At 35.5% G+C, this 60,948-nt stretch overlaps 2 protein-coding genes across 3 annotated transcripts; one reads left to right on the top strand and one right to left on the bottom strand.

Annotated features, from left to right (window-relative positions):
• Positions 1 to 10,834: 10,834 nt before the first annotated feature.
• Positions 10,835 to 13,302, top strand: LOC141386997 (uncharacterized). Its single transcript, XM_073955990.1, has 5 exons — positions 10,835 to 11,126; positions 11,206 to 11,386; positions 11,442 to 11,602; positions 12,311 to 12,494; positions 12,576 to 13,302. Coding segments are annotated over exons 1-5 (1,161 nt in total). The 5' UTR covers positions 10,835 to 11,124; the 3' UTR covers positions 13,209 to 13,302.
• Positions 13,303 to 14,197: 895 nt separating this feature from the next.
• Positions 14,198 to 17,782, bottom strand: LOC141386996 (putative ATPase N2B). 2 transcript variants are annotated; one of them, XR_012408456.1, is made up of 6 exons: positions 16,957 to 17,716; positions 16,452 to 16,885; positions 15,024 to 15,195; positions 14,812 to 14,952; positions 14,689 to 14,758; positions 14,198 to 14,619 (listed from the first exon to the last, which is right to left on the bottom strand). XR_012408456.1 is itself a non-coding variant. In XM_073955989.1 (5 exons), the coding sequence occupies exons 1-5, from the start codon at positions 17,359 to 17,361 to the stop codon at positions 14,497 to 14,499; spliced, it is 1,398 nt and encodes a 465-aa protein (XP_073812090.1). In that variant the 5' UTR covers positions 17,362 to 17,782; the 3' UTR covers positions 14,198 to 14,496. The 2 variants fall into 2 exon arrangements, 1 of the variants encoding a protein (XP_073812090.1); XM_073955989.1 differs by having other exon boundaries at positions 14,689 to 14,952; positions 16,957 to 17,782.
• Between the last annotated feature and the right edge of the window lie 43,166 nt (positions 17,783 to 60,948).

The following is a 60,948-nucleotide window of genomic DNA, read 5'->3' as shown; positions in this document are numbered from 1 at the left end:
TACGGCATCACCAACTAAGGCCAAGGGTAGGTGTCACAATTGCGGCAAAATGGGTCATTTTGCGCGTGAATGCAGAGCGAAGCGCAAGCGATCGAGGTCATCGTCACCATCCCCGTCAAAAGAAAGTAAAAGAGTGGCTCAACGTTCTGCAAATGAGTCACCGTTAAACTAAATCGAGCCAGTCCAGCGGGGCGTGAACTGGCTCCCATCGACGACGGCCCCACAATCTCCATAGCGATTGTACAGCAGAAAAACCACAACCTTACAACAACTGGTTACATCAATGGCGACAAGCGAATTCTGACCTTGGATACAGGCGCATCAAAGTCAATCATCAGATCAGATCTGGCAAAAGGAGAGATAACGCCACTAAATGGTGTCAGACTGCGCACAGCAACGGGGGAGCCTGCGGCAGTACATGGAAAGATAACCGTGAGACTTGCTATTGCCAATAAATCGGTCGATTATGAGTTTATAGTGGCTGATATCGTAGACGAAGTTATCATAGGCGCAGATTTTATGATTGCCTTTGGTCTTAATCTGGATATGAAAGAACGTGTGATGACATGGTCCAATGTGGAAATTCCATTAAATATGGGCTACGATGAAAACACACCTATTAGACGTCTGACTACGGAACATCCAGAGATTATACCGCCTTGTGCCGAAACATTGATATGGGTACCAATGGATGGAGATTGTGGAGTCGGGAAATTGTGGGTGGTGGAACCAGCAGAGAACAAAAATAGTAACATCTTAATAGCGAATGCCCTGGTGAAAAGCAACGACGATGGATTGATTCCAGTTAGAGTTTTGAACCTGTCAGATAAGCAAGAACAAATTTGCCAATTTTCCGACGTTGGACAATGTACACCAGCCGAAGCTGTAATCAATTTGGAAAATAACACCGGAAAATCAGCAGCCACGGAAAAGAAGCACCTCGATGGTTACATCAAAGAGTGGACACAGAACTTATTACCTTCCGAGAAGAACAAGGCCAAGCAGTTATTATGGAAACATGCCTCTACCTTTGCGTCTACAAAAGGGCATCAAGGAAGAACATCGGTGGTGAAACATGAAATAAACACAGCAGACGCAAGACCAATAAAACAGGCCCCAAGAAGCGTTCCACTGGCAAAAAGGGACGAAGTCCAGAAGTTGATAAGCGAAATGGAGGAGAGTGGTGTGATCGAATCGTCGTCGAGTCCCTGGTGTTCCCCAGTAGTTCTGGTCAAGAAGAAAGATGGAAGCACCAGATTTTGTGTGGATTACAGAAAACTAAATGATGTCACCAAGAAAGATAGCTACCCGCTCCCAAGAATCGATGACACACTAGACACCTTAGCCGGGACGTCATGGTTCTCTACCCTCGATCTGCAGAGTGGTTACTGGCAGGTAGAGATTGCCGAAAAAGATAAGGAAAAGACAGCGTTTGGCGTTAACGGCGGTCTCTGGCAATTTAATGTCATGCCATTCGGGCTCTGCAACGCCCCGGCCACCTTTGAAAGGCTGATATAGCGGGTGCTGAAAGGATTGCAGTGGAAGTCGTGCCTTATATACTTGGATGACATCATAGTCATGGGACAGACCTTCGACGAACACCTCACGAATTTAAGGAATGTACTCCAGCAGCTATCGTCTTCGGGTCTAAAACTTAACCCGAAGAAGTGTAACCTCTTCCAGCGAGAGGTGAAGTTCCTGGGGCACCATGTGACGACGGAGGGCGTATCGACGGATAGCGAGAAGATTAAAGCCGTCAGAGACTGGCCGCAGCCTCGAAACCTCCATGAGCTGCGAAGTTTTCTGGGTCTCTGCACCTATTACCGTCGGTTTGTCCCCAATTTTGCCAGCATTGCCGCAAGCTTACACCGATTGACTCAAAAAGGGCAGAAATTTCTGTGGAGCAACGAACAGGAAGAGGCATTCCAAAAACTCAAGGACATGCTCTGCACAGCCCCTCTTTTGGCGTACCCTGTACCCGGCGGTAAGTTTGTGTTGGACACTGACGCCAGTGCATACGGGATCGGTGGTGTCCTTTCCCAGGAAATAGACGGCCAAGAAAAAGTCATCGGGTACTACAGCCGAACATTGTCAAAGCCTGAGAGGAATTACTGTGTGACGAGGAGAGAGCTGCTGGCAGTTGTGGAGAGTATCAAACACTATCACAAATACCTGTATGGACAGCCCTTCCTGCTAAGAACCGATCATTCCGCCCTGCGATGGCTGCTCCAGTTTAAGAACCCGGAAGGTCAATTGGCCCGCTGGATCGAGAGGCTTCAGAGTTATGACCTAAGTATCGAGCACAGAAAAGGTGGAAAACACGGTAATGCTGATGCCCTGTCTCGTCGGCCATGCAAAATTGAATGTAGACATTGCTTGAAGGCTGAAGCCAAAGCAAGCATCGTCGATGTCCGGCTACTGCAGGTTGAGTCCGGCGAGGATTGGTCGGCGGAACAAAGAAAAGATCACACCCTAGGCAAAATAATTTCTGCTATGGAAACGGGCGAGCGCCCTAGTCGCAAAGAAATAGCGCCCGAAAGCCCACTTTTGAAATCTTATTGGGCCCAGTGGAACAGTCTACTTCTAATAGATGGGTGCCTACATCGTAAGTGGGAGAGCGACGATGGAAAAACTCACCGCAACTTGATTGTCGTACCAGACTCCAAAATAAAAGATGTCTTGTCAGAGTTTCACGATGGGCCAAGTGGAGGACACCTTGGTGTGACAAAGACTGCCGAAAAGGTAAAGCAGAGGTTCTACTGGGTCGGCTGTCAGAAATCCATCGCAGACTGGATTGCCAACTGTGAGAGGTGTATAAGAGCTAAAGGTCCAACCCGGAAGAGTCGAGGCCACATGCAACAGTATAATTCAGGAGCTCCATTTGAAAGAATCGCAATGGATGTGGCTGGACCGTTTCCAATAAGCGACTCTGCAAACAGGTATGTCTTAGTGGTCATGGATTACTTCAGCAAATGGCCAGAGGTTTATGCCATTCCCAACCAGGAAGCCAAGACAATAGTGGATGTGTTTAGCAAGAATTGGATTTGTCGCTATGGTGTCCCATCCGAGGTTCATTCCGATCAAGGAAGAAATTTTGAGTCAGCGATCTTCAAAGAAATGTGTGACACCTACGGAATCAAGAAAACGAGGACAACGCCCCTGCATCCACAATCAGATGGCATGGTGGAAAGATTTAATCGCACCCTGGAAGAGCATCTACGAAAGGTGGTAGATAGCGGCCAAAGAGACTGGGATGAGCATATTCCAAAATTCCTACTAGCCTATAGGTCGGCCATTCATGACTCCACATCTCGAACCCCAGCCAAAATTTTGTTCGGGAATGAATTGAAGCTGCCTGGTGACCTGATCTTCGGTGCCACACCAAACCCCGAAATTGATAATGATGAAAACAGTCAAAACTCTTTCAGTGAAGTCCACGATGCAGTACGCCATCGGATAAAAATGGTCAGCAATCGCATGAAGGCGAGGTACGATCGAGCGGTAAATACTGATGGGTTCCAAGAAGGGCAACTGGTACTATTGTTCAACCCACAACGAAAAAAAGGACTATGCCCCAAATTACAAACGCACTGGGAAGGCCCCTACAAGGTAGTCACAAAAATAAATGACGTCGTGTATCGCATACAGAAGAGCGACAGCCCTAGATCAAAGATGAAGGTGGTACATCTAGAACGGTTGGCCCGCTATGGAACGAGAACTGTGCCAGGTCATGAGGAACAGGCTTAAGCGGGAGGCAGTGTGTTACCAATGCCCATACCACAGAGAGGGAACTGTGCCTATTCGGGACGAACAGGCTTAAGCGGGAGGCAATGTTACGAATGTAACTGATAGGTTTAAGTTAGTTTAGTTTAATTTCCGTTAATTTAAAAATTTGAATTGTAACGTAAAGTTTTATTACGCAGTTACTTTATGTGTGTCTGGTTACTTGCAAGTTCTTGCTAGAAGAAATTTCTCCAGCAAAAACTTGCAAGTTCTCAATGAATAACAGAGAGTTAACAGAGACAATGTGAGTTAACAGACAACTTTCAGTAACAATTGGTACAAATTGTTGCAAACTTTTGAGTAACCAGACAGACTTTTTATTTAAGCAACAACAACTACCATGTAGAACTCTCTTCATTATTCTGGATGTTACCTTTTATTAATGTGCGTTTGTTTTGTTTTGCAACAATCATGTAATTATTGTTAGTTTGTTACTTCCTTATTTCTTAAATTTGTTGTTGTAATTACGTCACTCGTATTTCACCCATGTATGTATGTGAATGTGGCTGTTCGCTTATTGCGAATGTGCGTCTGTGTGTTCGTTGCACAGATTCGAGATGTTGCCAGATTTCTAGATAATTCTAGACCAAGGAGATTTTGGGTATAAATATGAGATTCCGGCCAAACAGTGAGCAGTTGTGAATTTTATACCAAAGTGTAAACATCGACTAGTAAAGAAGTAAAGTAAAGCTGTGTACTTAGCTATAACAGTCAGTTCCGAATAAGTGTAATAAAGTAAATAAAGCATTGTAGAAACGTAATCTAAAACGAACCCTGTTTTATTTGGTACAAATCGTATCGGGGAATAAAACAACGTCTACACGGAGATTAGTTAAATCTAATTCCGTAACAATATAATGAGTACCTTAACAAGATTAAAGAAAATTTTAAGTCCAATCCTAAAGGCCTGCGTACATAAGCTACCTTGCCTGCTTACCTTGCTTACTTCTGATAAAAGAATAAAAAAGAAAAGGGCAACCCTGTTCGAAATTTCCTCGGCCTTCTTTATTCTTTTATTTTTATTATGTCAAAAATGAAGCAGGAAAGCAAGGCAATTAGGCAGAGCAGCTTATGTACGCAGGCCTTAAGTCCTTCTATGACTTTGTTAATTTAAAAAGAAAAACACCTTCTAAGCCCTCTTTATTGAAATTCAATAATCAAGAATTTACTAAAAACACAGATATTGCTGAATGTTTTGCAGAATTTTTTGCTACAACTTATTCAAGTGCATCTTGCCAAATTAGAGATACATATCCTTATAAATTATCTCAGATTGATGAAATTTACATGCCTTTCTTACAATACCAAGACGTTTCCAAAAGTCTGCGATGTTTAAAACCCATTAAAAGTCCAGGTCCCGATGGAATACCTAGTTTAATTCTGAAGCATTGTTCAGTTGCATTGTCAACCCCTTTAACTCTATTGTTTAACTATTCCCTTAAATTCGGTCATTTCCCCGCAATATGGAAAAAGTCTTATATTGTACCTTTACATAAGTCAGGCAGTCTGACTAATGTATCCAATTATAGAGGAATTGCAAAATTAAGTGCAATTCCTAAATTGTTCGAAAAATTAATTACTTCTGTAATTTCCCATAAAATTCAACCCATGCTAAGTCCATATCAGCATGGTTTTCGTAGTGGTCTTTCGACCATAACAAACCTTATAGAATTCACATCGAATGTAATAAAAGGATTTGTTCGGCATAATCAAACTGACACAATATATACAGATTTCAGCAAAGCATTTGATAGGGTTAACCATAGGCTTTTGTTGTATAAATTAGATTATATGGGCTTTAATACTAATTTAGTAAGATGGATATCTTCTTATTTACAAAATAGATCACAAACAGTTTTGTTTGATGGATGTGTCTCAAAATCGATTGACGTGCCATCGGGTGTTCCGCAAGGAAGTCACCTCGGACCGGTTCTCTTTCTTTTATTTATATTTATAAATGACTTGCCAAACTCAATAATGCATTCTAGATTGCTAATGTATGCTGATGATGTCAAGCTATTCATTACTCATAAATCGGAAAAGCAAGCTGATCTTCTCCAGAGTGATTTAAATAGCCTTTTTCAATGGTGTAAAATCAACTGTATGGACTTAAACTTAAAAAATGTAAACATATGTGTTTTTCCAGATCTTCTTCTTTAATAAGGCAATACAATATTAACGGTTCTCAATTATTAACTGTAGCATCATTTGTTGATCTTGGCCTTTTGATGGATCGAAAATTAAAATTTAATAATCATGTAATTTCTATTGTTAATAAAGCGCATGGAGATTTAGGATTTATAAAAAGATGGACCAAAGAATTTTCAGATCCCTATATAACAAAACAACTATTTACGTCACTTGTAAGACCTATATTAGAATATGGTTCTGTTGTATGGGACACTCAACGCAATGTATTCTGATAAAATTGAATCAGTGCAGAAACAATTTTAGCTTTTTGCACTGAGAGGTTTACATTGGAATAGCGATTTTGTCTTGCCTTCATATACAAGCAGGTTAAAATTAATTCGATTACCTACATTAAAAAGTAGACGCACAATGTTAAACACTATGATGGTGCATAAAATTTTAATGGGTAATATTCCCTCGGATTTCTTAATATCATCTATTAGAATAAATGTTCCTTGTAGAACAATTAGAAACTATCAACCCTTATTTAGAGATTTCCACCGCACGAATTACTCTATGGGAGATCCTATTAACAAAATGTGTGTAGATTTTAATTCCATGTATTGTAATGTAGACTTTGGCATGAGCCTTGACCTTATAAAATCTAACATAATTTTATTTTTAAATGAATAGTATATAAAAATGTATTAGTAAGTAACTAACTAGCTGATGAAGTAAATTCTGTAGCTGGTTTTCAATTTCCCTCTCATACCCCATCATGATGCGGATCATGGTGTGTACGCGATCCCTACGTAAAAGGGAGGTCGCCCCCTCGGTCGGCAGGGGTGGGAAAGTGAGGCGTGGGAACGTTCGAAAAGAAAAAATGTCATTGTAGTAAAAAATAGTAGCTTCTTTCAGGTGCTGTAGTGGTAATTCTGACATAATACAAAATAAAAGAATAAAGAAGAAAAGGGTATTGCGAAATAAGAAGGTGTTACATCGATATGTAACAATAATCGGACCATTTGCCAAACCAAACATCACAAATGAAACCTAGCTTGGAATTGACTTGGCCTTCTTTATTCTTCCATTGTCATTATGTGGAAATGAAGCAGGCGAGGCTTCTTATGTACCGAGATAAATGGATTTTTCTTGCTTGTGTCGCCTGATTTCTGGTAAAAGAAAAAAGAATGGTCGGGACAAATTAGAACTAGGTTGTAATTTTTAATTTACAGCCTATTTCACTATGTCGAACGAAAATGAAAACGAAAAAAAAAAATAAACTCGTGTTTATTTTTTAAATTTTGTAGTTGTTTTACAGCAAGCACAAAGACAATATTGCCATGAAAACCAAAGTTTAGATGTTTTTCGTTCGCAAACATTTTCTTTCGACATACTCGTACTGAAAAAGGCCCTTATATGCTGTTTATATTATAGCTTTTTGGAGGGTAACCTTCTTTATGAGGATTTGTTTGACGTGTACGTAGTGGAATTGACATTTTAAACCCAGTGGGTTTTTTTTTTAAATCCGGTTATATTTAATCGTACTATTATTCTTTTACTAGAACAAAGCCATAGTAGAACAATAAAAGTTAAAAACAATATCCAGCTGAGTGAACTGGGCTGTAACGTTAGTGTCAAATTCCGTACGACATTTTATATATTTATTTCTATGTTCGATGTATATTAGGGAAATATATTTTGAAGAAGAAATATATTCATCGGAAAAAACTATTTTCCATAAAGCCTTCTTCATATCAATGACATGTAACCTCCTCCAAATCTCTGCTTATAGAGGCGGTACAACATTTGTTAATATGTGTGGTATTTTGCTAAGTTTGAAAAAATAAAGCCCTGATAAGCATGTGCTTTTTTGATTTCAAACACAAAATATTGAAACAGTCCTCCTTTTTTAATGAATTTTCAGCGACCTCAAGCATATTTGCAAGAATTCTACTTTCTGCGAGGAATTATGCATTTAGTGGAATTATGGAAATATTCAAATTTAATATGTAACAGGTTTTCATTTATGTTTTCCAAAATATTCAATCAAATGTAAAAAATTTTTATTTTGTTTACATATACCGGTGACACTAACATTACAAATAAAACAAATTTCTATGTGGTTATTGTTGAGTTGTATTTGTTATAGTATTTACTTTACCTTATTTGTTCTACCATGGAGCAAACGAAACATAACAAGCGATGAGTTGATTGAGTTTGAGTCTTTAAAGAAAACGGTTGCTCTGTTCCTTTACGTGCCTGAGGTTACCATTTCTTACCATTTTTAACCTGTAAAGTGTTCCCTTACTTTTAATAGCATACAATTTATATGATAGCAGTTTACCACTTTTACCATTTTCTGCCACTGTTACCATTTTTAAAAGTAAAGGAACAGACCAGGTGTTTTATTACAACTTTGTTCCTTTGCATTTTTCATGGTAGAAGTGACAAAAGTGGGAACTGTCAAATTTGCTATCTCATTAGAGTTGTGCAAATTGAACTATATTGAACTACCTAGTTCACAATCTAGTTCAATGGACACCGGTCGTTTCTTTGAACAAAATGCGTATACTTATTATTTCACGTTAGTTTGTATGATGTTACTCATACGTTTTTGAACTAGAACAGTGAACTAGGTCGTTCAATTGCCCAACTCATAAGCGCTCGACACATACAACATTGAGCGTCGCGGTACAACAACCACATGAAAAACGTGTAAGTGATGTCAAGTTTTTTGAAAAACAGCCACATTGAAGCCGCATTAAAGTTAAACATAATTTAACTGTTTTGGGACAACGCGTGTCCCAACGTGTCACCGAACGGACCGTATGTGCCGAGGGCTTAATCTCATAACAAATTTTACAGAAAACTAAAGGAACGAAAAATCTGGCAACAATGTCAAGAAGAAACATACTTATTCAATTATCTTCTTTGAGTTTGTCTTCGGACGGCTCAAAGCACAGACATAAATTTCGGGCTTTAAAAAATTGACAAAATGGCGGTGTTAAGTTTTCGCTTGGCACCCCACGTGTTTTAATTATCAAGGATTCATTCCTAAATATACGATTTCGTAGTTCCCAAGTGCTATAAAGCCGACGTTTTAAATAAAGTTTTTCTTAATTTACTAAACGCAGTAACCGCGAAACTTCTGAAATATCGTTTTTTGGAAAACAAATGTAGACTAAGTCTACGTAATTGGTGGTGGCTCTAAACTTCTATCAACACCAAAGGAAGTGGGCCAAGGAGAAGTTCTCTTAACTTAACTGAGGAAAAAAAAAATTATCTTCTTTTTTCGGGCAATAGGCGGTAGTGCTAGGTTTACATTTACGAAATCCACTCGGTTTCACTATCAATTCCTTTGCGTATACGTCAAATAAAAACTCATCCGAAATCCATTAGATTTTATTTGACGTTTAAGCAATGGAATTGACAGTTGAAATCGAGTGGATTTCGTAAATGTAAACCAACAAAGTCCAATTTACATATGCACATTAAATGATTTCGTTTTACGAAATCCTAGAATCAAATGACGTGTATTTACATCTGTTTTTTTGCGTCATTTGCTTACGCACACACACACTTATACAATAACACAAACACACGCACACAATATATTTATTCAGAGAAATAGGAATTTCACAACACAAATGTGTATCAGATAACTTAAATTAATTCTAAAAACAAAAAAAAATAAATTTTGCAAGTTTTTTAAACATTTATTTTCACTTTTGTCATCGTTTGAGTATTTTTGTTTTTCTACAACACACACAAACAAACAAAGACATCATAAAACAGTTGCTTTTTTTGGTAGTTTATGACAAAAAAAAAACAGGGCTGATTATAATAGTATGGTGTTTACGGGCGTTGTTAAGAATAAATGACGCAGCTATCGTCATTTATTTTTGTATGGTAAATGACGCAAAATGTTGCCTGTTTTAGCAAATAAATGACGAAACAGCTCCAAATACTTTTCTACTTGACAAGTTTGGCTAATCTGACATCGTGATTGCTGGTATCCGATTTGCAGATAAATGTCAGCAGAATTTTTACAAAAATTGTAATTTTTACATTACCATACTTTTGGAACAAATTTAAATTAATATCAATATTTGATAAATTGTTCATTCGTATGTTTTGCTAAAAAAATCAACAAATTTATTTTGCCACGCGAATATATATTTTTTGTCCTTGTTTCCAATTTTAAGATATAGTGTTACAGCAGAAGTTTTTTGTTGGAACAATTCAGCGATACATCTACCTTTATGATTGCATAATGTCAAAAACAATACAAAATGTCAAACCTGCTTTTGACAGATTAGGCCATAAAAAGAAAAAAATTGTAATCAGCTGTTAGCTGTGGCCTACCTTTACTTTATTCTACCATGGTAACAACTAAACAACTATTTTTTGTAACTAATTTTTGTTCGTTCGTCTATATTCGTAATAATTTAGGCATCTATAGCTCAGCCCACAGAAGACATACATACCTAATTTTCCGTATACCCGTTCCATATATCGTTAAGGATTCCACATTTAAAACTCATCGCTCTACATTTACGCTAAAGCGGGTAAATCAATCTACAAATTTTAACAATTCGTGTGAAAATAATAAATACTTTTACAAAAACGGGGGGTAAAAAATAGTTCTTTCAGGTTCTGGAACAGAGCAAAAATGTTTAAAAGTGGTACACATTTGGTACATTCCTTTAGTTTTGAAAATGTTAAAACCGGCAAAAGTAGTAAAAGTCGTAAACTGCTCCCATATGAGTAAAAAGTGGTAAAACTTGAAGATTCTTGCACGTAAAGGAATAGAGCTATTGTAAAATCTTTTTAGTTCTGGAATACAACTATTAATAGATAAATATCAGTTCCCCATGAATTTTGTTCACACTCATTATTAGAGATGTTAAAATCTAGTTCGTTTGAACGACCTAGTTCACTATGCAGTTCAGTGGACACCGGTCGTTCGTATGAAGGAACTTCGTATGAGTAATATTATCCCTTTGTTTTTGTGAAATAACTCGTACGCAAATGAACTATGTTACTGAACTAGTTCACTAGATTTAACAACTCTACTCATTATTATAAACACCATTTCGCAGTGAGTGCTCTCACGTTCTCCCTCTTAAAAACAGCAAAAGGGACGCGTGAGAAAAAAGTAGCTATTGTGAGAAATCTCGCTAAAGAAGTCAAAGTGAGTTGAACAAAATGTAAGTATGGAAATTAAAAAAAAAACGACAAAAACGAATATTTTTCATTTGTAATGATATTTATGTATTTGTGTTTTAGGACGAAAGTAACAAATAGAAAACAATTAGATATTCTTTTGTCATCAATGCAAGCTCGGCCGGACATTGCAACTCGAATGAATGAAGTTAACAAAGAAGAACTCAAAGTATTTTGGTGTAATTTGGAGAAGGAGCTGAACTCAGCAGGCCCACCATCGAAATCTATAGCTGAGTGGAAGAAGGTAAAACAATTTTTTTGTAACAAAATAAATACTGATTTTGGCTAACATTTTTCAGGTGTGGACCGATCAAAGAAGGTACATACGACAGAAAGTTGCTCAGAAGAGACCACTTACAGCGACTGAGGAGAAAATTCACGCTCTAAGTTATATGAAGGAACCGGTAGAAAGTGTGACCAACAAAAATGATTTGGGAAACTCTTCGACTACGAGCATATCGTAAGTGCCTTCCAATTTTTCTTTGTTCGCTTATGTTTCTTTGGTATCTCTCAGCGTTAGCAGTTTCAGATCCAATATGCAATACTTACCCTTTTTGGTCATTTAACGATCTTTCTAAACGATACTTGGTCAATTTCAAATTACACAAACTATTCTTTGTAAATATATACATAAAGGGGGTTATCATGAATGAAATTTCCCAGTCAGTTTCTTAAGGGAGAAAGTGAAAAAATTCACGGGGAATTTCCGTTCATGATAACCCCCCTTATGTGAGCAGTTTACAACTTTTACTACTTTGCCGGTTCTTCCATTTTCAAAATTAAACGAACTTTTGTTATTATTGTAAAGTTGTTAAATGGAGTAATTCACATGCCTTCTATGAATATACCCATGGAACAATTACCCAGGTAGTGGTATCGCACCAGCTGATCGAATATCAAAAGTCAAATCCCTTTATAACAAATTATTTTTGATGTAATTTCCCCAACAACAAAAAGAAAGTTTTGACTAACATATTCAACATTTTACGATGCCACTACCTGGGTAATTGTGTCATGGTTTTGACATAACATATTCAAAATTTTACGATTCCACTACCTGGGTAATTGTTCTATGAATATACCTTAGTCAAAATATTTATGGAAATATGTGCGATGTTGCTTTTGTGTGCAATTTTGGGAATTTATCTGTACTTTATTTTTTAAACAGTGGCAGAAATCACAAAAATCCAATTCAAGATGATATTATGGCTAAACACATGAAGGAACATCCCGAAATGACTTTTGGATTTTTAAAAGGAAGAAAGCAAGAATATGAAGATTTTTGGATCAGACTTACGAAGGAACTGAACGCAAATGGTCCGCCCGTACGAGACATTCCTGATTGGAAAAAGGTGAATTTAGTGTAGAAAAAAAAAACACTCAGGAACATATTAACATACAGATTAAAACATTCGCTTATTTTTTATTCGCAGTCTTGGGCGGATTGGAGAAAAAATATACGTAAAAAGCTATCCTCCAAAGACTCTCCAGTCGTACGACTGACAGATGCGGAATTAGAAATTGTAAATATTTTAAATTCAACAAAAACACAATACTCTGCGCACCAGAAAGCTACATTGACTGGTGATACATCTTCATGTGACACAATTCTCAGTGATGATGACGAAGATACCAAGTGTTCATGGAATATAAGTCCATCGCCGAAGCGCCAACGAATAGAAACACCTTCACAGAACAACCAAGATGATAATGTAATGAGCGATACATCAATACAAGAAGACCTTAAAGGATTTCCATTATTGCCCGAAGCAAGTACTTCTAGAGAAGCATCACAAAATCAACAAAACATTTCGTCTGAGATTCGTCGTTCTTCCACTTTTATGCTGGACAATAACCAAGTGGTGGCGGATTGTTTCCAACGTATTTGCCATAAGCTAAATGAAATCTATAAAATACAAAAAGAAACAAATAAAGAAAACGAACGGCACCATCGAGTAATGGAGGAGTTGTTGCGTGAGAAAAATATGATAAAAATGAGATCTCTGGAATTACAAGAATTAAAGTATAAATTTGAATTGGAGAAACAACAAAAAAACAATGAATAATTAAAAAATTATGTAATATATTTAATGTCTAAGTGAATTAAGAATTATAAGTTAAGATCATAAAACATTTTTATGAATGAAGTCCTGAAAAATATATAGTAGTATTTTCTTTTTACAATCGTTGAAGTTGATGGTAATTACACATGAGTCGGGGTGTAATATCGATGGTGAAGAAATTACTAACTCCGAAAATTAATATTTGGGGTTATTCTGAACGAAAATTCCCCGTGAATTTTTTCACTTTCTCCCTTAAGTTGAAACGGCGGAAAGGCGAAAACTCACAGGGAATATACGTTCAAAATTACCCCCACTAAAAAAATTATTTTAATTTCTGACTTTGTAACAATAACAGGCATATATCTGCTCCAGAACCTGCAAGAATCTTTTGCTTTTTTACCCATACATAATTCAACAATTCTTTTAAAAGAAGAATATTTATTTGCCCGAAGATTACACAAGCAAACATGCAAGTAACTTGCAGACAGTCGTGTATACATATTATATTCGAAACTTAGGGGTCGATTATGGAAAGCAATCCATCTCCAGTTGCGTTGGCGACAACAAATTTAATAAGAGAAATTTCCATTTCCGCATTGAAACTCATACTTTTTTACAATTAAATTAATAGCTGAAGGTTCAAAACCCCTATATTGAATGAATTTGAAAAAAAAAATACATATGTATGTCGTCTCACTTATTTCAATTGTAGGATTTTCTCTTCTGGCAACGCAACTACAGTTGATCCCTTAAATTGTTTCGAACTGACACTTGCATGTGTTAACGGGGGGGACAGTTTGGCTGACTTCCGCATTGTCAGTTGCTTTGTATTCGTGCATGAAACTAGGGGTTTTCCAATCGAGTTCCATACTAGAGTAATTTTATGAAATTGCAGTAGTGGGGAAATCGATTTAAGAGCCCTTAGTTTCATGCACGAATACAAAGCAACTGACAATACTGAAAGTCGGCCTTTGTTAAATATTTAAATTTAATTTTTTTTATTTGCTAGCATCTTTATTGTTCAAACATCTTTCTAATTTGAAAATTGTTTGCTAAAGTCGTCAAAATAAAATTAACATGTATACAATGGAACATCAACAGTTTGCTGACTTAGCTAGTGTACCAATATAATGATAAACAAAAAAAAAAAAAAAAAAAAAAAATGGACAAACATTAAAAAAGTCTCATAGGAAAACAATTTCGAACTATAATAAGTACTAAACGATTTTGTGACCTTGTATCAATACAGATTTCGAAATTTTAGAGGAAAAAGAGAAGATGTATAATTGTTTTATCGATGCTTTGCCCATTGTTCCCAATATTCTTTCTGTTGCATTTCATATAAACGTGATAGAGTACGATCAAAGGCAAACATTTCTTCCTCGCCCGTAAATACACTTGCTGATGTATCACTCTATAAGATAAAGACAAAACGATATTACTATTATATTTTTATGTCATACTACCAATACAGATTACTTACTGCCGTCAGTTTAAGATCATCCATAAGCATACGGTGTTCATCCACTAAGGGTTTGCCATCCGGTTTATCACTAAAATTAAATAATTGATCTAGAGGAACTTTTGCAGAAATCACCACACGTACACGATTATCATATAGCGTATCAATCAATGTTATGAATCGACGCATTTGTGATTTTATTTGCAGCGTCATTTGAGGAACATTGTGTATTAGCACGGTGTGAAAGAATTGTCCAATTTGTATATAATCACTTCCACCCAGGGGCTGGAATATAACAGAGCATATATTTTGGCAATCTGCACTTTAATTTATTAGCCACAAAAAATTCAACTTACCCGATCGCAAAGCTCTTCAAATGTGCTATCTAATACTTGCCCACAGGTACGTTGAAATGTTAAATCACGTCCGAAATGCGTAATGGTACGTGGTCGAATGATATCGTTTTCTTGCGAACATAAAATCTTAAACATGCGTTCCATTTGTGCTTTGGCATCTGTCTTCGATATACTAAAAGGAAAGGGATTGCAGAAAGATTAAGCTGGGAATAAACATAACATATTTTAAATGCTGCCTTCTCCTAAATAATATTAGAAAGGTAGTCGCCCTAGCGTTTAAGCCAGGCGAGAATGCCAGCAAATGCGACCCTTTCCGTTTCAAGCTGCACAGCTACGATATAGCATAGAGAGAAATAATATTTAATAGAGATGGACATGTACCTCCTATAGAGGCTCCTTCAAACTCAAATGCAATAAATCTTTACGACAGAGGAGTTATATATACGAGTATTCGTAAAAAAGGAAATAGGACAATGCGAGTGATTTTTTAAGTCACAATATAATCTTCGTAAAAAAGGAAATGGGACAATGCGAGTGATTTTTTAATAGTGTGCCCGAATTGAAGTCTTCTTCACGATGCTCTTCATCGTTCTTTAATACTCAACTAACCCCATCTAATTGTCTTACCATTCTGTAGAATTTGGTAGGTAACTGAAATTATGTTCACATCACCATATATATTTGAATTGTTACAACAACAATTTTATTTCTGCTCGCATTAGAACATCTTTCCGATGTGGATACTACCCCTTATCACTCGCTGCATCTTTTCAAATGCTTGACTATGGCCTTTCAACTATCACCGACTTCATTATCAAACAGAAAAGCAATAAATGCCGTGTCTTTCTTGAATTTTTATACAGAATCGAAGATAGATTTAAAGAAATTAAAAAGAAATAACTCGAGCTGCGGTTACGAAATACTAGCACCACCGCAAACAGAAACCGAAGGTGAAGGGATACTCTATTATGCATATAATTCCTCCTGTAATCCTCTGATTACAGTCGAACATCTCTTCAACTTCTCTTTTCTAAATTATGGCAATTCGTTTGTGTTTTCATTTGCCCCAAACACATTATATAATTGTTCTACAAACATCCCAGATGGGACAAGGGAGAATTCTCACATATCAATGAGTGCACCTCGATTCACATTAGCTCAATGATATGGGACCCACTGTTTATTGCCGAGTCCGAACGGCGTGTCCTAAGACACCACTTGTAGAGAAGTTTTACATGGCTGAAATACTCAGAAAATGTCGCCAACATACTGAGGGGTAATTTCCCACCATTGAAAATTTGATGTTGCCTGGCCTGGGAATCGAATCCACGATCTTTAGCGTGTAAGTCGGGTTTGACGATTGCACCACGATGACACCCACCCACATTAGAGATAGAAAACATAATAGTATTCCAACAAAATACTTACACAAAATAATTTTTATCTCCAGATTGTGCTATACGCCGATAGTCCACACCACTATCCAGGGCCGAAACATTACAACGATTTAGCAATATACCAATGAAGGGTATAAAATTACTACGTTGCAGGCCATTTTTATACAAATCATTTGGATGACGATTACTGGTAGCCACACAAACGATACCCTCATTGAATAGATGCGTGAATAGACTTTTCAAAATCATAGCATCAGCAATATCGGTGACTTGAAATTCATCGAAACATATTAACCATGATTCGGCTGCAATCATTTCAGCCACCGGTAAAGTGGGATCAAAAGGTAATGGCTTTTCAGAATTAAACGCACGATCTTGAGGACCACGTTCCTGTTTCACCTGATGGATGCGTGAATGTACATTCGACATGAACGAATTGAAATGTACACGTTGCTTTTTTGGAATCTGTAATGGGGTAAAAAGAAATCTTTGTCAACATCAACATTCAAAAACCGGTTTATTCCATGTTCACCTACGTCGACACAGCAATCATAGAACATATCCATCAATGTTGTTTTACCACCGCCAACACTGCCGTAAATGTAGAGGCCCTTGGGAGCAGTTTCATTCAACAATTCAAATTTTGGTGGACCTTGTTCTTTTTTCATAAATCTTCCAAAGAAACCACCCCCACTTGATGTTTGAGCCTTTACTGGAGTGGGCGTGTAATTCTTTATGGCATGATACAAATTCTCCAGGTCTTGGGTAGTGGCCTTCTGCACTTTGTCAGGTAACAATTTCTTGGATTCTATACGCTTTTCATATGCCGACATTGGTGTGAGGAAACGCTTTGTTATCTTTTGACTGGGTACTGAAAACAACAGTACTTGGTGAGGTGCTTCCACCACCATACGAAAAGCAGCTATCTTGGACGACAACATTTTGGCCGTTGTCACCCTTTCGTCATAAACACGTAACACTAGCTCTTATATAATAAGTTTGTCGTAAAACTCCGGGAATTTTGTTCTTATGTTTAGTTCCAACAATTTGGTATTTCGTCAACTATTTTCCACTAACATATTACATAAATACACGGGATGGTCTTCTGTTGCAAATCGTTTTTTCCTTAGTTGCTGTTGTGCTTTGTTTTTCAAGAGCGAGGTAAAACTTTCGTCTTCACCATGAATTTTGTGAATTTTGTTGGCACACACACTCGTTTCCTGGTTTACATTTAGTTCAGTGGCGCTCACACTTCTGATGTACCTGGTTTCCGAGAGCCATTGTGTCGCTATGTATGAAATGGCTGATTGAAAAGAAAGAAAAATAATATAAAGTTGATACGAAAATAGACTTGGTGAACATAGCAGGTTTAGTACTGTCAGCTGGTTTTTGTTTATAAACAAGTTGCAGCTGTTTTAGTTTAGTACTAAAAAACACATGGTATAGTTCGAGCAAAGATGGGAGTATCAATCTATATGTAGGTCTGTTCGATAACTCAAAAGATTGTACAATTTTGAACAAACTTTTACAAAATGCTGTTCGATAACAAACTTGTTCAGTAAAAGAGAAATGAGAAGTACTTGCAAATACTTTTTATGCCTTGTTCATACTAATGCTAAGTTTACATTTACGAAATCCACTCGATTTCATCTGTCAATTCCATAGCTCAAACGTCAAATGAAATCTCATCAGAAATCCATTGGATTTCATTTGACGTTTAACCTATGGATATGACAGATGAAATCGAGTGGATTTCGTAAATGTAAACATAGCATAAGGGTAATTCACTCTCTATTCGTTGTTCGAACCAAATTTACGATATATGTAATTATTTCATTTCCCATACAAAATTTTGAGAACGAACAACGATTTTTGAACATTGTTCAATTTAAATTACTCCAGAACGACGATAAAATATGTCCCATCTCTAACAAATGAGAGAATTTATCGAAATCAATTAACTGTGACAACAAAAATACAAAATTTGAAAACTTATTAAAAACCCAAATATTTGTAGAAAAACTGCAAAACATGAATGAAAAGTAAATGGTTTAACGACTAGTATACGTTCAAAACATAGCAAATTGTGTCTTCTCTTTCATTGCAGTTGCATTTCTTGTCCATCAAAATGCCTGCCAGAAAGTCTGTATACCAAATATTTATTGTGGCAGGTCTCTCTCGTTAATTTTGAAAATAGAAAAATTAACAACTTTACAGAAAACACCAAAATTGTGAGAAAAAAATAGAAAACACGAACGAAAATAATATAATTAAGTATTAAATAGATATCTGAAAGAAGGCAAATATTTTTTCAGTTCATATCAATTAATTTTCCTCGTGTTTTGGCTGAGACTTTCTTTAAAATCAGTATGAAAATATGAATCATGTTGCTAAGAATTGTGTAAAATTTCGTATGAACGGGTTAATTCGTGTACGTAATTTGTGACTAAAATGCTGGTATGAACATGGCATTACGTGTGAAGTTATCGAACAGACATTATATCTTATGCTTGGTTTACATTTACGAAATCCACTCGATTTCAACTGTCAAATCCATAGGTTAAACGTCAAATGAAATCCAGATGAGATTTCATTTGACGTTTGAGCTATGGAATTGACAGTTGAAATCGAGTGGATGTCGTAAATGTAAACTTAGCATTATACTGTAGTTGTGTTCCAGAAACTATGTGTGTTCGTTTACTCAAAATTTGTACAAGTTGTTACTGGATGTTGTTCGTTTACTCTACAGTACAATGCAAAAGACCTTAGCCGATTACAAGAAGTTACTGAACTTTTACAAATTTGTACGAATTGTTGAGTAAACGAACACATCTACTGTTTATTATACCCTCCACCATAACCTGTTCTAGAACCTGCAAGAAGGTACTATTTTTTACTACGATAGCATTTTTTCCTTTATGTTATCGAAAAAATAGTACAAATTAGTAAATTCTTGGAGTTCTGGAACAGACCATAAATTTGTCATTCCGTTTGTAACACATCGAAATATTCATCAGAGACCCTATAAAGTATATACATACATATATTCTTGATCAGGGTAAAATTCTAAGTCGATATAACCATGTCCGTCCGTCCGTCTGTTGAAATCAAGATACAGCTCGCAATTTTTTAGATAGAGCTTTGTAAGTTGGTATAGAAGTTTCTATTACTCCTAGGATGTTTGGTAGTGCAATTGGGCTATATCGGTCCACTTTTGATAGCCCTGATAGAACGCTACCACCCGATTTTCGGTATTTTTAAGTTTTTAGTCTCATTATCACTCCGAAATGGTAGATATAGGTCCACGCCTTCACATAGCCTCCATAGAACGGTGCCTCCGGATTTTCGGTATTTTAAAGGTTGTGGCCACAATAACCCACCGAAATGGCTGAAATTTGGTATTTAGTCTTCGTTGGGGGTATAAAACTTTCCTCCAGAAATTTTTCGGTACAGGTCCATGCCTTAATATAGCCCCCATGGAACGGTACCTCCCGATTTTCGGTATTTTGAAGATTTTAGCATCATGATCACACCGAAATGGCTAACATTTGGTATTTTGTCTTCTTTGGGGGTATAGAACTTTCCATATGAAATTTGTCGGTATAGGTCCATGCCTTCATATAGCCCCATAGAAAGTTGCCTCCCGATTTTCGGTATTTTGTAGGTTGTGGTAACAATAATACATCGAAATGGCTGAAAATTGGGGGTACAAAACTTTCCATATGAAATTTGTCGGTATATTTCCACGCCTTAATATAGCCCCCATAGACCGAAATAGCTGAAATTTTGTACTTAGTCTTCGTTGGTGATATAAAACTTTTCCCCATAAATTTGTCGGTGGAGTGTATAACAAGTTCGACCCGTCCGAACCTAACGCCGTTTTTACTTGTTTTTGTTTTTTCGTTTTTATTTTTCAAAATATACTGCCTTCGGTCGATATATAATGCTATATTTACATTTACGAAATCCACTCGATTTCATCTGTCAATTCTTTGTGTATACGTCAAATGAAAACTCATCTGAAATCGATTGGATTTCATTTGACGTTTGAGCAATGGAATTGACAGTTGAAATCAAGTGGATTTCGTAAATGTAACCATAGTATAAGACCATTTCGTATGGGCCGTTGCAATTGTTCTTAATTAGCCGGTCTTTGGCCGGGATTTAAGGCCATGTTTATATTATAGCCTTTTGCAGGGTTAACCTTCTTTATAAGGATTTGTTTGACGTATATGTAATGGAATTGACATTTAAAACCCAGTGGGTTTGTTAAATCTTGTTATATATAAACGTACTATAAGATTGCTAATCTTTGCAAGTTTTTATTCTAAAGTGTTTCCATTAAATATAATAATTCCATTTCTTTTCAATAGACTATTCAGAGATGTTTCATGGTTAGCCAGTTTCTGTCAGTTTATTTTTTATACCCTCCACCATAGTATGGAGGGTATATTAAGTTTGTTTTTCCGTTTGTAACGCATTGAAATACTCATTTGCGACCCTATAAAGTATATATATTCTTGATCAGGGTAAAATTCTAAGTCGATCTGAGCACGTCCGTCCGTCCGTCCGTCCGTCCGTCTGTGGTAATCACTCTAGCATCCACAAAAATGGAGATAGGACGCTGAAATTTTGGGAAAATGCGTCTTTTGTTTGCAGGCAGGTCAAGTTCGATGATGGGCTATATCGGTCCACGTTTTGGTATAGCCCCCATATAACGGTACCCCCCGATTTACGGTATTTTGACGTTTTTAGCTACATTTTCAGACCGATTTGGCTATAATTTGACATTTAGCGTTCTTAAGTGTCAATAAACATATATAACAAAACTTGTGGACATAGGTCCACGTTTAGGTATAGCCCCCATATAACGGTACCCCCCGATTTGCGGTATTTTGACGGTTTTGGCTACATTTTTAGACCGATTTAGCTATAATTTGACATTTAGGGTTCTAAAGTGTTAATAAACTTATATATTAGAAGTTGTGGACATAGGTCCACGTTTTGGTATAGCCCCCATATAACGGTACCCCCCGATTTGCGGTATTTTGACGTTTTTAGCTACATTTTCAGACCGATGTAGCTATAATTTGACATTTACGGTTCTTAAATGTCAATAAACTTATATAACAAAAGTTGTGGACCTAGGTCCACGTTTTGGTATAGCCCCCATATAACGGTACCCCCCGATATACGGTATTTTGACGTTTTTAGTTACATTATCAGACCGATGTAGCTATAACTTGACATTTAGGGTTCTTAAGTGTTAATAAACTTATACATTAGAAGTTGTGGACATAGGTCCACGTTTTGGTATAGCCCCCATATAACGGTACCCCCGATTTACGGTATTTTGACGTTTTTAGCTACATTTTCAGACCGATTTGGCTATAATTTGACATTTACGGTTCTTAAATGTCAATAAACTTATATAACAAAAGTTGTGGACCTAGGTCCACGTGTTGGTATAGCCCCCATATAACGGTACCCCCGATATACGGTATTTTGACGTTTTTAGCTACATTATCAGACCGATGTGGCTATAATTTGACATTTAGGGTTCTTAAGTGTCAATAAACTTATATAACAAAACTTGTGGACATAGGTCCACGTTTTGGTTTAGCCCCCATATAACGGTAGCCCCCGATTTACGGTATTTTGACGTTTTTAGCTACATTTTCAGACCGATGTAGCTATAATTTGACATTTAGGGTTCCTAAATGTCAATAAACTTATATAACAAAAGTTGTGGACATAAGTCCACATTTTGGTATAGCCCCCATATAACGGTACCCCCCGATTTACCGTATTTTGACGGGTTTTGCTACATTTTTAGACCGATTTAGCTATAATTTGACATTTAGGGTTCTTAAGTATCAATAAACTTATATAACAGAAGTTGTGGACATAGGTCCACGTTTTGGTATAGCCCCCATATAACGGTACCCCCGATTTACGGCATTTTGACGTTTTTAGCTACATTTTCAGACCGATGAAGCTATAATTTGACATTTAAAGTTCTTAAATGTCAATAAATTTATGTGACAAAACTTGTGGACATAGGTCCACGTTTTGGTATAGCCCCCATATAACGGAACCCCCCGATTTACGGTATTTTGACGTTTTTAGCTACATTTTCAGACCGATATAGCTTTAATTTGACATTTAGGTTTCTTAAGTGTAACTAAACTTATATAACAAAAGTTGTGGACCTAGGTCCACGTTTTGGTATAGCCCCAATATAACGGTACCCCCGATTTACGGCATTTTGACGTTTTTATCTACATTTTCAGACCGATTTAGCTATCAATTGACATTTAGGGTTCTTAAATGTCAATGAACTTATATAACTAGTGGACATATTTTGGAATAGCCCCCATATAACGTTACCGCCCGATTTCAGGTATTTTGAGAATTTTACCAACAAGTTTTAACCGAATTATCTGTAATTTGAACATTTGACATTTGAAATTCTTAGTGGTCACCACACCTCTCCACCAAAAATTGTCAGTAATTTGATGATTTTAGCTACAATATTAAACCGAACTAGCAGTAATTTGACATTTGAAGTTCTTAGTGGTCACAACACCTCTCCATCAAAAATTGTCAACATAGGTCCATGTTCGGATATAGCTCCCATGTAACGGTACCTCCCAAATTTCAGTAATTTGGCAATTTTAGCTACAATTTTTAAAAGAACTAACTGTAATTTGACATTTGAAGGTTGTAGTGGTCACCACACATCTGCATCAACAATTTTCAACATAGCCCCAATATAACGATACTTCCCGATTTTCGGTACTTTGAGGATTGTACTTAAAATGTTTAACCGAACGTAAGTCCATGTTTTTGTATAGCCCCAAAACAAACCTCCCGATTTTCCGTACTTTAGCTTTATTTTTTGGACGAACTTTCTGTAATTTTAAATTTAAAAGTCAACAAAAATTCTGCAACAAAAATTGTTCATTTAAGTTCATATTTACGTATAGCCCAGATTCCTTCGAACTAGCTGTTAATGACATTTGAAGTTCCCACGTTATGATTCTAGCTAAATTTTTTAACCGAATTAGGAGTTATTTGACATTAAAGGCTCCCATCAAAAACTGTCAACATAGGCCCATGTTTTATAATAACCCCTATATAACAATACCTCCCAATTTCTAGCCCACCAAAAATTGTCAACAGTTAGATATAGGCACCATAAAAAAGGGCCTCCCGAATGAAACATTATCTGACATTTTAACGTACTGACTTAATGTTGGGGACAGAAAAGAATATTTTATGGTGGAGGGTATGAAAAGTTCGGCCCGGCCGAACTTAATGCTTTTTTACTTGTTTTCTTTAGAGTGTTCCTAAAACTTCAAAACAAGAGTACCAAGAGTAACCAGTACTACAAGAATCTACTATTTTTTACTATTTTTCGATATCATATGGTCTGTTCCAGTACTGCAAGAATCTACCAATTTTTACTATTTTCTTCGATAAACATAAAGGAAAAAATGTTATCGTAGTAAAAAGTAGTAGCTTCTTGCAGGTTCTGGAACAGAGCAATAAATAGTAAATAGTAAAAATAGAAGCTCCTTGCAGGTTCTGGAACAGAGCAAATTTTAAAAACAATCGAAATCAATGATTTTTAAATTTGTTTTTAAAACATTTGTATGGAAGAAATGTTTCAAATTTGCAACTAAACAAACATTAATGCTCTGTTCCAGGAACTGCAAGAATCTACTAACTTTTACTACGATAACAATTTTCCCTTTATGCTATCGAAGAAAATAGTAAAAATCAGTAGATTCTTGCAGTCCTGGAACAGACCATAAATCATATCCACAACTCGAGTACGTGTAGAAACCTTGACACTTCATTAATTTATCGCGTTTTTCATAAAATGCTCAAAAAACATTTTAGTAATTTTTAGGGCCATCTTCCATAGAATCCATTTAAAACTGATGGTCGCGATTAGTAAGTAAACACTTATAGTAAGTTTACATTTACGAAATCCACTCGATTTCAACTGTCAATTCCATTGCTTAAATGTCAAATGAAATCCAATAGATTTTTGTATTAGTAATACTTGCGAAAGAACGATTCGGCAAATATTGATTTTAATTGAAAATTGTTCCAAAAGTACGGGAATGTACAAATTACAATTTTTGTAAAAGTTCTAGCTGAAATGTATCTGCATATCGGATGCCAGTAATCACGATGTTAGATCAGCCAAACTTGTCAAGTAGAAAATAATGCTAAGTTTACATTTACGAAATCCACTCGATTTCAACTGTCAATTTCATAGCTCAAACGTCAAATGATTGGATTTGACAGTTGAAATCGTGTGGATTTCGTAAATGTAAACCAAGCATAAGGTTTGTGTACAAAATTTGGCAAAATGTGCCGCATCGAAATAATGGTTTAATGCTTGGTTTACATTAACGAAATCCACTCGATTTCAACTGTCAATTTTATGTATGGTTTATACAAGCAACGAACTCTTATATATACATTTAAAGCCGTTAATAGCTCGAATAGAATGCTGTTTGAAACTAGCTATTCTCATAGTGGAATTCCAACAAGACTTTCAAATAACCTCAGGATTGCATGGTGTCGTCTTGAAGTTACAAAGCAACGCATTGGTTATGCTGGGCCTAAACTGTTTAATGAACTTCCAGAGTATTTAAAGGATATATCGGTTTTGTCCACATTTAAATTGCATTTAAAAAAATATTTAATGCTAAATGTTGAAGCACTTCTAAATTAATGTTATTTCGATTATGGGTTTTGATATATTACTGTAACAAATATATTGTTAACTAGTTGCCATTTTTTGCCTCTTTAATGCCTTTTTAAGGCGCAGGGAAACTTGGATAAGCATTTATGAATCGAAATAAATAAAAAAAAAAAAAATCCATTGATTAAACGTCAAACGAAATCCAATGGATTTCAGATGAGTTTTCATTTGACGTATACGCAAAGGAATTGACAGTTGAAATCGAGTGGATTTCGTAATGTAAACCAAGCATTAGACCCCAAGTATGTTTGGACGAAATGTTTGGAAATGAAATTTCTACTAGACTTAGATAAGGTTCCGATATGGACTTAGTCGGTCCACTCCATCGGGTACCTCCCACACAAAATTTCGCAGAAGTTCCGTTAGGACCTGGGCCCTATTCCACGAAACAACTTATTAACTTTTCATTTCGCACTTATCAATATTTTTGACAATTCTCAAAGTTAAGTGTTCCACAGAACCATTATTTTTGATAAGTGATAAGTTGCTAATTATAAAGTGAGTTTGCTTACTTTTCAAAAAAAAGTAGCTCTTTTTTTGATTTCTGTTCCACAAACGTTATTTCTGCTAAGTGAAAAGGCGGCAAGCGCATTTTGCTAACATTTTGCAAAAAAATTTGCTCTTTCGTTCCACAGAAAACTCTGCATTTTGATTTTGCAGATCAAATTTTGATAAGTTTGCCTTAAATTTGCGAGGTAAACATTCTCTTTTGTAACTCATCGAAATAATCATTTGCGACCCTACAAGGTATATACATATATTTTTGATTAGCGTAAAATTCTAAGTTGATTTAACCACATCCGTCCGTCAGTCTGTTGTAATCACGCTATCTTCCGAACGAGTTGAGATGGGGGGATGAAATGCTGTGTTATAATACGCTTCCAAAACTTACCGACATAGGCCCATCTTTTATTATAGCCCCCATATACCGCCCAATTTCAGCTACTTTGGGGTTATTAGCTACATTTCCAGGCCGAATGAGGTATAATTCAGTCAATCACCAAGAAACGTCTCCACAAAAAATTATGGATATATGTCTACGTTTTTTATAGCCCCCATATAGCAGTACCGTCCGATTTCAGCTATTTTAAAGTTTTTAAATACATTTCTAGACCGAATTAGTTATAATTTGGCAAATAACTTCTCCACTTTGTGGAGAAAGAAAACTAATTACTCTAGGCCGAACATAACGCTTTTTACTTGTTTTATTTCGCTTAATTTTATTGTATTTTATTTTATTTGTATTTCCCTTCATTTTATTTTAGCGTATTTTATTTCACTTAATTTTATTTTGTTTTATTTTACTTTATTTTATTTATTTTTTAACTTTATTTTATTTCAATTTACTTTACTTTATTTCACTTAATTTTATTTTATTTCACTTCATTTTATATTGGTTATTTTTATTATACCCTCCACCATAGGATGGGGGTATATTAAGTTTGTCACTACGTTTGTAACTACTCGAAATAATCATTGTAGACCCCACAAAGTATATATATTCTTGATCAGCGTGCAATTCTACATCGATATAGCCATGTCCGTCCGTCTGTCCGTCTGTGGAAATCACTCTAGCGTCCGAACGGATTGACGTAGGTTGATGAAATTTTGGGAAAATATGTTATATTTACGTAGGACTTTTGGTATTGAAAGCGGGCTATGTAGGTCCACGCTTTCGTATAGCCCCCATACAAAATGACGCGTGACGCGTCGTCGTTTTAAGGAATTTTTAAGATATTTGGCCCATTTTACCACCGAATTGGTTGTAATTTGGTACTTTGTGTCTCCAGAGGCCAAAAAATATTCCTACCAAAGTTGGGTTATATAGGTCCACGTTTTGGTATAGCCCCCATATAAGGCCCCATATAAAGTACGCGTCATTTTAATATATTTTGAATGTATTAGACTCATTTGACAACAGAATTGGTTGTAATTTGGTATTTTGTGTCTCAAGAGGCCAGAAAACATTCCTACCAAAGTTGAGTTATATAGGTCCACGTTTTGTTATAGCCCCCATATAAGACCCCTTATAAAGTACGCGTCATTTTAATAGATTTTGAATGTATTAGACCCATTTGACCAAAGAATCGGTTGTAACTTTGTATTTTGTGTTTCCAGAGGCTAAGAAACATTTCTACCATAAAATGTTTATATAGGTCCACGTGTTGATATAGCCCCCATAATACAATATCTCCCGATTTTCGATATTTTGAACGTTTTAGCCTCATTATCACACCGCGATGGCTGAAATTTGGTATTTAGTCTTCTTTAGGCGTATAAAACTTTCCCCCAGAAATTTGTAGGTATAGGTCCACGCCATCATATAGCCCCCATAGAACGGTACCTTCCGAATTTCGGTATTTTGAAGGTTGTGGCCACATTAATCCACCGAAATGGCTGAAATTTGTGGTGGAGGGTATAAAAAGTTCGGACCGACCGAACTTAACGCTTTTCTTACTTGTTATTTATTATACCCTCCACCATAGTATGGAGGGTATATTAAGTTTGTTTTTCCGTTTGTAACGCATTGAAATACTCATTTGCGACCCTATAAAGTATATATATTCTTGATCAGGGTAAAATTCTAAGTCGATCTGAGCACGTCCGTCCGTCCGTCCGTCCGTCCGTCCGTCTGTGGTAATCACTCTAGCATCCACAAAAATGGAGATAGGACGCTGAAATTTTGGGAAAATGCGTCTTTTGTTTGCAGGCAGGTCAAGTTCGATGATGGGCTATATCGGTCCACGTTTTGGTATAGCCCCCATATAACGGTACCCCCCGATTTACGGTATTTTGACGTTTTTAGCTACATTTTCAGACCGATTTGGCTATAATTTGACATTTAGCGTTCTTAAGTGTCAATAAACATATATAACAAAACTTGTGGACATAGGTCCACGTTTAGGTATAGCCCCCATATAACGGTACCCCCCGATTTGCGGTATTTTGACGGTTTTGGCTACATTTTTAGACCGATTTAGCTATAATTTGACATTTAGGGTTCTAAAGTGTTAATAAACTTATATAACTAGTGGACATATTTTGGAATAGCCCCCATATAACGTTACCGCCCGATTTCAGGTATTTTGAGAATTTTACCAACAAGTTTTAACCGAATTATCTGTAATTTGAACATTTGACATTTGAAATTCTTAGTGGTCACCACACCTCTCCACCAAAAATTGTCAGTAATTTGATGATTTTAGCTACAATATTAAACCGAACTAGCAGTAATTTGACATTTGAAGTTCTTAGTGGTCACAACACCTCTCCATCAAAAATTGTCAACATAGGTCCATGTTCGGATATAGCTCCCATGTAACGGTACCTCCCAAATTTCAGTAATTTGGCAATTTTAGCTACAATTTTTAAAAGAACTAACTGTAATTTGACATTTGAAGGTTGTAGTGGTCACCACACATCTGCATCAACAATTTTCAACATAGCCCCAATATAACGATACTTCCCGATTTTCGGTACTTTGAGGATTGTACTTAAAATGTTTAACCGAACGTAAGTCCATGTTTTTGTATAGCCCCAAAACAAACCTCCCGATTTTCCGTACTTTAGCTTTATTTTTTGGACGAACTTTCTGTAATTTTAAATTTAAAAGTCAACAAAAATTCTGCAACAAAAATTGTTCATTTAAGTTCATATTTACGTATAGCCCAGATTCCTTCGAACTAGCTGTTAATGACATTTGAAGTTCCCACGTTATGATTCTAGCTAAATTTTTTAACCGAATTAGGAGTTATTTGACATTAAAGGCTCCCATCAAAAACTGTCAACATAGGCCCATGTTTTATAATAACCCCTATATAACAATACCTCCCAATTTCTAGCCCACCAAAAATTGTCAACAGTTAGATATAGGCACCATAAAAAAGGGCCTCCCGAATGAAACATTATCTGACATTTTAACGTACTGACTTAATGTTGGGGACAGAAAAGAATATTTTATGGTGGAGGGTATGAAAAGTTCGGCCCGGCCGAACTTAATGCTTTTTTACTTGTTTATTTTATTTTTTTATTTTTCTTCATTTGATTTATTTTGATCTTATTTTAATTTATTTCATTTAATTATTATTTAATCTTTATTAAAATTATTTTATTTTATTTTTATTTCATATTAATTTATTTTGTTTTATTTTATTTCATTTTATTTTATTTCATTTTATTTCAGTTTAATTTAATTTATTTTATTTACTTTTAATAATATCAGTTTCTTTTTTTAGTTTTTTCGCTCGTCTCAATTTTACATGTCTTATTTGTTATTGCCAAGTAAAAAATAATGCAAAGATGATAAAACGTTCTGTGGAACAAATATCATTCACACTTTGCAAGAGAACTGAGCGACTTACCAATATGGCGGAAAAATTGAGCAAGAGAGCACAACAACTGTGCTAAAAGAACAGTGATAGACAAATTTGCTAAGTGCAAGGGAAATTGAAAAGTAATTTTGTGGAACAAAAAAAGGTTATCACTTTTCAAAATAACTACTTTTTGATAAGTGCAAAATGAAAAGCGATAAGCTGTTTCGAGGAATAGGACCCTGCTCTCGAATCACTTTGATTTTTGTAACAACTTGTATTTACTGTCCCCTATACGAAGGTACAAATTTTATAAGGGGCAAGCCCATACTTCCTGAAAGCTGCAAAAAAACCCTATGACACCGTGTGTAGTGGTTGGAGCGCAATACAATTTTCGAACGGATCTGGCGATTCGGTCCAAAATTTGGCCTTCGTAATATTTTGCCCAAACTTAGTTTAAGTTCGAAGTTATCCATATCGGTCCACTCTTCAGGTACCTCCCCCACAAAAGTTCAAAAATGTTCGGAAAAATTTTGCGCACAATAACTCTTGAAGGGAGTGACCGACATCCTACCATATCTACCAGACATAGATCAGGTTTGAATAGGGACTATATTTGCCCACTCCTTCGGGTACCTCCCACACAAAATTTCGGATAAGTTCACTTAAAGGCCTGGGCCCTAATTCTCGCATCCGATATCGACCAAGTTATTGTTCGAAGAAAAATTACGAACGTTCAAAATTTTTGGATTACCTTATACGATCGAAATTTGGTCTGTTCCAGTACTGCAAGAATCTACTAATTTTTACTACGATAACAATTTTCCTTTATGTTATCGAAGAAAATAGTAGAAATTAGTAGATTCTTGCAGTTCTGGAACAGACCAATGGTAAACACAAAAAATTATAAACAAACAAGTTTTTGTTCGGCAAGCTTCTCGTAAAATGAAATGAAAGCATGAAAATTGTATAAAATAAGAGAAAATTGTTAAAAATTAAAAGTAATAGGGACCAGCAATGAATTCCACTATGTAAAAATATAAAAATCGCATTCTGGTATTGGAAAACATATTTTTAATTTTTAAGAAACATCCCCTTTCTGTCCTTTTTACAGTGTTTTATTTAACTTGCTTTGGTGTGTTTAGTTCAAATCTGGTAACTCATGTTTAACACGGTTGCAGTTGACCAATCGAACTAAAACTTTGCACACTTTTCAGATTTGGATGACAATACACGAATATGAAATCAAAACCAATATTGGTCCATTTTTACACTGTTTTACAGTGTTTTATCTAATTTGCTTTTCAAATCTGGTAACTAATTTTTCACACAGTTGCAGTTGACCAATCGAACTTTGTACACTTTTCAGATTTGGATGACAATACATGAATATGAAACTAAAACCAATATTGGTCATTTTTTCCTGTAGCTCAATCCCAAGTATATACAAACTAGCAAATGCCCGCTACTTCGTATGCGGAAAGGAAAAAATATATATAAACAATATTTAATACGGGAATGGTGAATACTGGAGATTCTGTTGTACTATGTAAGACCTATTTTATTACCAATATTTTTTCGATTGTAGTCAGAATTTACACAAAAAAAAAAAAAAAAAAAAAATTGCCGTATCGCATCCCTACACAACTACCATATTTTTTATATCAAATTTCCAAAACTACGTATCATATTGCAAATTTTAGATTTGACTCCTGGTTTTAACCCTTCACTAACACAGCATTCCCTTCCAGTACGAATTTCCAAACACTAAACTTTATTTCACCCCTTCACAACAACAATCCCGCACATTTACAATGCAAGGTTCTAGCTTTAGCGGTTTCGCCCAGAACCCGAATAGGTCCGTTAAACTTTCGGCATTCAAAATGGTCATGAATATCCACGTTTTCGTATATCCCCATATAACGGTACCTCTCGAAAGAAGAACAAATCTATATTGTCCAATTATCTTTAAATTTGGACCTTGAATACTCAGAGAATATAGAAGTTTAATTTAAAAAATCTCCAATTCAATCCACGTTTATTAGAAGAGATATTTTGAAGATTTTGAGTATTCGATTGTTTGAGTGGAGTATTCCCCCATTGGCTCAACTTCATTTATTACCCTCTATTACAGAGAGTAATGTTTTTCAAAACGAACTGACAGTGTTGCAAAATTTTACTGATCGCTACCAATATCATGATTTCATCCCGGCGAAGGGAATTATCAATTGGCTTCTCAGTTTTTGAAATGATGTCTTTTTAGCGAAAAACCGAACTCTTTAAGTGTCTAGTATTCTCATATGAATGAGAATCACACTCACTTTTCGGCTTTTCCAAAGAAAAACCAAAATCAAAATATTTTGCAACATGTCAGCACGTATCAACTGAGAATTCTTCGAATTCTGTGAGTTGAAAAGAACACCAACACAGTTGCCTGTGAGGTTGTTTATTGGAATTTTGTTTTTTTGTTTTTAACAAAGCTCCAATCCGCCCGTGCCTCGGCTGTTTTTTGTTTGTTTTGTTTATTGTTGAAGTTCAATCTCATTTTCGATTGTTTGAGTGGAGTATTCCCCCATTGGCTCAACTTCATTTATTACCCTCTATTACAGAGAGTAATGAGTATTTTGAAGATCTTCGGCACATTTTCCAACTGAAATTCGGAATTTGTGGCATGAAAGGTTAGAAAAACTTTTTTACAAAAAATTTTACTTAATGTGCACGGGTATGTCCACCGTATATAACGGAAAATTTTTTGGAGGCATTTCAATTTAGGTTTTTTTATTATCAGGGGGTAAATAACTTCTAGTTAACAAAATTGTCGCAATGGATCACGTTTTGAAGTTAACATACCAAAGCGGTCAGAACAAAAACATTTTTGAAAAGATACTTCACGTTTGACTACTTAATTTCAGTACACTATTTAGAAACGCCTTGGCGTTAACATCAAATCAATGGAACAATATTCAGTACAATTTTTCAAACTCAGAACTTTGTCTCTAATTTTAGAGTGATCTTCATAACAAATATTTTTCCATTTCGTATTTTTTGTACAAATAGCATATTTCCAAATTATATAATCCCAGCTTTGTTCCTACACCCAACACCAAATTTATTACCTTAACTGTTTACACAATGCCAAAATGGTTTTGGTACCAACATGTTACCCAACTTTTCGTACACATAGGTAAACGTTTCAAAAATTACTTCCTTATATTCAACTTATATCCTAACCCCAATTCACTTTTCCAGCTTTATCCGTTCCTCTGAAACCCATTATAGTACTATTTAGTACTTTTTGTATAAATAAGTACGAATTTTCAAAACCTCCTCCCTACCTCCACTCTAAACACCAATTGCTAATCTAATACCGAATTTCAAAATTCCAGTTCTACCCTTTACAAAATCACAAATTGTGCAAAATTCTATACCATATAGCAAATACCAAAAGGTACCAAATTTTGTACCATTTAGTACTTTTCGTACACGAATTTCAAAAATGTACTTTCATATCTCAGCTCTATCCGTTCACCTAAACCCAATTTATAGCCAATGTAGTTCCATTTAGCACTTTTCTATAAGTACGAATTTCCAAAACTACCTCAATCCTGCACTCCAACAGTAATCTGTTTACGCAAATACAAATTGTGCTTCGTGCACATTAGTACGATTTTCTAAAGCTACCTCCATATCTCAATTCTATATTCCAACATGTAGCATACAACGAGTAAAAATGTGGCAGGTGTTGATGGGATACTCATTGATAGGAATGCACGCTTGGAACCAGCCTTATAGCTCGTCGGAGGGGGGTCCGAATGCCTTCAATGATCCCTACGCCACTGAGCATACATTTGAATATAAAAGATACGTGCATTTTTGCTTGAGTGTATAAAAGGAGATACAACAGAAAAGGAAACGGAAACAGCTGAATGAAACAAGGGTCATGTTAAAAGATTAACAGAACGGAAAAGGAAAGTATACAGAGATTGAAAATTAGACAGTGGAGAAAGAATGTAGAAATATTGAGAGGGAGAAACGAAAGAGATCAAATGATGTGGACAACGAGATGTTTGTTGTCGTAGAAACCCACCCAACCATGGCTGCAACATGCTGCGTCCAAGCTAAGAGTAGTTAGTTGTTGCAGCCCCATATATGTATGTTCATAACAAACCTTTACCTACATTACAGAGAACTCAAACAGATTATTTTTAATTTACTCGAAATTCATTTTTTCTCTTTATTAAATAATTCAGATACCAACATTTGACTATCTTAGAAGTAATTTAATGAAATTATAATATTCTGTAATCTCATCTATCATTATTTATGATTCCAAATGAAAAGTAAGGGCATATATATTAATGAAAGATGGACAAAATAATTTCATTAGATTCGCTCTACTAATTCAATTTATGATTTAAATGTTGTTTATATACTATGAAATTTAAAGGCTTTTAATCAAACAATGACAAAAGGTCGTAATGATGGAAACAGAAATTTAGAGAAAAATACTAGTTTGAAATATAGAAGAGAAATAATGAAATTATTTTCCCGCGTACATAAGTAATCTAATCGATGTGTAATTTATATCTTAATTATAAGAGAACGGGATGTTATTATTACTAAATAAAAATTAGAAAATTATAAAAAAAATAAAAAAAATTAAATAAATTATATATATATATATCCATGAAAAAATTAACACTATATAGTGGAATAATAATGAGACAAATTAAATCAAAAATAATATCTATCGGTTGTTGGAAAATCTATAAGTCGAGTGTTATTTGGAGGGAAAACAACAACAAAAGATCTTGAAAAGTGTATATTGAGTTTCTTTTGCTTTCAGTTTTTGTTTAGAAAGATTTATCTCGAATTTTGCTTAAAGTTGCATGTAGAGTGTAATTTTATTTTTCTTGTTACAAGAAAAAAAAACACTGTTCTAGTTATTTGGGCATGTTGGGTATCAAAACCATATTCATATTCCAAAATGCAACCAAAGGATAGAGAAAGGGTGACCATATAGTTCAGTAATAATTTCTAATAATTGTCAACATGTTATTTAAGGGAAAAGTATTACATTATTTTAACCAGTTTTAGCATTTAAAACGTAATTAGTTTTAGTATAGTATATTTAGTATATTTTAATAATAATGTTTGGCTAAAATCAACGAAAGATTACATGTTGAATATCATTGGAAACTATATGTTTGCATGGTCACTCTTTCCCTTTCTCTCTTCATCATTATCATATGCAAATTTAAATAAAAGAGGTTCAATGACTTACTTTGATTCTCTGTTGTGGTTTCTCCTTCGTTGAAAGCGCTTTCGACGTCGGCAGAGTGGTACCAATGGGGACCACGATAGTACAAAGAGACTGCAGGTAAAGGTGTTCTCTGTTGGTTGCGTTCTCAGAGAGTGTTATTCAATAATGAGAGAGTGTAGAGTTTTTGTGATGGTTGCTTAAAAATGTTAAGTTAACAGTAAGAAATGTTAAACAGCAGAGTTACAACATTCATACACACTTGTAATTATCATTGACCATTGGTTAACAGTTGTAAAGGAACATCACTTAACATTGCACTGGCAGTAAATCTCAAATAGGTTGACACTGATTTTTTAATGATCATTAATGGTCATAAATTCCAAAAATTTATATGCACAAGCTTGTGTATATTAGGTGATATTTCTTTTTTCTTACAAACAAACCAACGGTATCAAAAATTTGTACACTTCACTTTCTGCTGAAATATTCTGTACAATTTTTATTTAAGATTTTTTTCTTATGCAAATGCGATTGTGGTTTTCTTTCTTCTTTTTGTTATATTTTTTTTCTTAACATTCATGTAGAGACTTTTGTTGTATGTTTTCTTTCCATTTTTTCGCACTCTATGACTTTTTTATTTTCAAACAATTTTCTTTTTTTTTCTTGAGAGCAAAAATTTACACCAATTAACCAATGCTTATAACACTCGAAATCAATGTTTTGAAGAAGTTTAGGCAAATATATATAAAACACTATGTCGTGACTGAATTAAAGCAAAATTTCTCTGATTCTTGATTAGGTATAGGTAATTTAATGATATTTAGCAGCACTTATATGGACAATTAGAATGACGGATTTTCGCAAATTCGTATTTCTTTTACATTAGTCGAATTTTCCGGCGGCACTTCTTTTCATGGAGGAAAAAGGCTGATTCGATAAATATTACACTAGGTTAAAATTGGTGTTGGGGGATTTCTCGCACTTTTCACAAAATGGAAACTTGGTTTGAGCTTGATTGGTACCGAACCGGCTATTTTAGCAGCGATTTTAATGGATATTTGGGGTTTTCTTTCACTTCACTCGTTTGGACAATCAATGGGGCGGTAGAACACAGAACATTCGATTCGTTTACGTTGCGTTTGTTGAGATGACCAGTGAGAACTAAATCTGCATATGGGATCTCCACAAATTGAGCAAATTTTTGTGTGCCAGCAGCAGAATAGCTTGCAAAAATTTCAATCTCACCTAACCTTAGGCAGGTTAGCCTGTTGCAGTATTAAGCAATTCAGCCTATAGGAATGAAGAAATATCAAATGAGAAAAATAAAACCAAAACCTGTGCGCAAAAGAAAAAAATAATTACCAGTTGAGGTATTTTAAAGCGTATGTTGTGAGAGAAATCAATCCAAATACATAACCATGTATTTATTTGAAAGGAAAAATCTCCTGACATAACCTCGTCATGGAATCCTATGCGAAAATGCTAATAAAATGAAAAAAAAAAAAAAATTCCTCTTAGTTTTTTTTTCTTACCAAAAAAAATTAACGAGAAAGAAAAACGAAAGGCGTACTTACTAGGCAAAATAGAGTAAACTCAAGAACAAAAATTAGAATTCTTATAAATGAAAACAATTTCCACTTAAGCACAACTTTAATGTAGGTTAAGAAAGAAACTTTGTATTAACTTTTTTGTAGTTGACGGTATGAGCTTCACTAAACCAAATGAACGAGAAAATCTAAAAAATTCTAGATGAAACCTTGGTAATGATTTCAACTAACGTTTCTATTCCAAAAATGTTGGTAAAAGCATAAAAATAAATAAGGGTAGAACGTCAATTGGCTGATAGATAATTCGCATACGTTCACGCATATTGTTCACAGAGGTCGCCGTACTTAGCCGTTAAAATTTAAATGCAAAAAAAATTAATAAAAAAATCTATTGCAAAAAAAATCCATAGTCAATGCAAGCGCCATTACAATTTCCCCCAGCCAAAATCAGCATTGGGGTAAAATTTTTTACATCCAAAGCTGATACCGCTTGCATTCACAACATCTACTGTCGTATGTCTTTTGCGTGGTATATGCCCACCAGGTTTCCCTGTAAATCCTCAAGCTCATAGTTGGAATTGCCGAGCTTTCGACGAATTCGAGACTTAAGAAAAGTTGGTGCCAGTTTCGCGTTGTAACCTTGAGAAAAGTTACTCTGTTTGAAATTTCGCCGATAGACCTCCTGCCCTACATCATAGGACACCTCTTTGCTTCGAAGATTATAAGTCCTCTGATTCCTTTCAAATTGTTTTTGCATTAAGTCCCTAGCTTTGTTGCCTACTATAGCAAGAGAATCATCTTTGCTAAAATTCACTGTTCTGTCTTCAAGCATATTTAATTGACGTAGAAGGGGATAAGTGGAACCATTTGTCACCATATGTTGACCGAAAACAAGATAATATGGTGCTGTCCCGATAGCAGAATGGAATGAGGATCTAAGTGCACAACAAATCTTACCAAGCATTTGATCCCAATCCTTCTGGTTCGGCGAAATATATGATTTGACTGCTGCGAGAACTGATCGATTTACTCGTTCAGAGGCGTTCGCTTGAGGAGCATGAACGGCAGTAAACATGTGGTGAACTTTATAACGCTGAAGAAACTTGCTGAATAGGTTGGATCTAAACTGAGACCCGTTGTCTGACACTATAGTTTCAGGGACGCCATATGTATAAAATAATTCGTTTTCCAGATAATCAATAATTATGTCAGAGGAAAACTTTTTCACTGCCTTTAGGAATGGAAATTTCGTCATATGATCCACGACCACAAATATACCTATGTTTCCAACTTTAGATCTCGGGTAGGGTCCCAAAAAATCTATAAATATCTTCTGAAAGAACCTGTGTGTTTCTGCGGTTTTACCCATTGGTGGTCGTAGGGGCTGGTTAGGATGCTTTGTGGACTTACAAATTTCGCATCTGTTTACATAATTTTTCACATCCACTACCATGTTTGGCCAAAAGAAAAATTTCCTCAGAACATACAGAGTTTTATTTATACCACCATGAGCGGACAGAGGGTCATCATGGGCCCTCTTTAACACCTCGGGAATCATTTCCTGTGGGATCCATAATTTCCACGCAAGATCATCTTGGACTTGTTCCCCTGTTGCGTGTTCCATTCGTCGATAAAGATACCCGTCAACTATGCGTAAGTCCGGCATCTTATCTATAGCCTTCTCTACTTTACCTAAAAGCTGCTTATAGCTGTCGGATTTAAAAATGGGAGAACTCAAGTCAACAAACATACCACTATAATCCTGAGATTCGCTTTTATCAGACACTTCAAAAACGGAGAAACTACTCATCTCAAGAGCGGACAAGTCATCTGAGTTGGTTCGGGAAAGTGCATCAGGCACTACGTTCTGACTACCACGCCTATGTTGTATTGAGAATTTGTAGCCTTGAAGCTTCAAAGCCCATCGAGCAAGCCGCGTGCTGAGGTCTGTTTGGGACATGAGCCACTTCAATGACGCGTGGTCAGTGATCACAGTAAACTCATGTCCTTCCACATACGCTCGAAATTTTTTAATGCTAAGCATTGCTGCCAAGCATTCTTGTTCGGTCACCGAATAGTTACGTTGGGCTTGGTTGAGTTTCTTTGACATAAAGGCAATAGGAAACTCTTCGCCCTCCGCATCCTTCTGGACCAATACACCTCCTATACCAGTTCTACTAGCATCACAGTGTATGTAAAACGGCTGTGAGAAATCTGGGCTATGTAGAACTGGGGCGGTGCTCAGATGGGTCTTTAAAGTCTCAAACGCTTTTTGAGCTTCATCATTCCAAATAAACTTGCGTTTTGTCTTAGTGAGATCTGTCAGAGGCGTGGCAATAGAAGCGTAGTCCCTGATGAATTTCCTATACCACCCCGTCATCCCTAGGAATCTTCTAATTTGTTTAACAGAGTTCGGCACAGGAAAGTCAGTGATAGCTGACACCTTTTCTGGGTCAGTTTTTATGACACCACCTCCAACTAAATGGCCAAGATATTTCACCTCTGCCACGCAGAAGTTACTTTTCTCCACATTGATGGTTAGCCCTGATTCGCGTATCTTACCAGCCACTAGCCTTAGAACTTCCAGATGTCTTTCGAAAGATTCCGAAACAATCAGCAAGTCATCAAGATAAACAAACACTTCCGTCCTGAGAGCCGGTGGAATGACCTTATCCATGAGACGCGACATGGTCTGAGGCGCATTACACAAGCCGAATGGCATGACCGTGTAATGGTACAACGGTCTCCCAGGAACGGTGAATGCTGTTTTCTCTTTTGACTGCCGATCCAACGGAATCTGCCAAAAGGCATCCTTCAGATCTAAGGCAGTTATATACTCGGCTTTTGGCAGACGACTTAAAATACCATCAATGTGGGGTAACGGATAAGCGTCGCCTACAGTAACTGAATTTAACTTTCGACTGTCCAAACACAATCTATTTTTCCCCGGTTTCCTGTGAAGGACAACAGGAGACGACCATGGACTGTTTGATTCTTCGATTACCCCAAGTTCAAGCATTCTATCTAGTTCATCGTATATCAATTTTTCAATGGCCGGTGAGACCGGAAAATGTCGTTGCTTAATTGGCTTGGCAGAACCAGTGTCTATAACATGTTTAAGGACACGAGTTCTCCCTAATCCTTCCTTAGCAAACGACGGAAAAAGAGCAACAATTTTATTTAGTTTTTGCCTTTGTAACTCAGAAAGCTGAACTTGTGGGGTAACCTCGGATATCATAGACATCGAATCAGACATGTAATCCTTACACAACAAACCTGACGGAAGCAAATCAAATAGGTTCCAAAAGTCCACCCCTAAGAACAGATCCCTATCTAAACTAGGTATAATAAAGATTGTAATATCCTTCTCCAATCCTTTGAACGTTATCTTTGTGTCTACGAAGCCTACAATATCCTGGGTCTTGCCATCTGCTGTTTTCACAAAAGATTTCAACTTTTTATAAAATTTTCCTGACTCCAAGTACTTCCTAGCAGCTCCTGCACCTACACAACTCAGAGAGGCTCCTGTATCCATCAACCCCAACATCTTCTCCCCAAAGAGGATGACCTCAGCATATGGTCGAATATCGGAAGGTTTATCTAAAACTGAGCACACAAATTTCTTATTGAAACTTTTCACCTTCTTCCAGAAGTCTCGAATCCGCCTAGCCGACCTAGATGTTTTTGGAATTTCGTTGAAGATCCTGTCTCGTGCTTCATAATACTCCTTTACACGTACATGTAAAGGCTTGAATGTATGTGTAGCGGGAAAAGACTTATCCGAACCAAGTTTATTTAAGTTTTTGTTACTAATTCCGTCATTGTCACATTTGGGTATGGTATCATTTGTAGGTATTTTTGGTCTTTGGAGTATCGTTACTCCAAATCCGGTTTCTTTCTCGGTGCACTCGTTTGTGCACCCGAACGACAGTTTTTTGGGTTACATCTTTTGCATTGCGGTTTATAAGAGTCGGGAGCACCGCAACCATAACAAAAGATTGTCCTTTCGGACAGACAGTCCTGGTAGCGATGTCCTTCCTGATGACAATTCCAGCAATTTAAGCTCAAAGCAGAAATTTGGTCGTTTTCGGCAGGTGGTAACTCTACATCGTCGTCTACCAACACTTCATCTATACCATAGACCTTTTTCCCTATCATAGCTGGTTTAGAAAACCCACTTCCATGCTTGCGTCGAATGTCCTGAAGGAAAAATTCCCTCCTCCTGCATACATCCCTGAGCTCTTGAATCGAGGTGATTTTTAAATTCAAAATCTCGTGTTGAATTTCGGGTAATAAATTTCTTCTTAAAACCTCCACTAACATCCCACTCGATAAAGGCTCCTTCAATCTATCTGTTAATTCGACCACCGAATCATAGAAATTATCAAAGCTTTCGCCCTGTTTTTGTTTTCGGTCCCTAATGAGTTCCCTAATGTCAACATCAGATCGTGAATCACCATATTGTTGTCGCAAGGCCCTGCACAAGTCACTCCAGGATACATGGGATACTGACCGATGGTAACGCCAAAACCAATCGGCGGCCTTTCCTTCGAAAAGTGAACTTGCGTTTCGACAAAGCAAATCGAAATCTCCATGCAGCGTTTGTACAGTAAGCGATTCGATCCTGTATATAAAGTTCTCTACACTAATGCCGGCCGTATTACCCGTGAATTTTATCCTCCAGTTGGCAATGATGTGAAGGACCTTGTCTGGTCTTGATGACAAATCTGAAGATGATGACTGTTGAGAGCCAGGAGGTACAGAATTACTTGTATTCAAGCGACCATTGTTCTGAGAATTATTTAGAGGATTTCCGAACATTTCATGGAATGTGCGTTCAATCTCTTCTGCAGTCCGCATTCGGTTTGGAGGTGTTGGCTGGTTAGCGCCAGGCACAGCAGAAGCTGAGGTGCTTTGCCCGTTTAGGTTTAGTCTAGAAAAATGTGACTCAACATTGCTCTGAACTAAACGAGAGATTCGGCTGTCAAGGCTAGCAAGGAGTTGAGCCTGTTGTTCGGAAACAATCGAACTGATCATCTGGTGAAGATCACCAGAACGAATATTAAGAGTGTTATCTACAACAGTGGTATTCGTTGGCACCACTGAAGCAGAGCTAGACTGGTCTTCATTTGGTAAACTGCCTGCTGGTTGAGCAGAGGCTGCCTTGGTTTGGGACCTAGTACAAGCACCGGATGAACTGGGGGTTGAAGGCTCGCTATACAGCCTTAAATTGCAGACAGGACAGTAGGGTCTTAATTTCTCGCATTTTGCCAGACAGGATTTATGGAATGTATGTCCACAATTGGTCTTGACAAATGTGGTTTTGTTCCTAATCAATGTCGCGCATCCTCCGCATACAGGAGTTTCCTCTGAAGGGTCGTTAATCGCCTCTTCATTACCTTGCACAAACGCCATATTGAAATAATATTATGAAATTAGGTAAGAACGAATGATCTATCAGGGAACGAAAATCCCCCTACTATTAACCGCTAATTAAACGAATAGGAAATAGGAACTTTAAAGCAATGGAATCAATCCAAAACTGAGAAAATTCCAGGTCCTTAAAAGAATATATTCAGGAAAACCGACTTACTCTCTACCACTGATCGTAAAAATTGGGAAAACTATAAAAATGATGCCGGAGCTCAAGCTAAATATTAATCCGAAGCTTTACAAATCGAGTAACTCTTGAGCAATAAATTTCCAAAATACTCATATAAAGTTAATCACAAAATAAACAAATAAAGTGATTTATTGTCCTTTGTCCAATACGATATATTTTGAAAACCACTTCAGGAAAAATATCACCAATCTAATTCAAAATTATATTTCTAAATAGTATTTTGAAAATAGTTCGGTATTTCCTTTCCTGTTAATGACCTGTAATCAAGTCCAACGTTGAATAAAAAAAAAACAAACAAAAATCTTGGTATAACCAAATGTATCTAAAATCGAAGTCGATTGGGAAAAATCAATGAAAATCGCTACAGGAAAAAAAATATATTAGGAAAAAAAAATCCTATCTCGATTGAACCTTGAGTATGCTTCGCGAAAATACAGCAAGCAAACTATTACTATATACTTCGGTTCATTTGGGAAACAATTTGAAAAGAAAATACCTAAAACTGACGTTTAAAATCAATCAAAGTGTTCGCTTTTTGGAATGGCCTTCAAGATCAAACGAATTCTCAATATTTCCGTTACTCTTTAGATTTCTAATGAAATGGGCTCAATATTGAAGAATGAAAACTGAAAAAAAAAATTATTTTTAATATAAATGTTTAAATTCGTAGTGAATTGAAAAACACCAGTGCAAACGACTCGGGATATAAAGCCATAAACAATATTTAGTTATGCGATCCTTGAGTATATTTTCCCTAAATTTATAAGACAGCCGATAACTATATTCAACCGTAACTAAATTCGATAACCATTCAACGGGAAAACCAGAACTGGGTTATCAAATTACTTCCAAAATTTGACGCAAGGATAATTCCCAGAATTACAAGAAATTCTAAAAAATCCCGAAAATGTATTGAACAACAATCACGTGATCAATATCTCAACAACGCAACAATAACTAATGTTTGTAGTATTAATCAATGAATAGCATTCAAAATATCGTCATATAAACGTTGAGTTCAGAACTCCACTTGTATGTGAAGGTAAACGAATAATTTCCTATAAAATGGATATGCTGGCTGCTACTGCTAAAGTACCGATTAATTTTTCCCTCGGTGTAAGTACAGAAATACTGGCATGTACTATAGACAGAATTAATAAGGGATCAGAAAAAAATTATACAAAAAGCTTTAAAACTTTGAGTGGTAGTTAAAACAAAAATGTATAAACACTTGTAGAAGGTTAAAAAAACAAGACTAAATTTTGAGTAATAAATCAATTTATGGACTCAAGTCCAAATGCTTGGAGTATATATAGAACAAAATAAAAATTGGGAAAAAATTAAAATCGTTAACGCTTTACACTCGAAAAAGATATTAGTTATAAAAAATATAATAATTTTCAAAAGAATAAAAGAAAATGATTAAAAAAATACTTTCAATCAAGAAAACGGAATACCTGATTTCATATATCAATGTTAATCTGTTTGAGAACCATATGGTAGCAAAGGTTTGTTATTGAGGACATCATTTGACTCAAGGAAAGAAAAGAGAAAGTTGAATAGGATAGAAAGAAAAACTCATACACTGGTATGGAAATGCTATTCCATATTTCCAGAAGAATGATAAAGGCTATGGCTATATTGATCCAAAGTATTGACAGGTTAGATCTAGCTAAATAAAGTCCAGAAGCGGAATTCCACACCAATCTCTGGTACCAACAAGACCATAGGATAATTGAAAGGAAAGTACTGGAAACTAATGGCCATTTAAGGATGACTTACTGACCCAAAATGTATTCCTATTAGTTACCCAATACCTTAAAAGGGGGAAATGAAAAATGAGATAGAATGATAGTGTGTGAATAATTAAAAAGTTTGAAAATTATTTTTGGTGAAGCCGAATAACTGTGGCAGACTGCCAGATGGTGATTTTTGAGGTATACTATTCGTAATCGGGCCCCACGTTGGGCGCCATTTTATATTATGTACTGTAGCATACAACGAGTAAAAATGTGGCAGGTGTTGATGGGATACTCATTGATAGGAATGCACGCTTGGAACCAGCCTTATAGCTCGTCGGAGGGGGGGTCCGAATGCCTTCAATGATCCCTACGCCACTGAGCATACATTTGAATATAAAAGATACGTGCATTTTTGCTTGAGTGTATAAAAGGAGATACAACAGAAAAGGAAACGGAAACAGCTGAATGAAACAAGGGTCATGTTAAAAGATTAACAGAACGGAAAAGGAAAGTATACAGAGATTGAAAATTAGACAGTGGAGAAAGAATGTAGAAATATTGAGAGGGAGAAACGAAAGAGATCAAATGATGTGCGCAACGAGATGTTTGTTGTCGTAGAAACCCACCCAACCATGGCTGCAACATGCTGCGTCCAAGCTAAGAGTAGTTAGTTGTTGCAGCCCCATATATGTATGTTCATAACAAACCTTTACCTACATTACAGAGAACTCAAACAGATTATTTTTAATTTACTCGAAATTCATTTTTTCTCTTTATTAAATAATTCAGATACCAACATTTGACTATCTTAGAAGTAATTTAATGAAATTATAATATTCTGTAATCTCATCTATCATTATTTATGATTCCAAATGAAAAGTAAGGGCATATATATTAATGAAAGATGGACAAAATAATTTCATTAGATTCGCTCTACTAATTCAATTTATGATTTAAATGTTGTTTATATACTATGAAATTTAAAGGCTTTTAATCAAACAATGACAAAAGGTCGTAATGATGGAAACAGAAATTTAGAGAAAAATACTAGTTTGAAATATAGAAGAGAAATAATGAAATTATTTTCCCGCGTACATAAGTAATCTAATCGATGTGTAATTTATATCTTAATTATAAGAGAACGGGATATTATTATTACTAAATAAAAATTAGAAAATTATAAAAAAAATAAAAAAAATTAAATAAATTATATATATATATATATATCCATGAAAAAATTAACACTATATAGTGGAATAATAATGAGACAAATTAAATCAAAAATAATATCTATCGGTTGTTGGAAAATCTATAAGTCGAGTGTTATTTGGAGGGAAAACAACAACAAAAGATCTTGAAAAGTGTATATTGAGTTTCTTTTGCTTTCAGTTTTTGTTTAGAAAGATTTATCTCGAATTTTGCTTAAAGTTGCATGTAGAGTGTAATTTTATTTTTCTTGTTACAAGAAAAAAAAACACTGTTCTAGTTATTTGGGCATGTTGGGTATCAAAACCATATTCATATTCCAAAATGCAACCAAAGGATAGAGAAAGGGTGACCATATAGTTCAGTAATAATTTCTAATAATTGTCAACATGTTATTTAAGGGAAAAGTATTACATTATTTTAACCAGTTTTAGCATTTAAAACGTAATTAGTTTTAGTATAGTATATTTAGTATATTTTAATAATAATGTTTGGCTAAAATCAACGAAAGATTACATGTTGAATATCATTGGAAACTATATGTTTGCATGGTCACTCTTTCCCTTTCTCTCTTCATCATTATCATATGCAAATTTAAATAAAAGAGGTTCAATGACTTACTTTGATTCTCTGTTGTGGTTTCTCCTTCGTTGAAAGCGCTTTCGACGTCGGCAGAGTGGTACCAATGGGGACCACGATAGTACAAAGAGACTGCAGGTAAAGGTGTTCTCTGTTGGTTGCGTTCTCAGAGAGTGTTATTCAATAATGAGAGAGTGTAGAGTTTTTGTGATGGTTGCTTAAAAATGTTAAGTTAACAGTAAGAAATGTTAAACAGCAGAGTTACAACATTCACACACACTTGTAATTATCATTGACCATTGGTTAACAGTTGTAAAGGAACATCACTTAACATTGCACTGGCAGTAAATCTCAAATAGGTTGACACTGATTTTTTAATGATCATTAATGGTCATAAATTCCAAAAATTTATATGCACAAGCTTGTGTATATTAGGTGATATTTCTTTTTTCTTACAAACAAACCAACGGTATCAAAAATTTGTACACTTCACTTTCTGCTGAAATATTCTGTACAATTTTTATTTAAGATTTTTTTCTTATGCAAATGCGATTGTGGTTTTCTTTCTTCTTTTTGTTATATTTTTTTCTTAACATTCATGTAGAGACTTTTGTTGTATGTTTTCTTTCCATTTTTTCGCACTCTATGACTTTTTTATTTTCAAACAATTTTCTTTTTTTTTCTTGAGAGCAAAAATTTACACCAATTAACCAATGCTTATAACACTCGAAATCAATGTTTTGAAGAAGTTTAGGCAAATATATATAAAACACTATGTCGTGACTGAATTAAAGCAAAATTTCTCTGATTCTTGATTAGGTATAGGTAATTTAATGATATTTAGCAGCACTTATATGGACAATTAGAATGACGGATTTTCGCAAATTCGTATTTCTTTTACATTAGTCGAATTTTCCGGCGGCACTTCTTTTCATGGAGGAAAAAGGCTGATTCGATAAATATTACACTAGGTTAAAATTGGTGTTGGGGGATTTCTCGCACTTTTCACAAAATGGAAACTTGGTTTGAGCTTGATTGGTACCGAACCGGCTATTTTAGCAGCGATTTTAATGGATATTTGGGGTTTTCTTTCACTTCACTCGTTTGGACAATCAATGGGGCGGTAGAACACAGAACATTCGATTCGTTTACGTTGCGTTTGTTGAGATGACCAGTGAGAACTAAATCTGCATATGGGATCTCCACAAATTGAGCAAATTTTTGTGTGCCAGCAGCAGAATAGCTTGCAAAAATTTCAATCTCACCTAACCTTAGGCAGGTTAGCCTGTTGCAGTATTAAGCAATTCAGCCTATAGGAATGAAGAAATATCAAATGAGAAAAATAAAACCAAAACCTGTGCGCAAAAGAAAAAAATAATTACCAGTTGAGGTATTTTAAAGCGTATGTTGTGAGAGAAATCAATCCAAATACATAACCATGTATTTATTTGAAAGGAAAAATCTCCTGACATAACCTCGTCATGGAATCCTATGCGAAAATGCTAATAAAATGAAAAAAAAAATCCTCTTAGTTTTTTTTTCTTACCAAAAAAAATTAACGAGAAAGAAAAACGAAAGGCGTACTTACTAGGCAAAATAGAGTAAACTCAAGAACAAAAATTAGAATTCTTATAAATGAAAACAATTTCCACTTAAGCACAACTTTAATGTAGGTTAAGAAAGAAACTTTGTATTAACTTTTTTGTAGTTGACGGTATGAGCTTCACTAAACCAAATGAACGAGAAAATCTAAAAAATTCTAGATGAAACCTTGGTAATGATTTCAACTAACGTTTCTATTCCAAAAATGTTGGTAAAAGCATAAAAATAAATAAGGGTAGAACGTCAATTGGCTGATAGATAATTCGCATACGTTCACGCATATTGTTCACAGAGGTCGCCGTACTTAGCCGTTAAAATTTAAATGCAAAAAAAATTAATAAAAAAATCTATTGCAAAAAAAATCCATAGTCAATGCAAGCGCCATTACAAACAACAATCTTAATTCCAAATTTCAGGATTCCAGCTCTTCAAATCCAAATCATACTAAACTCACTACCATTTAGGACTTTTCGACTTTTGGTACTTCTTACTCTTCATCAGTGACCCCCATTCCAAATTTCAGGATTCCGGCCCTATTCGTTAACCCATATCCAAATTATACTATATTTAGTACTATTTAGTACTTTTCGTATACTTTTAATTCGTATTTCCAAAAACCTTTCTTTTTACTCTCCATCAGTGACCTTAATTCCAAATTTCAGGACTCCAGCTCTATTCGTTCACCAAACCCAAATTGTACTAAATTTAGTACCATTTATTACTTTTCGTACACTTATAGTTCGAATTCCAAAAACTTTCATTTTTACTCTTCATCAGTGATCCTCATTCCAAATTTCAGGATTCCAGCTCTATCCGTTCACCCAAATCCAAATTGTACTAAATTTAGTACCATTTAGTACTTTTCGTGCATTTATAGTTCGAATTTCTAAAAACCTTTCTTTGTTACTCTCCATCAGTGACCCTCATTACAAATTTCAGGATTCCAGCTCAATCCGTTCACCCAAATCCAAATTGTACTAAATTTAGTACCATTAAGAACTTTTCGTGCACTTGTAGTTCGAATTTCCAAAAACCTTTCTTTGTTACTCTCCATCAGTGACCCTAATTTCAAATTTCAGGATTCCAACTCTATCCGTTCACCCAAATCCAAATTGTACTAAATTTAGTACCATTTAGTTCTTTTCGTACCCTTATAAAACCTTTACAAAAACCTTACATTGTTACTCTTCATCAGTGACCCTCATTCCAAATGTTTGTATTCCAGTTTTATCCGTTCACCCAAATCCAAATTGTACTAAATTTTGTACCATTTAGTACTATTCGTGCACTTATAGTTCGAATTTCCAAGAACCTTTCCTTAATTCCAAATTTCAGGATTCCAGCTCTATTTGTTTACCCAAACCCAAACTTTTCGTGCACTTTTAGTTCGAATTTCTAAAAACCTTTCTTTGTTACTCTATATCAGTGACCCTCATTACAAATTTCAGGATTCCAGCTAAATCCGTTCACCCAAATTTAAATTGTACTAAATTTAGTACCATTTAGAACTTTTCGTGCACTTATAGTTCGAATTTCCAAAAAACCTTTCATTGTTACTCTTCATCAGTGACCCTCATTCCAAATGTCTGTATTCCAGCTCAATCCGTTCACCCAAATCAAAATTGTACTAAATTTAGTACCATTTAGTACTTTTCGTACCCTTATAGTTCGAATTTCCAAAAACCTTTCATTGTTACTCTTCATCAGTGACCCTCATTCCAAATGTTTGTATTCCAGCTCTATCCGTTCACCCAAATCCAAATTGTACTAAATTTTGTACCATTTAGTACAATTCGTGTACTTATAGTTCGAATTTCCAAAAACCTTTCTTTGTTACTCTCCACAATTGACCCTAATTTCAAATTTCAGGATTCCAGCTCTATCCGTTCACACAAATCCAAATTGTACTAAATTTAGTACTTTTCGTACACATAAGTACAAATTTCCAAAATCACCCTCATGTCTCAATCCTACACTTCAAGAGTAATCTTAATTCCAAATTTCAGGATTCCAGCTCTATCCGTTCACCAAAAATCCAAATTGTACTAAATTTAGTACCATTTAGTAATTGTCGTACACAAAAGTACGATTTTCCAAAACCACCCTCATTTCTCAATCCTACACTTTAAAAGTAATCTTAATTCCAAATTTCAGGATTCCAGCTCTATCCGTTCACCCAAATCCAAATTGTACTAAATTTAGTACCATTTAGTAATTTTCGTACACTTAAGTACGAATTTCCAAAATCACCCTCATGTCTAACTCCTACACTTCAACAGTAATCTTAATTCCAAATTTCAGAATTCCAGCTCTATCCGTTCACCCAAATATAATTTGTACTAAATTTTGTATCATTTAGTACTTTTCGTACACATTAGTACGATTTTCCAAAACCATTTAATTACATCAACTCCACTTCTCAACCTTGATTTCCATACCAAATTCCATGATTCTAGCTATATCCGTTCAAAATATACAATTGGTACTAAATTTTGTAAGTTTTAGTACTTTTCGTACACTTAGAGGTCGAATTTCCAAAAACCCTTTGGTACATCTTTCTAGTTCTCCATCAGTTACACTCGTTCCAAATTTCAGAATTCTAGCTCTTACCGTTTGCCTAATACAAAGGGTACCATATTTAGTACCTTTTAGTACTTTTCGTACACTTCTGGGTCGAATTTCCAAAAACCCAGCCTTATCTCACCCCTACACACCAACAGCAACCTACACCCAAAATTTCAACTTTCTAGCTTCAGCGGTTTCGTCTGGGCGGTGATGAATCAGTCAGTCAGTCAGGGAATACCTCACCTCACTAATCTTTTATATACATATATATATATATATATATATATATATATATATATATATATAAATCTTAAAATGTATTTACAAAAAAATTAAGATCATTATAAAATTAATAAGTGTCAGTGTTCTATTTTAAATGCACTCTTTCAATTTTTAATTCAAATGCAAGCGTTCTATTTGAGAGATTCCATCATGAAAAATTATTTTCTACTTTTAAGTGCATTTATAAATAAAACACTGTTACTTAATTTTTTTTAATTATATACTTATTTACTCATTTCATTGGAAAAATTCATTAGTATGTGATTTTGATTAGTTTTATTGCAAAATGTTCCATTAAAGTTTGCTTTATGCCACAAGAAATTATCATTCCGACAGCAAATGTATGGCGGTCAAAAACTCGCAAGATTCCGCTCGAAAGTGTGTAACGAATGCCAAACAATTAATTTGGTCCAAACTTGGTATCTCTTAATATTTTGTCCAAATTTAGTTTAACTTTTAAGTTCAAAGGCAAGTTCAAATGACCAAAAAGGGCCACATTATTCTGAAAAGAACCTAAATACATCCGATCTCTCCTTGGATGAAAGTTTCAATTCACATAGCTTGAGGGTATATATCTGTTGGCAAAGCCGACTGATACTTTTTTACTTGTTTTGGAACACTTTGCTAGCAGCAATATTCTGGAGCCTAGATAACTTAATTTTTATTATACCCTACACCACTATGTGGTGAGGGTATTATAATTTGGATTTGGCCAAAAAGTTTGTAAAGCATCGAAATAATTGGTCTGTTCCTTTACTTTTAAAAATGGTAACAGTGGCAGAAAATGGTAAAAGTGGTAAACTGCTATCATATAAATTGTATGCTATTAAAAGTAAGGGAACACTTTACAGGTTAAAAATGGTAAGAAATGGTAACCTCAGGCACGTAAAGGAACAGAGCAAATGGTAGTAGATCCGCACATACATACAGTGAGTGTCAAAAATATTCGGTTTTCAATTTCACCAATAATAACTTCTCAGTATTTTAGAAGCCCATGCCTAATATCCAAAATACCAAACACTTAAAAAAATGTTGGTCCTGTGGCAATTAAAAAGTGTATGTAACATGGATCCCTATAAGCGAGAATAACAAAGAAAACGTTGTTAACCCTGTTTTCTATGCGTCAAAAGTATTCGGTTTTTGTAACTTTTGTTAAATATTTTACCAAAAAACAGGTCATTATCGAACTTTTTCTGCATTATTAGTAAACGTTTTAATAATTGCGAACAGAATCTTTGTTCCTGTGTGCAAAAATATTATATTTTATAGCAAATTGAATTAAAGTGCAAAAGTCACGAAAATATAGAAATAATTGATTTCGTGAAACACATAAGTCAGCCAAATCAAAGAACTGTGAGGGAAGGTAGAGGAATCTCCTGAAAAGTTACCGCTAAACCTCCCTTAATTTTCTTGAAATTGGTCACCCAGTCCTAAATGACTTTCCGAAGATAGAAAATATGCACTTACATTCCAAAAAAAATCGTAAGGAAAAAGCCTTTCATGGTCCAGCAACTCAAATATTGAAATTTTGGAAAGATTCCAGTCGAAGACATTAAGACTTATAACCAATGCACCCTGGTTTGTCAGTAACAAAGTAATAAGAAGAGACTTAGATATACTTTCTGTGAAAGATGAAATAAAAAAGACCAGCGAAAGATACCTGCAACGGCTCAGTGACCATGTCAACCCAGAGGCAATAATCCTTCTAGACAGCACAAATGAAACCAGAAGATTGAAGCGATCAAATGTATTAGATCTACCATTTCGCACTTTTTAAATTTTTGTAAATATGTATATTGTATATATAGCTAAGTTTAGTAAACTTTTTATATTGTTATGAAACTTAATGGAGATTCATAACATCTGTTATTTTTATAGTTAATATCAAATTTACTTATTGTTCCAAAACAGATTGTAAATAAAGTTGAATTAAATAAAAAAAAAAAAAATTCATCACACTTCTTACTTTTATTTTACTTTATTTTATTTCGCTCGCTGTGCGAGTTGAACACACGAACCCTCTGATTTCTAGCCAAAGACACTAAATACTATGCCATGCACACGAACATTAAGGGTTGCTTAAGAACTTAAATGTGCAGTGCACATGTTCACCACGAACTGTTATTTTTTAATTAAAACCAGTAAGGAAAGGATCAAAGTCGGGCGGGGCCGACTATATGATACCCTACACCACTGTGAATATGTAAAATATAAATCGGAGCTATATCCAGATCTTAACCGATTTTGATATAATTTGGCGCATTTATTTCCAGACCGAATTCACATTCCAAATATCATTGAAATCGGACTTATATATCGTGTTTGGAGCAGAAAATACACGAAATCGGCCGAAAATATATATGGGTGCTATATCCAAATCTGAACCGATTTCGATATAATTTGGCACATTTATTTCTAGACTGAATTCGGTCACTCATTCCAAATTTCATTGAAATCGGAAATATATAGCGTGTTTGGTACAGAAAATACGTGAAATCGCCGAAAAAGTATATGGGAGCTATATCCAAATCGGAACCGATTTCGATATAATTTGGCACACTTATTTCTAGACCGAATTCAGTCAAACATCCAAATTTCATCAAAATCGGACGTATATAGCGTGTTTGGTGCAGCAAATGCGTCAAATCGGGCGAACATATATATGGGATCTATATCCAAATCTGAACTGATTTCGATATAATTTAGCTCATTTATTTCTAGACTGAATTCAGTCACACATTCCAAATTTCATCGAAATCGGACGTATATAGCGTGTTTGGTGCAGCAAATACGTGAAATCGGGCGAAAATATATATGGGAGCTATATCCAAATCTGAACCGATTTTTCCCAAAAGCAATAGCGTTCTTCCTATGGCAAAAAAAGTTGTAGTCCCCAATTTTCAGCGAAATCGGTCAACAAATGCGACCTGTATGTTGCGAACGGACGGACGGACATGCATAAATCGACTCAGAAAGTGATTCTATGTATATCCCTAGAAGGAACTATGGGTCTATCTCGCTTCCTTTTGTATGTTACATACAAATGCACTAACACATAATACCCCTTACCACATAGTGGTGTAGGGTATAAAAACTCGCGTGCCGACAGTGAGCGTTGAACACACAACCCAAGGATTTATAGTCGGACACACACTCACTGTGCCTCCGTCCTCATTACTTAGTGAGGAGCAAAGTAAGTAGGTTTGCTTTGTAATTTTTTTAAGAAGTATCCCATTACTTTTCAGATTACTTGTAATGGAAAAGAAGCTTGTTTACATTACTTTGTAATGGGTTACGTAATGACTAATGGATCCGAATTTTTGCTGGGTTACAACAAAATCAAAGAGATTTGAGAGCAGTAGTGGGATTCTGTAACTCATTTTTGCTGTTATCGATAATTGTCGGTAAAATTAAAATGCCTATAATTTCGATAATTAACGAAATTTTTCGGTAAGTTAACGATGAATAAAAAGTAGTCGCTAGCCTCTACCGACACAAACAGTGATGGCAACTTTTCTTTATGCTTTTAGTCATAATTTTGCGATTTAATTTTACCGATTTTTATCGGTATCAGCAAAATTTTGTGTAGGAGGTACCCGAAAAAGTGGACCGATGGAGTCCATATTGGAATATTATCTATGTCTGGTAGAAATTTCACGATGTGCAAAGTATGGAACAAATCGGTTACTTGCTTCAAAAGTTATCGTGCGCACAATTTTACCGAACATTTTCGAACTTTTGTGTGGGAGGTATCTGAAGGAGTGGACCGATATGGTTAATCTTCGAACTTTAACTAAGTTTAAATAAAATATTACGATACAAAAAATTGGTTCGAATCGGATGATCCGTTCGAGAGTTATCGTGCGCACCAGCCAGCCAGATAGCCAGACGGACTGACATTGCTAAATCGACTCCAAATTGTCTGAAACACATTTCGTCCAAACATACTTGGGGTCTAAAACCATTATTTCGATGAGGCACATTTAGCCGTTAGCATAAATGCTTAGGGTATAAAAACGTTAAAATACCTGAAATCGGGAGGTACCGTTATATCGGGGCTATACCAAAGCGTATGTCAGGAAGAAAGTCCGGTCAGGGACAGCATGGTTTTAGACAGAGAAACCGGTGAAACCGGCAACTTATATGTATGTATCTATCAACGTCTCCTTATTTTTGTCCAAGGAGATTCCAGCTCATACTTCTGGTCCTAGATTTCACTTTATACGAGGGCTGCACGACAACTATCTATATGGCCATTACAATGAAAACGCTAATATTTACCATCAAAAATAGTTCTATCATTTTTTTAGATAGTCTCCAGCATAATTGATACACTTTTTCATGCACTCAAACCAATTGTTGAAGAACTTTTTCCACTCCGAATAAGACACCTCCAAAACATGGTTTTTGACGCTTCAACAGCATCTTCTGGCGAAGAACATCTTTCATCACGCTTTTTTTCTTGATATGCTGGAATCAAATGAAGTCATTGGATCCCCTGTCAGTGCTGTAGAGCGGTTGACACATCAATTCAACGTTTTGTCCGGTCAAAGAGCTCGCATTGTCATGATGCAGAATATTTGGTGTTCTGTTGTTTGTTTTTCAAATTTCTCAGGAGACTTCAGGCAAACAAATTGTTTTGTACCACTCCGAATTAACCGTCCTACATTTCTCAAGCCGCCACACTGTCAGTTTTGCCGAAGAAACAGGCGACAATTTGCTTTGAAGTTCTTATTCCATGAACAACTTTCGTTGGAATTGGCTCGCTTTCGAAGACTTAAACGGTCCGCGATCGTTTTATTCACAATTTCTTTGCACCAATCCATAAGAGCGTTTTTGACCGAAAATAAAAACTGTCAAACTTTCCAACACGCAGTGTTGCTTAGGCGAGATAGTTTTCGTGCAGCCCTCGTAGTTGATGTGTGAAGAGAAGTAAAGGAGATTATCGTATGACAAACTCTCCTGAGTACGTTAAGGCCAAAAACTTTGAAAATTTTCAAAAAAAATTTCAAGTGGCGCCTGACAACACGCGGTGTTGCTTAGGCCAGATAGTTTTCGTGCAGCCCTCGTAGTTGATGTGTGAAGAGAAGTAAAGGAGACTATCGAAGATTACCCCAAGGATCTTTTAATTACGAACAGTGGCAATACACTTATCATCGACGAAAATATCAAGCTGTATGTTGTGCCCTCGTCCAGGAAGAGAATAGGGACGTAGTAGACTTTGCCGTTGATAATTTTAATATCCCGGAAGAACTTTGTGATTGTGACTAAATACTAGGACATTTTAGCACTTAAGGGATAGTAATAATGTAAATTTCCCGTGAGTTTTCTCACATTCTCCTTTAAGTTGAAACGGCGGAAATACAAAACTCACGAGGAATTTTCGTTCAGAATAGCCCACAATAATTCAAATGTGATTCCCATATTTCTTTATTCCATGACAAGAATGCCATACTCCTTATAAATTTTCTCCTTTACGTCATCGGTCGATATGAAATTTTTCTGCAGTCATCTGCAGACGACACACCTACATATCTTCTGGTGGAGGTGAGAGATTTACGGTGTTATATAAAAAGGCGGGAACAGTACTTGAGTGCGCCTTGCAACATTTTAATCTTGCGGAACATAGATTTTTGGTCAGTTAGCAATCCAACATTTAACATCTTGCATATCGACGCTGCAGGGTTGGAAGCAATAGGGATTCAAAAACCTTTTCTACCGGTGAAAGAAGGGAGATCGGACGGTACGATTTTTAACAGGACATTATACAAATATAAAATATATATAAATTAGGGCGAACCAAACAACCGATCCGATTTTCACAAATTTTTGTAGGATTCGTTTTTAGCCACAACAATGAACTGGTAAAGTTTCTTCATCGATTGAACCATAATTTCGGCCTTTCGATATTATTCCTGAAAATGCGCTTTTGGCAAGGGTTAACGTTAACCGATCGCAATTAACAGCCAGTTTCTGTATGTCGAAAGAAGAATGTGTGCGAATGAAACATGCCCGAACTTTAGTTTTCGAAATAATTTTACTTTTGCTTTTCCTTCAAAACAAAAAACAAATTTGAAAAACACACAACAGTTTGGACGTATTTATTTCGCACACATTCTTCTTTCGACATACAGAAACAGGCTGTAAATTTCATACATAAGGTTTTGGATCAAATGGAAAAAAGTTAGGAGGTAGGAGTCCCAAAAACTTTTTTACATTTACATACAACCGGATTTAATAGTACGTTTACATACAACCGGAATTAATAAACCCACTGGAGTTTAAATGTCAAATTAATTGTGTATACTTCAAATAAATCATCATAAAGAAGTTTAAGCCGGCAAAAAGCTATTATATAAACAGGATATTACAGAATTAAATTGTTACCAAATATTTCTAAAAAAAGGTGCGTAGACAATATTTCACAATGCAAATTGTCAAACACATAGTCATTATACTACTCCATCGGTTCTTCATTTGGACTGAGGTGTGTGATCATTGTCATCGTTGGTATTGCCAAAAATTTGCAGTTACAAGATAACTAAAAAGATGTCACAAAAATCTACATATGTATGTTTGTATGTATGTAATCAGTTAGTTTATTATTCAGCGATAAATTCTTGTTTTGTGAAACACATAATAGGATTGTCAATAGTCGTTCCAAATGTTAATAAATTAATTCTTTAGGCATTTTTCTTTCACCTCACCCAATTTTAATAAATACAAATAGTTGTTCGGATTTTCTCTCGCCTATAATACGAGGGCGGTTCGGAAACTTCTTAGCCTATCAATGAAAGAGAATAGTTAGTTTTTCAAAAATATTTTTATTTTTCAATATAATCTCCTGAAACTTCAATACACTTAGTCCAACGCTTTTCTAGCAATTCTATTCTTCTTCTTTATTTGCCAACCCGTATTCGGGTGTTGGCGATCATACAATTGTTTTACATTGTTAACAATTTAATTATATTTTTTATTCCATTATAGATAGGTTTCGATTCTTGGCAGCATTCAGGAGGTTTCTTTCGTCTTGCAGTCCCGTCCATTCTTGAATATTTCTTATCCATGATGTTTCTTTTCTGCCTCTTGGTCTTCTTCCATCTATTGTGGTTTGGATAATGGCTTGGAGGAGCTTATATTTTTCATTGCGCATTATATGGCCCAGATAAGATGTTTTTCGGCTTTTTACATCGCGTGTTATTTGTCGTTCCACATTCATCCGTCGTAGTACTTCTTCATTTGAAACGTGGTCAGTCCAGCGAATTTTTAGAATACGACGATAAATCCACATTTCAAAAGAATTTAGTCGTTTTTCGTCGGCTAATTTTATCGTCCAAGTTTCTGCAGAGTATAATAATACTGACCATATGTAGCATCTGACAAAACGTATTTTCGTTGAAAGGCTTATGTCATGGCTGGTTAGCGTTTTCTTATATTTGGAAAATGAATTTCTTGCCATTTCGATTCGGCACTTAATTTCACTTGACATATCCCATCGGTCATTTATCTGGACTCCTAGATATTTATATGTATGTTCTTACACGTTCTATTTCTATGTTATTAATTATCATAGGTACATTATTTTCCACCTGTTTTCTGCTGACAATCATATATTTAGTTTTTCTTATGTTTATTGATAATCCATATTTTTCACTGGTCTTCATGAGTGCATCTATTAGTCTTTGTAGCCCTGCTAAGCTGCTTGCCAGTAATGTGGTGTCATCAGCGTAACGAATGTTATTGATGAGGATGTTATTTATGCTAATGCCAATGTTTTTGGAAGCTATTGATTCTTTAAAATTTTTTTCAGAATATATGTTAAAGAGAAGAGGTGACAAAATACATCCTTGCCGTACACCTTTCGAAATTGGGATATTGTCAGATACTTCACCATCCACTTTAATATTTGATACTTGTTTCCAGTATAGATTTTGAATACATCTTTTATCACATTCTTCTAGTCCAATATCGGTTAAAATATCCATCAACTTATCGTGTTTTACGGTATCAAACGCCTTCTCGTAGTCCACAAAACAAAGAAATACGTCATTTTGAACTTCGCGGCATTTTTGTACTAGAACGTGAAGTCCAAGCAATGCTTCTCGGGTACCCATGCCTTCTCTGAATCCAAATTGTGTGTTACCCATATGCATCTCGCATAATGGGTATATTCGTCTGTGTATTATTTTTAAAAAGATTTTTAGAGCATGGCTCATAAGGCTAATTAGTCTAAAATCACCGCACAAATTCGCATTGTTTTTTTTAGGTATGGTTACAAATGTCGATTCCAGCCAGTCTTGAGGGTAATGTCCTGTGGCGTAAATTTGATTGAATAATCTCAATATAAGTTGTATATTTCTTCCTTCTATTAGTTTCAGTACTTCGGTGGGTATTTCATCAGGACCCGATGCTTTTTTTTCTTTCATGGTTTTTATTGTTGCTCTTAATTCTTCCTCTGTAATGGGTCTTATCGTTAAACCGCTTTGATATTCTGTATTTTGTAATTGTGTTCGGCTTTCGTCCGTAAATAGAGCTTTTATATATTTTTCCCAAAGTTTTTTCTTTTCAGAAACTTCGTAATGTGCTATATTGTTTTCATCAAAGAGAAATGTGGAAGATCTTCTGGAATATATCCCGGATGCCTCTTTCAATTTTTTATGGAGATTGAAATCGTCGTGGAGAATTTGTAATCTTTCAATTTCCTGGCATTGTTTTCTTATTTGTGCATTTTTTGCAGCCCGTGTTGCGATTTTAATTTCCTGATTGATTTCCCAGTATTTTTCGTAGTTTATGTTTTTGTATTTGCTTCTTTCTTTGCGTAGAGCTCGTATTTCATCTGTCACCCATGATTTTTCTCTATTAGACGTTGTGGTGCCTAACATATTATTAGTTATGTTGTTGATGGATTCTTTAACATCATCCCATATATTTTCGCTATCTTCAGCGATGTTATTCAGTTCGGCATTTAATCGGGTTTTTACCGAATGTCTCGTCAATTCATCATCAAGTCTATCAAAATTTAACTTCTTCTGCGTTTTTTTTTCCTGCGTGTTACTGCCAGTTTTATGCGTATTTTGCAAACTAGAAGAATGTGATCCGAGGGAACGTCAGCGCCGGGATATGTGGAACATTTGTTCACACAGGAAGCATATCTTTTATTTATTAAAATGTAATCTATTTGGTTTCTGACAATATTCTCACTGTTATCTTGTGGCGACTTCCATGTATACAAAGGCCTCGGATGGAGGCAAAACAACGTATTAGTAACTTTGTATTTATACTCTTGGCAGAATTGAATTAATCTCTCACCTCTTTCATTTCGTTTACCTAAACCAAATTTTCCTGTTACATCAGTTGTTTCTTCCTTCCCAACTTTTGCATTAAAATCTCCCTGGATTATTGTAATTTCGTGTTGTTTCGTCATTGTCAGTAATTTTTCCACATCATTATAAAATTGTTCTATTTCCTCATTGCTACCATCACATGTAGGTGCATAAACTTGTATTACATTTATGTTAATCGGTTTTGCGGACAATTTAATCATCATTACTCTATCAGATACTGGGAAGAATCCTGTGACGCTGGGAGCAATATTGTTTTTGACTAGGATAGCAACACCTTTTCTGTGGATTCCGTCAACATTGCCTGAGTGATAAACCTTTGTGTTTTCAGAGAAGAACTCTGAGCTTTCAGTCCACCATGTCTCACTTATACCCAATATATCTATTTGTAGCCGTTTCATCTCGCTTATGGTATTATCAAGTTTTCCAAGCTCATAAAGACTTCGAACATTCCATGTTCCGATGTTAAGTTTTGTTTTACCTCCGGGGATTCTTAGCACCCTCGTTTGGCCGGAGACTGAGGGCCGATTGTTATTTTGTATTTCCATTTTTCATTGTATGATTTTCATGGGATATTACTTTAGTGGTTTCCCGTTGCCTTCTAAAGGGTTTAGAGTTTCCATCTCTGTATTCAGCCGCTCCTCCTGGAATTCAGACGCTGTTTGCAGCCGCCAATCCTTTGGTCAGACGCTGCCGTTTTCCATTTTTTTTTTCTTTTGGTTCGCCCCGCATATTTTATTTCTGCGGTACCCGCCATATCTGATGAGCGTTCCCCTATCCACCAACTGGGGAGGCGTCCGATGGGAGAGAAAAAAATGGGAAAAAAAATAACTCCGCACGGATAGCAATTCTATGCCTTGATTAAAATAGGTTTCCTCAAGGTCTTCAAAATAGTGGTTTACAACTGTAATTGCATCTTCATTTGAGGTAAAACGCTTGCCAGCAAGGAATTTTTTTAGATTTGGGAACAAGTAAAAGTCACTGGGAGCTAAATCAGGAGAATAAGGTGGATGGTCAAGCAACTCGTAATTTAATTCGTTGATTTTAGCCATTGTTGCGTTGTCTTGATGAAAAATTATTTTTTTGTGTTGTAAGCCAGGACGTTTTTCTCGAATTTGTACATTTAATTGATCCAAAAGGTTGCAATAGTACTCTGAATTTATTGTTTTACCCTTTTGCAGATAGTCAATCAATAAAATACCTTTGAAGTCCCAAAAAAACCGTTGCCATAACCTTACTAGCCGATTGAATTGTTTTTGCCTTCTTTGGGGCACTTTCTCCAGCTTCAGTCCATTGTTTGGATTGTTCTTTTGTCTCTGGAATATAGTGGTGGATCCATGTCTCATCAACAGTTATGAGACGACGCTTAAAATCCATTTTATTTCACTTAAAACGATCCAAACATGCTTGAGAAATGTTCATTCTTATGCGTTTTTGATCGACTGTTAACAAATGCGGCACCCATCTTGCAGAAAGCTTTTTCATCTGTAGTTCTTCATGCCAAATTAAATGGACTCGATCATTTGAGATGCCCATGATATTAGCAATTTCACGCACTTTTATTCGTCGATCATTTAATACCATATCATGCACTTTGGCTACAATTTCTGTTGTTGTTGCTGTTTTTGGACGTCCACTACGTGGTTCATCTTCAATGCTTGTACGACCACGTTTTGTACGACC

Source organism: Musca autumnalis, unplaced genomic scaffold (genome assembly GCF_047663935.1).
Source record: "Musca autumnalis isolate F117 unplaced genomic scaffold, ASM4766393v1 scaffold_5, whole genome shotgun sequence".
NCBI lineage: Eukaryota > Metazoa > Arthropoda > Insecta > Diptera > Muscidae > Musca > Musca autumnalis.
Note: the sequence above shows the minus strand (reverse complement) of the source record. Positions and strands in the feature narration are given on the sequence as shown.

What these genes read in the sequence shown, in the direction of transcription:
- LOC141386997 (XM_073955990.1), top strand. An exon ending in TCTTCGACTACGAGCATATC is followed by an intron (nt 11,603 to 12,310) that starts GTAAGTGCCTTC and finishes TTTTTTAAACAG; the next exon opens with TGGCAGAAATCACAAAAATC. An exon ending in ACATTCCTGATTGGAAAAAG is followed by an intron (nt 12,495 to 12,575) that starts GTGAATTTAGTG and finishes TTTTATTCGCAG; the next exon opens with TCTTGGGCGGATTGGAGAAA.
- LOC141386996 (XM_073955989.1), bottom strand. Translation starts at nt 17,361, where the DNA reads ATGTTGTCGTCCAAGATAGCTGCTTTTCGTATGGTGGTGGAAGCACCT. An exon ending in TTGAAGAGCTTTGCGATCGG is followed by an intron (nt 14,953 to 15,023) that starts GTAAGTTGAATT and finishes GTTATATTCCAG; the next exon opens with CCCCTGGGTGGAAGTGATTA. An exon ending in ATGATCTTAAACTGACGGCA is followed by an intron (nt 14,620 to 14,688) that starts GTAAGTAATCTG and finishes TTTATCTTATAG; the next exon opens with AGTGATACATCAGCAAGTGT.